This window comes from Dermacentor silvarum, chromosome 1 (genome assembly GCF_013339745.2).
Source record: "Dermacentor silvarum isolate Dsil-2018 chromosome 1, BIME_Dsil_1.4, whole genome shotgun sequence".
NCBI classification, from domain to species: Eukaryota; Metazoa; Arthropoda; class Arachnida; order Ixodida; family Ixodidae; genus Dermacentor; species Dermacentor silvarum.
This window is the reverse complement of record NC_051154.1, coordinates 49,639,563-49,711,651: the sequence shown is the minus strand read 5'-3', so window position 1 is coordinate 49,711,651 and position 72,089 is coordinate 49,639,563. Positions and strand designations below refer to the sequence as shown.

At 44.3% G+C, this 72,089-nt stretch overlaps 1 protein-coding gene across 1 annotated transcript; it reads right to left on the bottom strand.

The window, feature by feature from the left end:
• Positions 1-20,728: 20,728 nt before the first annotated feature.
• LOC119462531 (23 kDa integral membrane protein) lies at positions 20,729-45,413 on the bottom strand. Its single transcript, XM_037723877.2, has 7 exons — positions 45,233-45,413; positions 38,175-38,363; positions 35,766-35,840; positions 29,760-29,870; positions 24,858-24,977; positions 22,612-22,695; positions 20,729-21,455 (listed from the first exon to the last, which is right to left on the bottom strand). Exons 1-7 carry the CDS (start codon positions 45,296-45,298, stop codon positions 21,408-21,410), a joined length of 693 nt encoding a protein of 230 aa, XP_037579805.1. The 5' UTR covers positions 45,299-45,413; the 3' UTR covers positions 20,729-21,407.
• Between the last annotated feature and the right edge of the window lie 26,676 nt (positions 45,414-72,089).

The following is a 72,089-nucleotide window of genomic DNA, read 5'->3' as shown; positions in this document are numbered from 1 at the left end:
TTTATGGCTTGCATTGCCATTCTATATATCACCGACGTTACTGTAACTGGCCTGTACGAGCTCGTCTTATCCTTATCTCCTTTGCCTTTGTAGATAAGATTCATCTTGCTTTCACGCCATCCAACGGGAATATTCTTTGTTCTAATCACTTGCTCTATGGCATTAGTCAGCAGTGCCTTGCTTTTGGACCGAGGTTTTTGATTAGCTGTATTGGGATTTCATCGGGTCCTGCTGCCGTGTTGTTAGGGACATTTTCTGCTGCCTTTTTCCAATAAAAGCTTTCTATGCTGAATTTTGATCTCTCAGGCCTCTCTGTTGTTGCTGGATCTGTTGTCTGAACTACGCTTTTTCTCGTACCGAAGTTATGCCTGATAACGTCTGTGATGTACCGCAGCGCATCATCGCCTTCATAGATGTTACCGTCTTCATCCCTTATAGCCGTTTGCGAGTTTCTAGTTGGAGCTCCGAGTGCTTTTATATGGTTCCAGAATCTTTTTGGGGCGCCTTTGTCTCTTTTGTGAATGTTATGCACCCAACGTTCACTTGCGCATTTAATTTTCTCTTGCACGAGCTCACTCGCAACCCTTTTCTTTTCTCGGTATGTATTCCATCTAAGGAGCACCTCTTCTTCTTGTAATCCCAACTTTTTGGCTTCTCGATGAACCCTAGATGCCTCTTTACGCTCTTCTATAGCTTGTTTAATTTCCTTGTTCCACCACTTACGTGGTTTCCTCTTTCCAATCCAACAATTGTATTGCCGTGTCCGCCTTATTTCATGCTGCATAACCTCCACCAGTTCCTTATATTCCCAGACTGCTGTAGGAAAAGCCTCAATTTTCTTCTCTATGTTGTTTGCGATCTCTGTTATTTGCTCGTCATTCATTTTTAAAAACTCTGAGGCTATTGGTTCATGTTCTGCGCTGGTATCTCTCCCAAACTTTAATGCTAAACGTCTATGATCGCTTCCCAGGCTATTTTTTCCATTTTCGTCTATTATCATTTGGTCCAGTTGTTCGTAGACCATTTCTGAGACTAAGGCGTAGTCGATACATGACTGCCTGTTTCCGCATTGCCACGTTACCTGTCCATGACACTTATTCTCCCTGTTAACTACTATAAGGTTCTGTTCATCACACAAATCCAGCACTAGAGAGCCGTTGTAATCAGTATATCCGTCTAAATCGTCCATGTGCGCGTTCATATCTCCCACTAATATCACCTGGCCCGAGTTACTGAACTCATTAATATCGCTTCTAATGCAATCGACCAATTCCTTATTTTTTTCCCTGCTATCACTACCTGTCCACAGGTAAGCTACTCCCAGCCACGTCTTTTTACCTTGCCATGTACCACTAATCCATAAATGCTCTTTACATGTCTCGTTTACCCTTCGCCACTTCAGACCTCGCCTAATTAGTACGCCTACGCCTCCGCCTTTCCTTGACCCGGTCATTCTGTTGCACCCTTCCCATACAAAGTTGTCAATAACAGGCGGCTGCTCCAAATCTCGTAGATGCGTTTCGGTCAAGGCGTACACACTAATCGCTTCATCATTCAGTTGCGTTTGAATTTCCAGCCATTTTTCCTGCTTACGACCACCCTGCATGTTAATGTAGCAAATTTTACCTTCTCTATTCTTATCCTTTCTGCGTCTTTTCCTGACTCCTGGTCGCCTAATTCTGCCCTTTACTGGTGTTTCGCTATGTTCAATACTTAATCCTGCTTCCTGATTGCCTGGGGCCCGCCTAAAAAAGCTACAGCTCGTGCCGCGAATCGATTTCCGACCGGTGTTGCTACACTTTCACTAAAATGTATCCCGTCACGCACAAAAGCGCCTTCGCGGCCTGCTCGGTGCACTTCACGGTTGATGTCAATGACCGTAAAATTCATTGCTTTAGCTAGAGTCCAAATTTCCCTGTTTACTGCAAGAACTGCCCTTTCAATTTTATAACCCTGCCTTTCAACCTCTGGCACCGTGCACACCGCGATTTGTACTTCTTTTGAAACATTCCGCAGGTCGGTGACCCCTTTGGCTATTTGCTTTGTGATTCCTGCTCCTCGTCCGTTCAGTACGTCAATCACTCCGCCCATTATCACCACTAGGTGTCTCTCCTCCATTGTGTCCCACATGCGTTCCTTGGCCTTCGCTATCACCTCTCTAATCGGCTTTCCGGAAGCGCGCTAACCTGGACTCGTTCGTCTGCCCCTACCCTCTCTGCTATCGCCGGTTCTACTTTACGCATGTTGGAATCCCCAACAAAGACAACTCGACGCTTTCCTTCCCCCTCACCGCCGAAAGCTGCCCCCGAAGTCACAATGCCCTCCCCTCCTTTCTTATTCTTGCCCTTGGCTTTGTTTTCTTCCCCGGCCGCGTCAGTGGTATCCCCTTCGTGACTATCACTGACGTTTGCGCCACTGCTGACCGGCGTGGCGGGTTCGGCTGTCTCTGCACTCGCATCGGAGCCAGCTCCGTTCGCGGTGCTCGCCTCGATGCGTTCATCATTGCTTTGCAGAATGGTGGCGCTCAGCTGGATTTCTGCGTTAGCTAGCTTTTCTTCTGCCTCCTTCCTCTGCTTCTGCTCGATTTGAAGTTCCTTTTCTAGCTTTCCAACCCGCTTAGCTAACTTATCCTTGTCTTGCTCTAGGCGGTCTAGCCGCGACCCTAGCACACACATCCTACAGATAAAATCTGCACCATTCGCTTCGCGTGCTGATTTAAACCGCGTTTCTTCCAGCGCGTAGGAACGCTCGCACTCAGAACAACGCACGCGTGGGTTCCCCCTAGTACCAACCATCATCTCGTACTAACAAGGCGTAGATGTGGAAAAGAAAAAAAAAGTTTCTTTACCTACTTTTATCTAAGCGAGAAGACCAAGAAAGTGAGAAAGCACTAAAATAATTTATAAAGATTGTTTGGCTAAGCTAACCCTCCTAAAAAAACCAAAAAGTGAAATATAAAATAACAAAACTTATCTCTTTGGCACGCTGCTCCTGCTGCGCTGAAATGGCACCTCGACTCGACACGTCCGCTCCCGTCGGCTTCACTCGTGAGAGTGAAGCCGACGGAAGCCTGTATTCTACTCCCACAGCGCCGCCACGCGGCAGCGGCGAAGCAGGCGCCCGACGGCCTGAGGATCGAGCGCGTTCGCACAGGCACTGTAAAAATAGAGGGACAGCCTCACCGCCACCGCCGCCGATCGCTCGACGGCGCCGATATCGTCGCTAGGCCATAGAATAAAGAACCAACTTCGGCTAGGCCTTCTCCGGTTCACTTCAAAGCTAAAGCGAACGGCGCTTCAGAATGAATCGCCGACGCTCACAAGCCGCAATATTTTCTTACCGATGTTGTCGCTCTTCGCAATAATTGTACACAAAGAAGAAAATACGCTGATATTAGCGGTGCCGTCGGCTGCGATGCGAGCACAGGTGAGCCGGTCGTCTGCCATCGGTAGCCGTGCACTGCAGCTGAGCTCAAATATCGGAGTTGGTTCGTGTTTCACGTTTGACAGTGGATATCGTTTTTCATAAAATGTACAATTTACACATCACTTTATCTAGGGGAAATTATTTTGCTTGTAACAGAATCTGCAGCCGATGTTTGCGTCGCCGGTGGCGGAGGCGCGCAGCTTCGCGGTCGTCGACTGGCCCGTCAGTCGTGCGGTGGGCGGTGCGCCGGATGAACTGCCGTCTACTTTGCACACCTCTCGCGCGGCAGACGTTCTACGGCACTGGGGGCCGGTTCGCCGTCGGTGTATTTGCCGCTAGCCTGGACGCGTGTGCCTTAACCGCAAGTGGGCAGTGTTTTGAGAAGCGCATTGGCGATGACGTATGTCACGTGACATTTGGAGGAGAACTTGGCGAGCAGAAGAGACCAGCCGACGAGGAGAGCACTTAATGGCCCTGTCATATCTGTTTTGCCGACATCAGCTTATGTCACCGCGGCTAGGTACAGAAATTTCTCTATATCGCAAAATTCCGCAAAATCTATTTTAACATCGTCTTCTGATTTCCACCATCTTTGCTTCTCATAAATAATCATTCGTGTACCTCAAGGCAATTGGAAGTTTCCAGTACAAAATTGAGATGCCGTATACCGCCTCTAAATTTTTACTTACACAGGTCTGGTCTCGCTGTGTCCCCTTTATGTTCTTTTTGCAATGAATGCGAATCCATTGAGAATATTTTCCTTTCGTGCCGCCGATTTTATTGCGATAGCAATTATATGGACACTCAAAAGCAGATTTCTGCCGTCGCCGTCGCCGTGAGGTTCCGTATGACGTCAATGGAGATGAAATCGTCGCCGCGCGCCGAACGCTGTATGTGCGAGTGAAAGGGCGCGAGGGGCTCGCGCTTTCACGGGGAGTGAACGCACGGCGGAGAACAAACGCGCGTTCTGCGCCGTGCTCCCTTAAGGGCTGCAGAAGTAGGCGTCTCTTTCCTCCTTTACAATCACCATATATGTAGAGCAAACGCGCCTTCTTCCGACGCGCGAGAGACCGTGGGGGTGGGGGGGGGGGAGGGAAGGGAGGCGACGTTTAGCTGCGGCACCAAGTGCCCATTTATATCAGAGGCTCCGGCAACAGTCACCAACGCCGCACGCATTTTGAGCGAACGCGGGCAAAACGCCGACGGCGTCGACAACCGTTCTGCGTGTTGCCGGTGCTGCTGCATGTCCAAATTTATACAGCTGATAAAGCTAATATCATTACTTCGTATAGCTCTCTACAAATTTGCTATCGCAGTTGATGCTTCGCCTTTCAGGTGAAACTGCGACAACTTTTTAAGAGAAAGAAAAATCTTAGAAATTGCATTTAGAAAATTTGGCCTATTATTAACCTCACCAACCATTCTCTCCTTTGGGGCGACTTCACTGGGACACAGTTTGCTGAATTTCTAGAATTATGAATTATTCCTATTATTTCACTTCCTTATGACAAAATTGCCTTATCTCAAAATTCTTAATAGTATTTGTCTCATAAACATTTCTCATAAACATAGTTGAAACCGCCTGCTTCTTGATGTTCTTGGCCAATCCCCCGTAGTGGGTATGCGCCAAAGTTTAGGAAACGAGACAAGAGTAGCGAAGGAAAGAGCGAAACAAGCGAGGGCCGTGTTTCCACAACTAAATTTTGACCTTTGGGTGGTTTAGGGGCCCTTTAAGTGGGTATGAGCCATTCATTGTCTTACGTAACGGACAGATTTAATTTTGAAGCAATTTTATGGAAATCCATCCAGTATGAACGCGCTCGGGAAAGGCAATTCCAGCGTGAGGGTTTCCGAAGCCCAGGCGAAACGTCAGCTAAGAGCCGCGGACCCCGAGTTGAGGGAGCGCGATGCTAAGGCCAAACGTCGGCGTCGTCTTGCCCTCCAGGAACCCGACAATGGTGGTGCACGCCTCGGCAACGTAGCGCCAACTTGCCCCGTGCGACGGCCAGGTGTCAGCGCGAGTTTTTTCAACCTTTGGAGCCAGCTGGAGTGCGTGTGACCGGTTGTGGTTCAAGCACAACACGATACTCGTCAGTGCAATTCGTTCGGAGAAACACCGAACCAACACACGACAAGCTGCGCTTACCCCCATTTCCTCGACAGGGGATTATTTGCACTGTCCTCCATATGAGGGACAGAGGCTGCGAGGATGATGTCTTCCATCGTTGGGGCGCCAGCCTGTCTATACGACGTTGAATATTTTACATCGGAGCTGTTAAGCTTTTCGCAAGTCCGTTTCGTGCCGACAGAAAATGTGGGCCGATCCTGGCGGTATCGCAGAAAGGGTCCAAGCGCAATGGCACATACCCCTGTGAACTAGCGAAGGTGTTTAAGCTCGAGGATGGTCCGTCGAGTGTACGCCGCAAAACTTCCGCCTGGCGATGACGTCACCATGCGTCGCCTAGCAACGCTTCACCCCAGCTGCGCCGAGCCTCGCCACAGCTGCGTGAGCCGTGACGCGCAGCATCGCACGCGCCGCATCGCTTCGCCTTAGCTTTGCCGAGCCATGACGTAACCGCGCCGTGCGGAGTGGCTGCCGCGGCTGCGGTGACACGGAGCTAAGCCGTGACGTCACTGCGCCGACCCACGGGATACATAGCTCCGCGTCGCCGCCGCGGCGACACAAAAGCACCGCCGTCTCCGCGCCGAGCACATCGCCACGACGATGGCGCGGCCGAAGAAGAGCGTCACTCCCGTGGAAGAGGAAGCGCGACGCGAAAGCCGCCGCGCCGTTACTCGAGAGCGAGTGAGACGACTTCGGTCCGATCCCGAGTATCGCACCGCCGAAACGTCCGCGATTCGCAGAAGATCCGGAGTTACGAGCCCGCGAAACCGAGCAAAAGCGTTTGAGCGTCCAGAAGCGTCAATATACTTTAATGACCGAGTGTTCGTTGCTCCTTGGGCTGTCGATGATTCCGGGGTGATCTTGCGCAAAACGTGGCCGAGTCTCGAAGCATAATTTCACAATAACTTGGCCGAACCGAGATAAAGCTAGGGATAGACCACCAGCTTCGCTGTTTGCTCAGACTTTGCACCACTAGAGTGAATTCAGCTGCCCCAATTTTTTATTTATTTATTTATTTTGTATACGTTGAGTGTCTCAAAAGTAGTGAATTGACTTGGTGCGCCTGTATCTCCTTTCGGCCGGCCTACGAAAGGTTCGATCGAATTCGCTCAGTTCCACGTTTAAATTAATACGTTTTGTTGTGTACGTAAGATGTACTTAGCCCTTCCATCCCACTTGTAATGAGGTCCTCAATGCTGCAGGCGAGACCTTCCTTGCATTCCTCTTCCACCTTTTTCTTGCATTTTGACCACTTGTCGGGAAGTAGAAAAGGAGGAGCTGCCAAACCCTATGATTATCAAGTAGGTGGGAATATGGTCACTGCCGTGAGTCTCAATATTAGAAAACCATCGAATATGTGGCTCAAGACGCCGTGACAGCAAAGTCAAATCCAAGCAACTGCTGTAAGTACGTTGGACTGCCATTGTTCATGATGCTGAGCTCGTGGTCGTAAGCAAATTGCACGTTTCAGGCCCCTGGAATCAATTCTGAAGCTTCTCCAAAGCAAATTACGATCATTGAAGTCACCAGTTCTGCCTACAGGGTCCAGAAGTCGCCGTCAAGATGTCTCGCAGTCGGTCGCAGTCGAACTGACTAGATCGGGAGATGTAGGCGCCGATAAGAGTGAAGGCCCCTTTCTTCATTGCAGGGGTTTATCCTGAATGTCGATTTGAGGGGGGGGGGGGGGGGTTACCAGAACAGGAGGGGGGTGGGGGGGTGGATACGAAGTTATTATGTCGTTTTTGAGCAAAAGACGGGGGGAGGGGAGGGGGAGGAGGTTCATAATCAACCTTTTAAGCAATCATAAAATCACATGTTACAAGGGAGTTCGTCCTTGTTGGTGCATGTCGAGCTATGTTGTTGCGCAAACAATACTAAGGTGGAGACAGGCAGGCATGAAAGAAGGCCGAAATGTGTTCCTCGTTTTTCGGACTAATAAATTCAATACTATATTTAAACACCCATGGTATTCTGTCACCACGTCTGACAATTGTAATAACATAAGGGACAACGTTTAGAGTTTTCGTTTGATTGCACAAAGTTTATTCTTTTTTTCTATGCAGAACAAAGTGAACCAAGTTCTTAATCTACAAGTCTTGAAAGAACAAAGTGCAGACGTTTTCAAGATTAAGTACAGTATCACTTTGCACGAGAAAAAATGATACTAAGCTCAATAGACACGGAGCAGCCATATATACCTTAAACAATACAATTAAAATATAACAACTAAGAACAAAAAGTATGTATGCGCATGATGCCCGCTACAATCCGGTACATGCAATATCCAAAGAAACTACTAGGCCAACCGTGGCTGCCATATTCACGAAATAATAATTAAAAAACAAAAAACAAAAAAAAAACGGACTACACAAACTATGCAGTTGCACCGTGTCATCTCGCACGTATAACAATACCCGACGTGGTTTCTTGGCCCGCATCATGTAGGCGCGGTCCACAAACTGCAAGTATTCCTCCTCTTCTTCGTCTGTTGCGTTCCTAATATTAAGGATACTTGGAGCTTCGATAAAAATTTTCATCAGTGCGTCGACATGGGCCGGCGTCATGCGACATCCATCTGATGTTAAGATCCTGTTAATGAAGGAAAAACTTCTTTCAACGGCTGCACTTCCTACGGGAAGAATCAGTATCTTCATTGCGGCTGGTGACAAAGCAGGGAACGTTCTTTTTCTCTCGACCTCGCACGCAAGCATTACCAGTGCTTGCTGTGAAGCCAGCTCTCCAGGATACCGTCTGTAAATTCTACCCCAGTCTAGTCATTCGGAGCTTAATAATAACGAGAGCAATGTGCCACATTGTAAATTTTATGACTAAGCACAGGGGTAGTGCTCGTACTGTACGTATTGTGCGTACGTTGACTTAAAAATGGAAAAAACAGAAAGACCAAACATGCATCTCGCATCTCATTCACGCGCAAGCGTTTACAGTGACGTCAAGTTTTCACCGCTTCCTGCAGGTCGCAGTGTAGCACTGTCGTCTGCGCGCTGAACATCAAAATTGGGCCTCAAAATTAGGGCCACGTAGCGTACACCTCCACAAGTAGTAAGTATTTCTTAAAGTGATTACCACAGTGCATGGGTTCAGCGTCATTTTTCTCCAGGATGAGTGCCTCTCTGTAAGAGGGGAGGGGGGGGGGGGCGTGTCCAGATCTTCCGGGGGGGGGGGGGGGGGGGGTGGTAGGGGGGTGTGTATAAATCCCTGCTTCATTGTAGTGTGGAGACACGCGTACTGGTTTTCATCATGAGTTCTGTGCAGATATAAACAATTACTTTGCTAGGTTCTTCGTACGTCGACGGTCGACGAAGTGAAGGCTTCCCGGAGGGCATTATCGCTTCTGACACGTTGGGTTACCAATATAGGAAATCAGTAGGCGAAAACGTATTGACGAAAACACGAGATCCGTGATTTAAGTCATCTCGCATACTACTGTAAAATCGTGGCACTACGTACTTCATCGCGAAGTGAGGGCAGCGGACGATCTATTACGCCTTTACGCGAGGTTTGCAAGCACCATGGGCTCAGGGCATTCAAGTCTTGCACTCCGCTTCGAGCTGTGGGCGCATTCGATTTGCCCACAAGCATGGGAATCACACTTATCAGAGACTTAATTGAGCATCGTCCCAGTTTGGTTGGGTGAGGTGCGGAGCGTTGTGATACCCCTCCTTGCTAAGGCTTATCCTTCGCAATGGAAGCCGTTCTTCTTCCACGGCATTCTTGTCAGCTGCTGTATTCTCAGTGCGCGGATTGGATATTTTCTGTGGCGCACGTAGAAGATTCGTTCCGCAAGAGGCTTTGCGGAACTTCTGCGTGCGCCGAGTGAATTCCTTGATGAGCCTCTGCGACGAGAACGACGTCGCCTAACGTTAGCAGCTGCTCTTCGACGAGTCCCTCACCATTTTCTTCATAACGAAAATTTTCAGCTTAACCTTCGGACAGTCCTTTGATGAGGCGTCGTGGGGCCCCTGACAGTTTGAGAAATCTATAAGCGTTAACCTGGCAATTTTTGCCATGCATAATGTTGTGCAGCACAACGGAAACATGTCGTAGAATTCCCACAGACGGCGCTCACATGACCTGGCATTCCTGGCATTCTCGGCACTGAAGTAGCTTGGGAACAATTAAGGGCCGGAGAGCATGTCGGAAATGACCTACCTTGACATGCGACGGAAGGCAGTCACCCTTAAAGACGATCTTTGCGGATCAAGAATTTCCGAGAAGGGGCACCAGGAATATACGTACGTACGTTCCGAAAGCGCACACTGGGTTAGGAGTGACGCTGTAGTGGAGGGCTCCATGTTAATTTTGACGACATGGGATACTGTAATGTGCACCTATGTGTGTATATATATATATATATATATATATATATTGTGTGTGTGTGTGTGTGTGTCGGTCGGTGGACCGACCTTTTTTCCTCCCTTGAAAAAGGTCGGCCCACCGAACGAAACTGTTGGGGGAATAAACCTAAGAGAACCGCGAAGTTGTGCTTCTCATTTTTCAAAATATGCTTGGGCCATTGAAAAATCCAGTTTACACACACACACACACACACACACACACACACACACACCACACACACACACACACCACACACACCACACACACACACACACACACACACACACACAAGTGCGCGAGCGTTCTTTTAGAATTTGGCCTCCATCCTAAGAATGCGGTCGCCGTGGCCGGTAGCCGAACCCGCAAACTCGTGCTCAGCACAGAACAACATAACCGCTGAGCCACCGCGGCGACGTACACGACGTACAGTAGAAAAGGGGTTCAGTATGGAAGCAAGAACATACACGTCATAGAGGGAAGCAAGTGCAACTAACGAATAGCACGCTTTCTTTGTTATTATCAGCAGTGGCGTAGCCAGAAATTTTGTTCGGAGGGGGGGGGGGGGGGGGGGGGGTGGGGGGGGCTTGTTACTTGCATTAAGTTTTTACTTGCATTGATTTTTGCTGCTGCGCTATCTAAAGGACAAACTTCACTCGGCGGGTAAGTTGAGCGAAGCAGTCAATGACTTCGGACACGTTGATGCCGACGTCTCTGTGGGCGTATAGAAGCGCCAGCATAACCATGCGTTCCTCAGACATTGTAGAACGCAAGTAGTTTTTTAGTAATCTCGCATTAAAAAATATTCTATCTGCGCTGGCAGTGGTCACTGGAAGAGTGACTAGAATCTGCAGCAGTTTGTACACGTTTACATAGAACCTACAGTCGCAATGAAAGAGGGCATCTATTCCGGTGCTAAAACCTAAAAACACTCCTTGGATGTCGTTGGCATCCTTTTTTAAGTACCTTGCACAAACAGTAAGCTGTTCGATTCCACCAATATCCGTCGTTTCGGCAGCAAGTATGGAGAAGCAGCCTGCAGCGTTTACTTTTGCATCTAGGATTTCTTTCATAATTTCACGAGAAATTTCTATGATTTGGTTTTGTACATCTGGACTTAAATACGAGCATTACTGGGGCAACTTTCCAAATGGTTCTTCAGATATGTATCTCCACAATAGCTCGCATGCGAAGAAGCGCTCTGAAAATACGAGTATTTTCAGCGGGGGCTTTGCTTAAATCCATAGGACCAGTGTCCCTATGGCCACGGAGAGCCAGACCTTATCGGCCGCAAAAAAAGAAAAAAAGAAATAAAAAAAGAAGAAAAAGAAAAGAACTGCCTCAATAATAGGCCGCTAACTTTCTTCTGTTTTCTCTTATTTTACTTTGCCTGCCCTGGTCCAGCTGAGCGATCACATTGGGCGCGCTTCCTGAAAATGTTTGGAGATAAATATCAGTTGTCAGCTTACAGTCACGGTAATAATTAGTATTTTCGTGTGTGTGGAAGATTGCGAGCGTGTGCTTCGATTTCTGGAACGGCTTGGACACGAGGGCTCCAGTGCGCGCATGTTTACAAGAACATTAAACCCATAAAGTTGCAGAATTGAAAATCTAAAGCACGTCTTTGGAAATGTCAGTGCACCTTTCGCGTCAAAAGTTTATGAGAACTTTATACCCAGAAAGTTTCGGATTTGAAATCCATGCGCTCCGTAGATTCCGCGGCCGCTGCGAGATGCCGCAACGCGCCCGCTCGTTGTCGAAAAGCCCTTGAAAGTTTGTGCTCGGATGGGGCTCCTTGCGTTATGCGACTCCGTGTGCAAGGGCGTTGCCACGAAATTCAGCCCGAGCTCGCAATGTTCGTGCCGAAATGTCTTGTCGAGCGTGAAAAAGACGTTGAGAAAATCCAGAATGATTCCCGGCGCCGGTATTTGTTTTGGTCGGCGGTGCATGTCAGCACGAAAAATTTCGGGGGGGGGGGGGGGGGGGGCTGAAGCATCATCACCCCCCCCCCCCCCCCCGGCTACGCCCCTGATTATCAGGGCCTAGGAACATACGCTTCATGCCAACTTCTACTGCACTGGCTTAGGTCCGTTGTGTTTGGTTTTAATCATTCGACATAGCATATAAAGTGCGCGCGATTCTCTTGTCGTGTTGTTGTTTTTGTTGTTCATCTATTGATACGCGCTCTTACTAATTTTCGACGCGACAGACTTCATCCTCAATTCGTGTTCTTTAATTGATGAAGAAGAAGGCCAGTTAAAAGTGCCAAGGTGCCGCCATTCAATACATTTAAAATACAACAACAACGACGACGACGACGACTTCACTGTAAGCATATTGCAGGATGCATACAGCGCTTAAACGTAAATACGTTCACTTGATACGAAAATCTCTTTCCTCCAATAAGACGTCCATGTTGTGGTCCTTGACTGCAACACAAGATCACTGATATTGGGACAGCCTCGGTTTTGATGCTGGTGGGGGCCCCGCGAGAACGACGATGTCGCATGCAGAGCGCGAGCATCATGGCGAGCGAGCGCCGACCTCAGTGCGGGGCCGCTTATCGCAGCTTTTGACACATTTCTGCCGGTCACCTGCAGATCATCTGCTGGTCACAGCGCTTCTTCAGTTGCCTCGCAAGTGCCCTCACAAGTCCGCAAGCATACAAGAGAGTCCTCTGCACTCAAGCTCACCACAGCGAGGAATGACTACTGGGATATCAAAGCCAGCACTCTTCTGGGTTCCAGTGGGCGTGCCGAATGAGATACAGCGAAAACGAAGATGTCTGGCTCTGCCAGCTGCTCTGCCAAGTGTTCAAATGATGGGAAGTCGCTACAATATACCGCAGAAGCGACGGCTTGAGTCTCTGTCGGCTACTCTTCCAACTGCTCCATGGAAGATATATTTTGAAGAGGTGCCGCCAAAACGAAGATGTCTGGCTCTTCCAGCTGCTCTACCAAGTGTTCAAATGATGGGAATTTCCGACAAGATGCTGCTGAAGCGACGGCGTGAAACTCTTCCTGCTACTCCTCCAACTGCTCCGAGAAAGAGATATGCCGACGAAATACCACCCAAACGACGACGTGAGGCTCCGCTAGGTATTCCCAGCACTCCAAGAACAAGCATCCCTGGCGAAATACCACCGAAGCTACGATGTGATTTTCTGTTGTGTGCTCCAACAAATGCTGCAATAACGGGCCTTCCCGTCAAGGTACCGCCGAAACGGCGCTGCATGGATCCGCTGGCTACTCCAATAACTAACAATCCTGAAGAGACACCGTCGAAACGACGACGTGTAGCTTTCCTGGATACTCCACCCGCTCCTGAAGCACAGCCGTACGAGAGCAATTCTCTGCAGAATGGCGCAACAGTCAAAGCCCCTGAAGAAACGTGGCGGCTGCGTCAATGCGAACAGACCAGCTTTCAGGAGCGACAGCCAGAAGGTTGCTTCCCTGCCGACAAGTCAGCCGAAGATGCTTCAGAGGACGACGCACAGTATCTGGTGCACCCATACCAGCGCCCCGAATGCGCCTGCCGTCACATGGCGCTCAAATGCGAGAGCCTCCGGGGAGAACGTGACAGCTGGATGCGCGAGACGTACGGCCACGTGCTCTCGGCCATGCAGGTCCGCCGAGCCGCCCGACGATTTCGTTAGATTCCCCAGGCAGCAACTCAACGGAACGCACCCAGACACTTGTAAGAAACCCCAAAGAAAGCTAGGGCACAAAAGGTAAAAGTGAGCACAATGGTCAATATGTCGGAACTGAATGAGTCAACAACACATACGTGTACTTCCAGCGAAAATCTCTCTTGGGAGCTTTTTTTTTTCTTTCTGTGTGCATTTTGTTTCCTCAAACCTATCCCTTTTTTTGTGTGTGTGTGATTGTTCTTGAGGCGGGAGGGAGGTATAATTTGCAAGAAGCAAGACATGGACTTTTTTTTTTTTTCGAAGAAAGATGACCGCCTTAACCGCTTTAGTGCTGAAGGTGTGGAAAATATGAGAACAGTGCGCCCTTTTCTTTCTTTATTTCTTCCTTTCCTTTCTCTCTTTTATTTGTCCATATCTGAAGATCGAGTGGACACTCTTGAAGATGGAAGCGCTTTCTACTGCGACTGTCAACGAGTGTTTTGCCCTAGCTCATACTAATTTTGTGTGCAAATAAAGCAAAATGTAAAAGCAAAATCGATTAGTACATTGACTCTTTTAGTGCAATGGTTAATTGCGGCATAAGGGGGCCTGTTGTCGTCGGGGGCTTTCGGGAACGAACACACGGGTAGTAGAGCGACGGGTTCCTACCCGTCGCTCTACTACCCGCATTCCAACCAAGTATGTCAATGCAATTACGAAATTAAGAAAACATGTAGTTGTACTGTTCCCTTCGCAAATTTTTTAATTGTTCAACCGCAGTGCGTGTGAGCGCGATCTTCTGAAAATCGTCGTCATGTATTCGTTGTCATACCGTGGTCGCGATGCCACCATGGGCGCTCTATCGCCGTCACCAGAGTCTCGTCAAGCAATCATCCTCACGCCATTGTCGCCATACAGTCGTCGTCTTACTGTTGTAATCCTGTTGTCGTCATTCAATGCGATTATGCCGCCATTGTCATGCCATCGTTCTCTTGCTGTCGTGGTCATTTCGTCATCCGGTAGTCATCACGTTGTCATCGTTATACCATCGTCATCACTTGAGAATTTTCATCTCTTTCGTCATGCCATCATCCGTACGTCATACAGCATGCCTTCGTCATTTCATCGTCGTCACGTACCGCGTCATCGCCAACAGTCGTCATCATGCCGCCACCATGTAGTACGTCATGGCCGCCGACCTTGGCAAGTGAGTGTTGTAGAAAAATTGGCCGATACCGAAGACAACATGTGTCGCATATGCGGAAGAAATCAGAATGACCACTACAGATTCTAAATAAACTTCCCGTCCGCGCTGTTGCGGGAGACCGAGGATGTTCAGTCACACATGAGGAGGAAGAGAGGTGCGGTTTCCCGCATACTGACAGCTTTGACGAGATGGCGGTCGACGCATGTGGTGCAGCGCGACCGAATCGCGGGCGCGGAACACGCCGGCGCAACGCCGTCTGGTCAGTTGCCGTCCGTGGTCGTTTTACAGCGTAACCTGCATTCCGTGGGCACAACCTCCGCGCGCCGTCCGAACGATGTCTGCTCACCCAGTTATTTGCTGTGTAGCTGCACTGCCCCGTACAATAGAGGGACTTTTACGCTGCCGAAAGGCTGAAGGCCGAACGCAGTCTGCCCGCGGCAGATCGTACATGTCTTACCACCGTTGAGCGTCCCATGGCGCCGACTACGGGGGGGGGGGCTCCGGGGCTCGAGCCCCCTCCGAAGTTTTCCAGGGGGGCTCTGCCCACCCTGCTCCTAAAATGTAATTACCAGAGTCCTGTTACCCAAACCGTTTGTGGTTTCTTTTGAGCTGCCTCTACATTTCCTCTTAAAATGTCATTGTGGCTAAAAGCTAACTGCATCATTGTTGACGCGGACGTGCACGGCTTTTATTCATAATTTCGCTTTATTTCTGAAAATACTGGCAATAGGAGAACAAGCACATTAGAAGCACCAACGGCGGCTTCTTCAGTATTTTTTCACCCCCCCCCCCCCTTCAACATGTTATTTTAATTTCCAATGTGAACACCATGCACAGACGTTATATTTCAATGTGTATGCACTGCGTCCGAATAACGAATTGAATGTTGTACTATTTGATTCGGTCTTCCGATAGAATAGTCAATATATTCGCAAATACGATTATTTTTTGAAAAGTTCTCGCATATTCATACCCAGGAATATTGGACATTGCCCCTTCGGTCATCTGTCGAACTTCACCGCAATGTACCACATCTTCAAAAAATTATATTTCTAAACATCGGTCGAATTTCAGCAGCCGAAGCCCTCATCAAAAAGGCGGAACAAGGCGAGGAATACGCAGGTAGGGAAAGTTGCAAAGAGAAGATCAAGGGAGCAGCTACATGCAACATACCTTCTTATCGCCTGAATAAAGTGGCTGGAAAGCGTGGCTCCGCGGTTGTGTTCAGTATACCAGCCTAGCTCCCTAGAATGTGCCGAACAGTTGAAACCCGCAGGAATTCAACAAGCCCGTGAGAAAGGACATTGCCCATGGTTGGTGCGGGTGCACAACAGGTGAAGTACCGGGTGTTTCCGCGAAGACGGCCAATAATTCCTGTACACATCTCATTAGAACCATATATGAAGGCGATTTAGGGTCAGCGGGAGGCAGATAGGTACGTGAGACGCGTTGATTTGTAACTTATTTCATGAAACGCTAATTATACATTAGTCACTTTTAGGTACATGACCATTTACAATATTTTGTAGCTTCCTACGAGGCAATTTTAAAACGGATGAAATGTCCTTGCAGTGGAGTCCAGCAGCAATATCATCTCTTCATCTTACAACTCGAAAGTTAAATCCGTAATATAGAGAACACGGATAAAACTAATCTTGCAAATATTCAGCGTGGCAGCACGCAGCTCAACGTCGAGAGATAAGCCACCTTTATCTTCTCTTTTTCTGTACTTCCTATGGTTAAAAAAATATACGGTGATCAAGAGAGTGTCTCATAATTAAATTACAACACTCGCACGCACAGGGTGCCCTGTCAGTGTACGAATTCGTTGTGCAACTTAGCTGCATCCGCTCTGAGCGCTTGTTAAAGCTGGCTTCTCCACAAAAGGAGTTCTTATGAGGCGATGCCCGCTTCAACAGAGGAAGTAACCATGACAATGATAAACGTTTATTAAGTAAATATTAGTCTTTCAGTGCTGTTGAGTGGTGCGCAACAAGAGAAATGGAAGTTATTCTGGAGTTCTACGAGCCAAAATCTCAATATGGTTATGAAGGAAGGACACTTTATTGCACGAGCGTTTTCGCCCCATTAAAAATGCGACCGCCATGCCCGGATTCAAACCCGCGACCTTGTGCTTAGCAGCGCAACGTATGCTATAGCCGCTAAGCCATCTGGCGGGCCCGATTTTTTTTTTCCTGCACGACAGTTTAGAATAAAAACCACTGCCATTGGAGTAAATACTTCTATAAGACAGGCAATACACTCAACTAAAATGTCTGCGTTACAAATAACATTTAAAGTTGAATACACAATGCAAGCTAGGCAATTTAAGGCAGGAATTAAGAGGCATCATACTTGATGTAAAGCTTATGACATATAACGCAAAGTTCGACCAGCTCTGGAGTATGCTAGTGTAATCTGGGATTGACATACAAACATTAGTTAACGAGCTAGAGCGAATCTGGAAGCTAGCTGATAGCAGAGTTCATTTAACTCTGCAACTAGTTCATGCAACTGCTCTATTACGCAAAGTAGGTCATTAAAATTTGTTCATATGCATGTAGATTGCACGATTGAAATTCTTTTATGGATTGAAGTTCTATAAATAGCAACTTAAAATTGGGCACTACCTTGTACGTGTGGCCCCCGACCTACTGTCAGTCCGTACTAATCATTCTCAGCTAGCTATCTTGCCCTACGATACAGAGTCGATGCAAAATTATCGCTTTCACCCAGAACAATTACTGAGTGAAGAAAAGAAAAAAAAATTATGGGGTTTTACGTGCCAAAACCAGTTCTGATTATGAGGCACGCCGTAGTGGGGGACTCCGGAAATTTGGACCACCTGGGGTTCTTTAACGTGCACCTAAATCTAAGTACACGGGTGTTTTCGCATTTCGCCCCCATCGAGATGCGGCCGCCGTGGCCGGGATTCGATCCCGCGACCTCGTGCTCAGCAGCCCAACACCATAGCCACTGAGCAACCACGGCGGGTACGAGTGAAGAAAAGCTTGATTCACAAATGTTTGTAGATTGCCAATAACCTGGGTCGTCTTATACCATGTGTTGTATCGCTGCACACTATAAATTTTTAGACTATACAGAATTTTTAAGCATTGTCTACGACAGATAGCATAATCCTAACTGGATTGCTCAAAGAGGCGGACATTACTTCCACAATAGCTAACAAATTGCCGTGAATTATGTTTGTAAATAATTACTTTAAGCACACATTGCGTTTTGCATATCGTAGCCAGTGATTCTGAAAGGTATATCCACTTCAGAGCGAATTCAGAGCATGGCACGGTTTCAAGATAACGTTGTCACACTTGTGGTAACTATGACTATGCATTGCTGTTCCACCTTATTTTTTATAAAGCGCCGTTTCATGCATTATACCAAAAATATAACTGGTACATCAATGCACTTCGCCACACATTTTAGAAGTGAATTTCTCGCAACTGGTGTCAAATTGAGAATTCGTTCCAAGTGGATACTCCTTGCAAACTCACCTTCTACACTTCGTTAATTGCAATATGTGCCTAAAACAATTTGTTGTACAATTAATGTGAGCATTTGTTAATTATGCATTTATATTTTTCGTGCACGTATGTCTGCTTTTTAGAGTAATACAGCTCAAGGACTAGAATTGTACTATTTGCCATGTGCGACAGCTACAACCTAAAGGCTGAGGCTAAAATTTTAGTTGCAGGCTATAGCCATGAACACACACATTTGACTTCAAATTCAAGAACAATTCATGGATTTTAAGGATGTTGAATGCAAAAATTCAAGGAGTGGGAAACCTTATTCGTACAAATACACTGAAATACAGTGAATCTCCGTAGCTGCACTGTTGAGTTGGACACATGCTTCAAGCACTTCAGGTTGCTCTTTTAATTTGAATTTCCCATGGTAATGATGTCAATCGCCTTCTGGCACAATGGTTTGCAGCGTCAGACTACAGCCAAAGGTTTCTTCTTTCTGGGGTTTTACGTGCCAAAACCAGTTCTGATTATGAGGCACGCCGTAGTGGAGGGCTCCGGATTAATTTTGACCAACTAGGGTTCTTTGACGTGCACTACAACACAAGTACACAGGCGTTTTTGCATTTCGCCTCCATCGAAATGCAGCCGCCGCGGCCGGGATTCGATCCCGCGATCTCGTGCTCAGCAGCGCAACGCCTTAGCTGACTAAGCCATCGCGGTGGGTTCCAGCCAAAGGTCCTCGTTGTGTTAGTGCCTATGGTGTTAGGCTGCTAAGTACGAGGTCGCAGGATCGAATCCCGGCCACGGCGGCCGCATTTGCAATGCGAAAAAGCCCGTGTACTTAGATTTAGGTGCACGTTAAAGAACCCCAGGTGGCTGAAATTATTCCGGAGTCCCCCACTACAGCATGCCTCATAATCAGGTCGTGGTTTTGGCACGTAAAACCCTATAATTAATCTCTTTTACCAAATTCAAGGGTTTTCAAAGTGTAGGAACCCTGTTCATATATTTTTATTCTGAACTCGCAACATATATGTGTACAATGACAAATTTAATCTAAGTTGTTCTAATGTATTTGGCAAACAACTAACCGACTTCTGCAGCTGCTGCAAAATTTGAAAATAGAGGAACGGCCATAGGAAATTTCAAGCTGATCCACGAGCAGTTCATGATTAAGAAGTGCCCTGAACCGATCGCCACTTGCTTTCTTGCTGTTGATGAACAACTGCACTTGTTTGGTGTGCATTATGTGCAGCTTGTAGACTCATTTTACTTTGTGTTGAAACACCAATTAGCCAGAGGGGGCTCAAATATTTCCTACTGTACTCTTCATTGTTGTCACAAAAAATATGAACGAAATCTTTGTATGCTGCATTGTCAGCAGTGTTGCGCACTCCTGACCATAAAAATCTGAGGTGTCAGGCTCTGCCATGACAGGATAAGCTAGATTGGCAGTTATTAGTACTTACAGAAGAACAAGCAAACCTTACCAAACATTGGATGTGCCAGAAAACAACAAAGGCCAGGAAAAACAACTAGAAGCTCCCCCTCATTGTCATGGGATATTCACCTCGTTTTGTACTCCACTTATGATTAGCACATAAAATTTGCCAACCCTCCCTCAGCTGCTTCATAACTGTGCAATGTTTCCACAGCCCTTCATTGTAATGAACTTTTACATCGTACTGCAGTTTACTATGTTGTTTCAGCATATCTAATCTGAATGGCACTTCACAAAGAGGCCTTGAAGCCATATGTCAACTGTTAGCTGTTCCAGCTCCAACAGTTCCTTCAGAACGAATGCAAAACACCTGGTCCAAAAGCCTCCAGTTTGCAGAATTTCGTGGCTTAAGAGAAAACCTTTGAGCTATTGAAACGTACCTTCCACACATGTTGAAAACGAAGGAGCATCTGCCAGTGAGGACAATGTGTGGTTGATAACATCTTGCATGCCCACACCTCATTCATGTTTTCATCCTTCACAAGCTCTATACCGTCTTCCTCCCTCACGCATGCACCATTACTTTATGTGGGTGAGAAAGCCACCATAAGGACACGTACCCACAAGGTTTCTTGCATCCACTCACATATAATAGAGACAATCTACAAACGTCGCACTGCTGGCTACAACATTAATTACTATCAGAAAATGCTACAGCACGTGTGCACTGCAAAGTGCATAAATGGGTTTTATGGTTCAAAGGCATCAACATTTTTTAAAAGCTGTTAGTCCTCTGTAATGTAAAATGCAGCACAACCAAGAATCAAACCTGTAGCCCTACACCTTGTATTGCAACTTCTAGCAATGGTGTCCCATTGCTGAGAAGGAACATAACCATAAAGGACAAGGTAGTTATATCTTCAATTTCAGTTCATCATGGCAGAGTGCTCATTTTTATTACAATTATGTGATTGCTACATTTCACAGCTAGTTGCATTTGCAACTGCAGAATGAGCTATAACAGCAAAGACAACTGACACACTGTTTCACTCCACAAGCACAGATTAATTTTATTCAATTACAGTGAACAACATGCATTTGTAAATACTGTAGCACTTGCTCTAAACAAGATAACTTGTGTAAATTAACAAGCTACAGAAGTGATAAATCTTGCTGCCAAAATACAAGCCCCCATGAAGGCTTTTCATATTGATTTTAAAAAAATAGCCCTTTGGAGAATGCACTTATTGCTGCCCGAAAGTTGCTGCAGCAGCCAGTATTGAAATATATATATATATATGTATATATAGTTCCCCACCATAATAATCAGACACATGACAGCTATTTACAGACAACACAACTCTTGAGGTACACTGCAACATGAGACATGGCTGTTTGTCCCAACTTGTGCAAATGCGAATGAAAACAGGGTTGATCTTATTGTGCGCACTTGTCCCTTCCCAAGATGACTCACCAGAAGAGGCGCAACTGTGAGGGTCGAAGCTTAGCAACATTAAAAACAATTCTTGTTCAACAATATTAAGGCACAACAACATGGTATACAAGGTAGGGATGAGCTTTGGTTGACAAAGGGACAGAAGGTTTTCCTGCCAAAAATAGCGCATGAACTTGTCTGGTATGGGATCAAGACCATGACACACAGGGTGTGACTTATAGCAGCTGCCATGAATTGAATGAGCAGACCAACAGCCAAAATATACTTCGCATGATGCCCATCATTACTTCACTTGGTTAGCAAGGCAGCAGGCAAAGATAATTCCAATAATCTGAAAAACAATAAAAAAGTATCAGTACATGATTTTAATTCTATATGGCACTGGCAAGACTGCAATTCAGTACAGTTAACCCTCAATATAACGAACTATCAAACTAACGATTGAAATTCAATATAACTTTTTGTACATAGAACACCATGTACAGTGTAGACCGCTTATAACGTAAGTCGCCGAAGTTGCGAAATACGCACTATAACCAAAGCAACAATTTTCAAGGCCCGCACACATGCAAAACATGTGCACCGAGCCGCCACGCATATGCGACAGTCGAGGAATGCGGCTGGAACGTTTGCATTCAATTTACAGTCGAATCTCGTTAATTCGAACCAAATCACGCGGTGGCGCCTCCGACCGGCATTGCTCCGGCACCGCCATAGGGTAAATGTCGCACGGGAAAAAAAAAAAAAAAAAAAAGAACGAAAAAACGCGGCGGAAATTTCACCCTCTTTTAAATGGTAAGGTCGCCGATTCTGCGTCGCGCCGGAACATGCGTGACTGTGCCGACGTCTCAGCCACGCTACCGTAGCCACGTGTAGAAAATGGCAATGAACCCTTCTTTCTCCTTTATGCGCTTCCTCTACTTTCTAGTCACGTGTTGACCTTGCACGCTGCGGCTACGGCGCAGAGGGAAGCAGATCTGCCATGCTGGTACAGAATTAGTGCTTCGTGTGCCACACCCCATTCACACTTGCAGTCTCACAGATATGCTCGCAAATGCTTCAGTGGCCAGTTGAAACAGAGAAAAACGCACCCCCCCCTAGCCCCCTCTCTCTCTCCCACATACACAAATAAATGAAAGGTGCAGAATAAAATGATCGATTGTTTTTTTTTTTTTACAAGCCAAAGTTGTGTTTGGCTATAAGGAACACTAATGGATGGCTGTGATAACGTTGGGTTTTTTAATCTGCACAGGCGTTTTTGCATTCCACCCCTACCAGAATGCAGTCACCACAATTGAATCGAATCCTAAGGCCTTGTAAGCTGTAGAAAATCTGCTGAGTGACCATGATGAGTGTGGAATAAGATGAAAAGGAACTGGTGCTACAGCTGCCTATTAGACAGTACCTTGAGCGACGTTATCCATACTAAGGCATCTTACATGTCGATTCAGAGCAGCAAACAATATACATAGAACACCACATCTCACCTCAATCAAACCGATACCAATTCCTGCAACTCCAACATAAACTGCATATTGTGAGAGGTCCTCCTTCACTTTGTCATAGCAGCCCTGAACAAAAAAAGATAAAGGAATAGTAAATGAAACATAATAACGCCAGCTTACTTTCCTACAGAACTGTGCAGACTTGCTGTTCACCTCTTTATCACAATGTAAATGGCAGTGTATACAGACAGACAAAAAAATTAATTAACTAAAAAAAACATGCTTCTGACAAAAATCTTCAAGTGATTCTAGCACAAATCTCAGCAATGCTCTACTATTATTCAAGCATCAAAAGCTACTTGTGACAAGCACTATAAAATTATCAAAGACAGCACAGATCTGTGGACCGAATGTGCACCGCCACAGCAAAGAACCATTGCAAAGTTTGTTTGTTTTTTTAATGTATGACATTCCACATGTACAATGTATACATCAACTTTATTGCCCTAGGGTAATTATAATATTTGTTAACTATGCAAATGATTTGAAACTTTTTCATTCAGAGTTTTTAAGGGCCAGAACTACAATCTGGTTATGAGAAACACCGTAGTGGAAAACTCTGGATTAATTGTGACCACTTGAGGTTCTAAACCTGCACCCAAAGCACGGCACACGACCATTTTTGAATTCCACCCCCATCGCCAGAATCGAACCCACAACCTCGTGCTCAGCAGTGCAATGCCACAGCCACTGAGCTACCTCAACAGGTAGTACAGGAGAACTGAGCAGGACCATGCCAGACGAGCATTTTGGGTGCTTCCACCTGCACATGCGCTGGAGGCTTTTCCAAAGTGCAACAAATGTAATTTCTAAGTAACACATTAGCAGTCTTTAAAGGAGGATGTGGCAACTGAAGTGGTCAAATTGGTCAAAATTTTAGATTCTCCAATTTATTGATTTTTTCGCAATTCCTCGGACCTTTATTTACCTCATGGTGAAATATTATAACAAAATACGCAATAGAAATTGAGAAACTTTCCTGGAGTGCTGTCATGAAAAATTGCAAAAAAAATTGGGCTTTGAGCTCCGTTTTCTCAGCTTTCATTTTTTGTGCAGTTGCTTTCAGTCAGCCCAGTGCCATTTTCACAACGAATGAAGACAAAATCATTCTGTCTTTTGCACTTATATCCTGAAACATTGATGACTGCAACAAAGCTGTCCATTTCTAACTGCACCTCATAAAAAATGTATAATGTTTTTTTTTTATTTGCAAAGGTCGTTAGTAAGACAATATACATAGGAAAGTTCAAAAAACAATTTGGTGCTCATTTTGGCATTTAAAAAATAAACCAATAGCTTTATTGCACAGAATGGGCATTTGTGAACATGCTGATGTGAAAATCTTGGCAAACTTATGTGTAATTAATTAATTTGGGGATGACCATTACAGGCTGTCAAGTGTTGTAACTCGAAAACTGTAATAGATAGCACAAAACTGATTTCAGTTATGATATCAGCATAACAAATCACACCTGCATGCCAAATTTCATCAATTTATTTCCATAAATAAAAAAGTTTTCATTGTCACGTCCCCCCTTAAGTTCCAGTGCTATTTATTGGCGATAGGTTGTTGAGCACTTTACAATGTTTTTTTTAATATGAAAAATCAACCAAAAAATTAAACAGTTATATTACTTAGCATAACTAGCGTTCCTGACAACATGGCATCTTCACTGTCATTTGAAGACACCTCGTAATCAACATTGAAGTTCTCTAAATCAGAGTTCATGACACATTTCTTACTTTCTGCATTGTTAAAAAAAAAAAAAAAAAACGCGTGTTTGTTGCAGCAGTCCATGTTGGAAAATGACAGCCGCGAAATACACCAACAGTCGTTAAGCTTTGCCATGCCACCTGTCATAGAAAACTAAATCTATCAAAATTTTAGCTTAGCCAACTTTTGAGTAGACAGCACAACCGATCTACAAATGTTTCACATTCGCAAATTATCTCGAGAAAAGCAGGGAGCATGCGAAAAATGTGTTAAAAAGAAAAATTAGGTTGGCTGTAGATGGCTGACAGCAAGCACAAATTCAAAGTTAAGAGAGGGTCAGAAAAAAACCCTTTACAACTCAGTGCAATGAAAACTGATGCTTGCCTCCCTCGAAAATGCAATGGCCATTAAATTTAAAGGAAAATATTTGAAATTCGTATCACATTACCAGTTCACTAGCCACAATGCACTCTTATAAGCAAGCAATATGCAATGAGCAAGTAACATGGCATACCTTTTGGTACACAGTCTTTTGTTTGGTGCAGTCTTCACCATCAGTACAACAGCTGCCCGGTGGTGTGCGGGTTTTAGTTCTGGACCAGTCTTCAGGCCCATTCACACCGCAGCACTTCAGCTACACAGACAGCAAGCAAATTCCCTTTTAATTCAAACTTATGAACAAACAGATGAAAGACAAGCCTCGAGCTAAAGCAGTGAAAAAGCCAAAGTCCTTCCCTGGTTGCTAGAAGGACAGGCACAATACGCCTCTCACTGGCATCTAACTGGCACTTATGACGAGAACCTAGCACTAACAATAGGAACTACTTCAGCTAGACCAACAGCATTGCATCACAATTTGCAAGATGACTAGGGGAAACAAAGAAAAGTCCTCTTCAAAGCATCAGCCTGCATGCTTTTTTTCTCAATGGTTGATCATGTTTCTTTCACCGGCCATGTCAACATTTCTGCTGCCATATTTTGCATGGCAATGAAGTGGAACTCCAAGTTTAGCTCATTTCACAAAGACAGCCACAGTTGCTAACACTTATGTAGACATCTGTTAAACATGCACATCAGTTGTATTCACAACAAACTCTTGACTCTGCGTTTCATGCTTTGTGATGAAATTAGCACTTTACCTCAAATGCAATTTTGGATTGTTCTTGTCTTAGAGCCAAACTAGAGAAAACTCTCTAGATTAAAGAGAAGCATGTCCACCTCTTTTAAATGCAAATTAGCATAGGCAACTCGTGTATACATCCTCCCTTTGGTTAACTTAATGAAGTGACACTATACTGATACTGAATCATGATGCTCAGAACTCGACAATATACAGCAAGAAGTGCCACTCATTTGGCACATATCTGGTGAACTAAGATCCGTCTTGCAACATACTAAATTCAAAGCCATTATAATGAAACAGGATATAACAAAATACCGTATTTATTCGAATCTAGGTGGAGTTTTTTTTTTCTTCAAATAATCATATGCCAAACTCAAGGGTCGGCTTAGATTTGAGAATTTTTTTAAATGCGGCAGTTTTTAATTTCAATTGATAAATATGGTGCATAGTTAGTGCCATCTAGAAAAGTCAGCAGCTGCTACTCGCCGCGCCAGTAGCCAACTGAAATACACGAGCGACGTTGCCATTTTGACCTGTGTTGTATCGGCGTGCGGCGTGGCGTTATAATGGCACCAAATTGCCGATGCCACTATACTGTCGCTTACAAACGAAAAGTTGTCCTAGCCACGGAGGCATCATCAAACGTTCCAAGCCAGGTGGGACTTCGCCATTGATAAGAAAAACGTCCGTCGTAGGAGGGGGCAGCAGGAAATGCTTTTTGCGTGCGCCGCAACGAGAATGGTGTTTACTGAACTACAGAAAGGCCATCACCACGAAATTGAGACAGTTTAGGCAGACATCGGCATGTTCATATTCAATAAATGCCGTTTTCATTTTGTGAAAACATCAATTTTGTGAAATGCGGTTTAGCTTTTTTCGGCCTACATTTGAGGTAAGCTTTTTTTTTTCCTGGCTTCGGACTTTCGGGAGTCTGCTTAGAATCGGGGCAGGCTTAGATTCGAATAAATATGGTAATAGATAAGTGAAAGTCTCTTTGAAATCCCCATAGAGGTTCATAGTGCCGTACATGCAATAATAGATGCAACGAAGTAATTCTGACTCCCCCTTCAACTTCATTTAATGAGGTGTTACTGGATATTACATGCGTGCCGCTGTAATATCTTCAGACATGCAACAAAAAGTATGCTATATATATATATATATATATATTATGTTTTGAGATACAAATTAACTAATGAAAAGAGGAAAGGGGCAGCTGGCAATCGACTCCAGATGACAGCTGCCAGCTCTTCAGGAAGGAAAGGATAGAAAAATAGAAATGGAAGATGGAAAGAAGGGAACAAAAAGGTAAGAACGAAAGGTGACACTATGAAGACTAAAATAAAGCTGCTACAAAGAAGGAAGTGGGAACAAAAGGAAAAAAAATGTCATTGCAGGCGGTTAACATGCAATCATTGCTGCCCGGGGAATTTTTGTTAGTTGTTTACACTACAAAATCACAACACTTAGCATTGAAAACCTTGTAGATTGTATGTGAACCATGCTAAATTCAAGCTGACAAAATAGAAAATATGATTAACTGTTGAGACAAGCATGCAAGCTCATTTTTCCTGAAGGCTTGTGGCAACTGAAGAAAATGCATGAGCCAGAACTGCAAGCAGTTTGATGTTGATCTGTGTTTAAACTGCGTGGCCACACCCCCAAAACAAAATATTGTGTGCAATGCATTATGTATCAGCTTAAGGAAAAAAAAATTTTCATACACAACAAGAATGAAGGCACAGTACAGCACTGATCATCCTAAACCATTAATACAAGTGGCCGTGCACCAGTAGCATACAGCAAAATATGCAATTACTGCTGTTTTCAGAAGAAATCTGTGCACCCTCCCATCTATATAGTCATATTGTTCCTTCCATCAATTAAATAAAATTCAGTGCAAAATTTTACAATTGTAGCAATGACCTGGCGATAGAAATCAGGCAGCCACCAGATAAGTTTTAGTAAAACATTTTCTTTGGAGAGTTGGTTCATAAATGAGAAGGAAAACGAACGTGCAAAAGAAACAAGGACGATCAAGAGGAGTAGACAGGACTGGTGCTTCCTGTGTAGTAGTCTTGATCGTCCTTGTTTCTTTTGCACGTTCGTTTTCCTTCTCAGATAAGCTGGAAAAGAAAATTTCCGAAGTTCTGAACACCTGATCGATACAAAAATATTCCTGGCTGACAATCTCCTAGTGTAATATCAATTGTAACAAAAACTATGAACAATTCTTGCGCAGCATTTGATGCTGATGATGATGATTGAATTGCATCTCTGAAACGGGGCGGTGGCAAATAGTCCCCTAACCTGCTTGATTTAATCAGGTATGCTATATATGTTTTTATCTAGCATTTTTGTATACATCTTAATCTTTTTACAGCACCATTTTTGTGTATACATAAACCTTAATCTCCTTTTTCCCTTCAAAATCTACCTTGTACCACTATCGATGACTGTAACAGATCCGGTCATATCTCTTCCTTGCTTTTTTTTTTCCAGCAATACTCTGCTTATCTCAACTGCTGGCCAGTTGATGCTTCCGTCCACTTAAATCCAAGCGCTTCTGGAAGGTGTACATTACATATGGTTCTCACCGAGTAAATCCCTTTGCATTCCATTAGGATGTGCCGAGTGGTCTCCGGATTTTTGCTGCAGCATACACATGCCCCATCTAGTTCCGAATATTTGCTTCGGTATGTTTGTGTCCTTAGGCAATTGACTCGCGCTTCAAATAGCAAGGCACTGCCCTTTGTGTTATCGTACAGATTTTCGTTTCTAATTTCTTTCTTCTCATTCTTGTTTTGTTAGCATTCTTTGCATCCAATTGACTGTCTCTGTTTCTCTCACTTTCTGATCACTCCCTGGTTGTCTATTTACACTTCCTGTACTTGGTTGTTAACTTTCATGACCTCTTCCTCCATTCTGTGTCTACACTTTTCAGGTACAGATACCTGTGCACTTTAGCCACCTGTTTATTTTTATCCATGTTCCCGAGTCTAGAAAATTAGTTTTGCTCTGCGCATCTCTGACTTCAAATGAGGCCCAATCCATGTCACCCTGCACTGCCTCATTTGTGGTTTTACCGTGGGCTCCCAAAGCCAACCGGCCTACTAATCTTTGGTTAACTTCCAACCCTGACAAGATATGCGATTTTAAGCATAGAATGGCATTTGCAAACCACCTCATACTTATGGTAGCCCCACAGTGCTCTATGTTTCATTATTGCTGCATTCCGCTTCCCCTTTATTTTCACATTATTTTGGCGGATGCTTGAGTAAGTCTTTCCTTCATTTAAGTATACGCCAAGGTATTTATATTGCTTGACTATGGGTATAACTGGCTGTTGAATTGACACCACGTAATTGCTCATCTCCTTCATTAAAGATCATAATTCCCGATTTATCTGTGCTAAACTTGAGGCCTAGATTTGTCACTGCGTTGCCACAGATATTTGCAAGTGTCTGTAAATCTCCTGTACTGCCCACTAGTAGCACTATGCCGTCCACATAGATCAGTCCAGGGACCTTCTGTTGCACCATTTGTCCATTTCGCATGTAGGATAAATCAAACCCTAATTAGCTGTTTTCCAGTCGTCTTTCTATGCGCTTTCTATACTTTCTGATGCATGGCCTGCCCTCACTGGTAATATTTGTAACTAGTATCCAGGTTTTAAAAAATTTTCACTCTGCCACAGCACCAGGGCCACTGCTTAAACTTTCAATGTTCCAGGCATGCTTTGACCAATTTTAAAGAATTCTTTACAATATCGTAAATTGTGCTCTTTTGAAATGGCAATCTCAATTATCACAATGTTTAAATCACAACTGCCGCAGTAACTGTTTGCCTTGCTAAACTTGTGTTTCAGCCTTCAAGTTTTGTTTCTTACACAAGACGGGCTACAGGTTATCGGTTTTGAATACAGTAACAAGTAAGGCATGCACTGCCTCTTTGTACTAGAAAAAAGTATTTCCACTTAGTATTGCAGTTATGGACACAAACCTAAGACTTAATACCATTCAGAATGCTGACTGTCATTAAGTGACAGTCAGTAATAAAATTATATTCGCCAAACTATAAAATTGTACAAGGTGTTTAGTGTTGAGAAATCTTTGGAAAAGGGTGGGTTAAAAGTAATGAAGCATAGCACTGCACACTACCTAGCAAAACTCCCTTTCACAGACACATACATTGCAACACATCTACCTTTTAACAACCCCACTACGTGAGCCACAAAACAGGAGCTGCTGAAAAGCAGGGGCTGAGTTACTATTCAGATTCTTGTGTACTAACCTCGTGTTGGATGAAATCCCAAGCTTCCCGAATTGGCTTCAGCCTGCCTTCACCTTCTCTGTCATAGTCTTGCAAGGTTTGCTCGAACCTGTTTCGGCCAATGCTTTCAACCTGCATTGAAATAGATCCCAGTCACAATGACAATCAGAATGTATAGAATAATATCAATTCGAGATTTTAAACCATAAATGCCAAGGTTGACAAAATAAACCATCTTAAAATTAAAACTACTTTTTTTTTTGTTGCTAGTTTCCTAGCAAAAACACACCAACAAAGCTCTAATCTTACAGGTGCACACGTTTTATAAGGGATGGCACAGAGAGCTTTATATTCTTTTTCAGTAATCTGAAGCTTAATGTGCATTAAATATTGGTACACGGGTATTCTTGCATGTTGTGACAGGAATTGAACCCAGAACCTTATGCTCAGCAGCAGAACATCACAGTTCCTTCCTGAGCCACCATGGCAGGTGCTCTTGCCGGACACAGTAGCAACATGCCGGTGCTTTCCTTTATGAAGCAACCCTGCTTGGCTTTACAGTAGCTCCAACAAGCAAGCACTTCAGAAACAAAGCAATATTACTTTGAAAACTATAAATACATGCACTAACAAAGAACCAAGCAATCAGTTTTGACTGCAATACATTTATATCACACCTTCATATACCAATAAGGGGTTCAAAAACCATAATACACTAAATTAAAAATTAAATTCTTGGGCTCTACATGCCAAAACCATGATCTGATTAGGAGGCACGCTATAGTCGAGGACTCCAAATTGATTTTGATCAGTTGGGTGTTCTTTAAAGTGCACTTAAATCTAAGTACACTAGCATAAATCACAATACGCTGATACAGCGGCGGCACATGTGTGTGTGTGTGTGTGTGTGTGTGTGTGTGTGTGTGTGTCGTACCGCACAAGGACGGTGCGGTGCAATAGTGCTGAAAGGAGAGGAAGATGAAAAATAAAAGCAGTGTTCGGGCGACCATGTTTGTCTCCGTCCGCAACCTCCTGCTCGCGTCACACACACACACACACACACACACACACATATATATACAGGACTAGATGTACTAAAATACTCCATTTAGTGGACGCAGATTGATAGCCGTCCCCATAGCACAATTGGTAGTGCCATGCACAGGTAATTTGGAGTCTCCTTTTCTTTATTATTTTCTACATGTCAATTTCAACCACAGCTAATTGCCCCGATGCTTTCCTTGGCATCATTGTCTGTTGGCTTTATAAGGTCATGATTACACACACACACACACACACACTAGGCTGAACACAGTTCAGATTACATTATTCCGACCATGGATGCCATAGACGACACCATGACAAGGGGGCACTCCAGTGCCGTCCACGGATGTCACCAACAACAAAAATTTCAAAACTGGCGAGCGTGCAGCACACAATCCTCCTCCGTTTCGCTGCGCTGTGCAAATACGCTTTTCTGTGCACCACACAGCTACCACGTAAACTTTACGACGACGGTTTGCCACACGTGCTTCGTTTAGAAAATCATGCACAATCTCCAATCTGGGTCAAATTTGGAAAATTATTTTTACAGTTCAATGTTGCCAAAGCACACCTCCTGCACCATCATGCTGATGGCGCAGTGCAAGTCACTGAAAAAAGGACGAGAGCTGGTGCGAAGGAAATGAGTGTCGGTGTTTAGCTTTTTTTAACTCCCATTATCTTGGCACATTCTGGATGTATCCAAGGCAAAAGGTATCCCGATACAGCAATTTTCCACCTACACTATCCTTATAGCATGAAGTTAGATTTTTCTTTCAGCTAATGAAAGAATGAAGGCGACCATGAACAAATGTGGTTATTGCTTCAAAAATGGAACCTACTGAGTCAGCAAAAGACACGTTCACTGTCAGGAGTCTGCAGAGACTGAAGGTATTTATTGATTTTATGTGCAGCGTGTTGAATTTACATGCCAAACTTTCAATGTCAGAAGGCTGCGATTTAATTATTCTCACTTTGTATACTGCATTTCCAGTGATGCTACTGCGGACTTATGATCTGGAGCAATTTTTGGAGCATCAGAAATTTAATTTTGGAGCACTTTGGAGCAGGCAATTCGGCATTTTGGAGCAGCTTGGAGCAGCTGATTTTTCACATCCTGAAGTATTTCGAAAAAGCGAGTTGAAATTTACATTCAATTACCTGAATAATTCTTATGTTCTCACGAGAAGCTTCGTAAACATTTCCATCTATTGCAGATCTCGTGGAGAAAAATATGCACTTGTGTGCATGCGACACACAGACACAAATTGATATCATTTCGTATATTGCTAGTTTTCCCAGATGTCATCGGTAATATCCAGAAACAGAAATGATGGACACATTGGCGGCACGCAGTTATTATAACCACGTACGTCATGCTGCGCTTCAAACAAGCTACTAGCTGCGTTTCCGGAGTAGATAACGTCCGCCGATGAATCGCCAATTAACCTTGAAGCCGCGAGCCTCGGCAGAAACCGCACTTTGCCGTCAAACCGCCTTGCAAGGCAGACGCCGCGTTGGCGCCGTGCGTGGCACTGCTAAAGTCACTGGAACCTGGAACTTTGAAAGTACCGCAACCGCCAGAGCGAGCGCAGGCAACACTGCGCGGAAAAGACGAGCAGCTCTTCCTCCGGTTACAGTACTCGGGTTTTCTAGGCTTGCTACAGTGAAGAACAGCATGATGGCTGCCGCAGTAGGCCCTGTGAAATCCACAAACAAAACCGCATTTCGTTTAGCTAGATACGATGTAAATTACAAGTACAGTAGCCGACGGATTTTTCGGACTGCAAAAATTCGGACTTGTTGGATATTCCGGACTTCATAGATGTACCGGCAGGATTCCCATAGAGCTAATGCATTTTCGCGAGCGATTTTTCGGACGAATCTAGGAGCCAATGTTCGATTTTCCGGACTAAATCGCTTACTCCGAGCCACGCTACCCGATCTTGGAGGCCGCCATGTTGGATTTTCCGCTGGCTTGGCTTCCAGTGCCCCCCTGTATAGCCTTCAAGATCAGTACACGCACGCTATCTCCTCGTCTCCGAGGCCATGCCCGCTCTTCCTTGGCCGACAAAACGTTCTAAAAAGCTGCACTTGCTTTTCTTTTTTCTTTTTTTTTTGTTTGGTCCGTACGCTGTGTGCGGGTGAAAGCTTGCGAGGGTCAGCCAGCAACCGCAATTTATTCTCACGCACGCGAGAGAGGAAGGCGGCCGGAGGCGCGCGCGGACTTCGTTCGCTCGCGGGGCACGGGGAGAAGGCGGCGGAGACTGTGGGGAGTTGCATCTATGGTTGGCATTCTGCTCTTGCGGCTGCCGACGGAGCTGCCGCGCAGGCACCGTATCTTGAAAGCGATCTGCTATGTGGCCGAAGTGTGCGCCCGCGATCTGCGATGGGTACAAAGGGCGTGCGTCGAGTGCCACTAGCTTCGTATGCGCCTTTTTTTTTTTTTTTTTCGACATTCGCGTTGAAGCGACAGAATAGACAGCGCGAAGGTCAATATGCCCGCGGTCATCGGGCGAGATGTGTTCATGTAACCTGTGCGCGCGTGACACCGTGCTTATTTAGTTAGTAAGCGCATATTTACAACTTTATACGGCCGATAAAACTAACATCCTTACTTCGTATCACTGTCTATTAATTGGCTATCGCAATCGATGCTCCGCCTTTTTAGCGAAAGTGCGACATTTTTCTTAAGCCGCTCTAAGCCTCATAATTTCTTTCTCTTGGGGGGGGGGGGGGGGGGGGGGGGCGAGTTCTTCGGACTGTTCGGTTTTGCGGACTGCTCGATTTTTCAGTCCCCGCGAAGTTCGGAAAATCGGTCGGCTACTGCACTCGGAAAGTGAAGCATTCAACTGTGCGCCACCCGTTCTAAATGCAAAGCGATCCCGATGCTCGTGTGTCACACAAGATTTTTTTTTTCGGATGACTAGGTATCAAGCGCTGCCACAAAATCGTTTATACACGTGGATATTATCGCTTTCTAACGTGGCTACTGATTTAACCACGCACGAAATGTTTCATACAGATCTATTTCTACGAAAATAAACGGTCCCTGACTGCACTACAAGAAAAGGGATGCTAAAACAGAATTAAGCAGGTCATGTTCGTGTTGTTTTAAACAACACACGAGAAAATCTATATTTTAATTTTCAACATTGACAGGTCGATCGATCTTTATTGCAGTGGTTTTCTCACTACACTTTGTTATTTTTGACACAGCCGCCCGTATTCCGTCACTCTTCGAGCCACATTTTGCTCGGTTCTGCATATTTCTGAGCATCTCCTCGCTTTGTTTACTCAAGGCAAACCGCAGTCTTCAAAGCAAATGCGCGAAGAAGCTTTTCCATCACATTATGGCATTTAGAGAGTTCGATGAAATACCGCAAGGAGCTTCTCAGCTTTGCGATATCAACATGTTCACCAAGTGGGAGTGAACTTGTCGCTCTTTATCCGGTGCAGCCAGAGATAGCACGGCGCTTGCTGTCGCTCTTTCCGCTTAACTGGTATCGCGAAAAGCGCTTTCCGGGACTCCCGGCGGTTGCTGCACCCGAACGTGCAGTACCCGGGCATTTCCTTTCGTTTTGTTTTAAGTCTACAAAAGTTACATATACACTAAATTATACAAAATGCAAAATCTGACCTCGTTGATGACTCGTACGCGCGGCGTGTGCGAGTGATGTCTGTCTGCTTATCTCCTCCGGCGCGGCTTAGATCCGCCATCTATAGTGGAAAGTGATCACCTGACGGCAACTGACCAATCGGCGGCGTGGCGGCTAAGAAAAGGGCTGCGGTACTTACCAGGTTCCAGTGACCTTAATTGGGACGTACGCGCTAGAGCTTTCTCGTCTCCTGTTTGCAGCTAAGGTTGCAACTAAGGCTCGCCCTATCGTCACGTTGAACGTTTTAATTCCCCGGTGGGCGATAGACGTCGTCAAATCCGAGACTGTTTGGCGCAGTTAGGCGCAATTTTCGTCGATTGTATCAGGATGGCACAGTAAATCCCAATTGGCGCACTTTGGCGCAGTTGGCGCCCCCAGGAGTGGAATCACTGCATTTCTTTTTACGATATTTTTACGATATTGCATCCCTTGTTCAATCACTGTTGATCAATTAACATGTATTGAAGAAAGGAGCTGCCCCGTGCAACACGAGTCCGGTGCAGCAAAACAAGTGGGGAGCGAAACGGGCATGTACTTGCACACGCCCGTGTAAGCTTGTCTTGCTCTGCTAGGGGAAAGACAAGCACAGGTGTCGGCGGAGAAACTTGTGTGGTTGCCTATGTTCTATAGCATCGGCTTCAAAGTCGCATGAACTGAAAGGAACTGTTCGATCCGCAACAACTATTTATCCTGTTCCACTATATTTGAGAAAACAAGGCAGTCAATCGTTAACAAGAACTATGAAGTTCTTACTCACAACATACTGCCCCTCCCCCCCATGTCAAAGGAGACAAGAATAATTTGGCGTTTCAGTACGAAATAAGCATGGTATTGATTTAGTACAGAAGTCGCAAAAGAAATATTCTGGGGTTTTACATGCCATAACCACGATCTGATTATAAGACACTGTAGTGAGGGACTCTGGATTAAATTTGACTACTTCGTAATCTTTAAAGTGCACCTAAATCTAAGCACGAGCTTTTTTTGCATTTCGCCCCCATCGAAATGCGGCCAGCATCAAACCCACAACCTCAAGCAATGCCATAGCCACGAAGCTACCGCGATGGGTGACAAAAGTCTTAAACTGCAAAAACTGCTTATGTATGTGGGTGGTGCAGAATTGACAGTAGCACCTGCAAGTTCTGTGTGAATATTGAAATGAATGCAAATGATCTAGAGAAGCATATTTTTCCATACTACTACTACTGTCAAATAGCAGATCCAGGTTTGATTCAGGGAAGTCCAACTGCAACAGAAGTTTACACTATATGCATGGCACTAACAAAGATAAAGACCAGGAATTCAAGGCCATAGTTGTATTTCTTACCTTGTCCTTGTACACAAAGCCCAGTGCGCCAGCTGCTATTTCAGCCACCAGGATCAGGAACAAAAATACTGAAAACTGGAGCAAGATCAAGCCATCAGACATGTAGATAAGTACTTCCTGAGTAACGTTTCAAAGAATAGGCACTTTCTGAAAAAGGACCACTAGCAAAATAGCTAACTTGCCTTCAACACCACAAAGTTTAAACCATTCTGTTAGGGGTGTGCGAATATTTGAAACCTTCGAATAACGTATTGAATAGTGTCCTATTCGATTCAGTCTTCAAATTGAATAGTCACTATTCATAAATGCAAATATTTTTCTAATACTTTTCGAATATTTGACGTCAACTGCACCCAAATAAACAAAAATTTAGCAAAAGTGTGGTAAATTCCCCTGCCCCCCCACGCGGGCATTGTATGTACATAAAACATGAGAACTTGCGTAGTGGAGCAGGCTACATCAGTTAGGTAGCCATACTTTACAGGCTCTACAGTAATCATGCGCACTCTCTGAACAAAAGAAATTTCTTGCAGCTTAATTTTTTTAAAGATGCAATTCGAATAATGCATGCAGTTAGATAAAATGTAGATAGTTGTAAATGTGGGTCATTTTAAAAGATGAGCTATTTCATGCTGTACTCTGTTATAACATGTAAATGTGTGCCCTTACATGAGTAAATATTCTAGGGACATTCAGGCAGTCCAGGCGAGTCTTGCATTAATGGCACTTTTCATTTCTGCTAATCTTGTCACAAGTGATGAAATTTTGATGTAAATGAACAACTTGACATCATCCAATAACAAAACCCCTACATAAGCATAAAAAATTATGCACATCCAAAACACATCTTGGAAACTACGTTAAGTGCAGCTTTCGTGAAGCGGTTAATCAAATGCTATAAATTAACCCATTTCATTTCTGCATCTTTGGCATAAAGAAAACTGGCCTGCACACATGTGCTCTAGTGCACCCATGCTACGCAATGTGACACACGCGGCGATCATCTTAAAGAGCTAGTTGGCGTTGGCACGATAGAAGTATATGTGCAATTGTGGCCTAATGGTTAGTGCACTGGGCGGCTTTGCTGGAGGACCGAGGTTCAATTGCACCATTGGGCACTTAATTCAAGTTTTTTTTTTAAGTGCGATCTATTCGGAAAGACAGCAGCACCTGGAAGCAGCCAGTTAGGAAAGTCCGGGGAAAGTTCACAAAGAACACTTCAATTTTAAAAAGTTCACCGAAACTACTGTGCTCATTTGCTGCTTATAGAAAAAAAAAAAAAAAAAACAATGAAATGCATGCGCACACGCACACGATTTTGCAGGAGTATTACAGTCACTTTTCTAGGTTTTGTCTAATAACTGGCAAAAGAAATGCATCTCTCACAACTAGCAAGCACTTATAAGGATCACGGGAGACTCTTACTTTAGGACTCCAAGCAAAAAGCCATGATGCTGGCCTCCTGGCTATGGAAAGATTTAGACACAAATGCCAGGTTTCCTGCAGCTCTGAAATTTCTGAAGCTGCTTGATTTCTTCACCAGGCTGCTTGTTTTTGATATCTAAACAATTGCAGTCAACAATCACCCTACTGTGTATAATTTCAGATGGGCACACAAATGGCTGCAAGAACTTCATAAGCTGCAGGAATGGACATGCTATCTTTAAAAGTGCAGGTTCCTCGTTAAGTTCAGGGCAAAAGGAACATGACTCCAGAGTTCATCGAAGTGTCAGCAATACTGCTCTTCTCTAAATCTGCAGTGCAGCAAAACGCATGGTTTGTGTGAGTGAATTAAGAACAAGAATCAGCTGCACGTCACAAAGAGCGGAGGAGGGGTTGCCTATTATGTGACACTGATCTTTCAATGATACAAGAGACCCTTTTCCCAATTCGCAAATGTGGTTCTCTGCACTGCACGTTTGCCGAACTAATGGCGGCACCATTCATCGTTCAAATGAAGACGAAGTGTTAGATGCATACGTGGTCGCATGTCTCTTGTGCATGGTCCCATCAAGAGAGGTCAACATTTTCCATGTATAACACAAGTAATGCTTGTACACACTGTTTGAAAAAAAGACTATGCAGCTATTAGTTAGGCAGGAAGCCTTGCAGGAAATCTAACTTCACAATCATGAAAAGGGTCTATTTAGCCGGTGTCTTGCACATGAGGATTAGAAGCAGAAAATGAAGGAGCACATCTGGTTTTGTACCTGGCTGGCTGATGTTACCTAATGCTTATGCAGCATTACACGGTGTGAGTGGGCAGGTTCAAACAATTAAAGAAAAAGGAGACTCATGCTAATGACATCGCTATTGAGTGTGATGTATAAAATTTTCCTGAACACTGCATGAACCTTCGGATATATGGCCCAGGAGGCCGAAAAAGAATCTCAAGAAGCACATACATACCAGCATGAGCATGCAGTAGCTCTCCTGCATGGCACCACAGCATCCCAAGAATGCGACAAGGAAGACAATGGAGCCAACAACAATGAGGATGATAGGCGCAGAGACATAGTCTTCACCAATGACTGGTCCTGTTTTCTTGAAAAGGTGCAAGCTGTAGCCGCCACAGACTATGATTACGATACCTGATATCTGAAAAGAAAAAGAAATAGTAACAATTATCACTTGTGAAGCCAGGGACACGTCTCAGTGGGAAGGAAGTGTACATATATTTTACACCACCTGATCAACCAATTCTAGTGGATTATGAATTTTAATTTAAGCACATAAAAGATTGAGACACTGATTTCCACTTCAATGTCATAAATGGCATCCATCATAGAAAACATGGCAGCCAATCAATAGAAAGGCTATCGGCTTTCTGGTTAAGTTCAGTATCAGTAGTCATTACAACACATTATGGCATATTTTTTAATTTCTTGGTATCAATAAAAAATTTTTTGACTAATCAAACTAACAAATAGAAGAGTTACAGGTCCACCCCGTCTCAAGAGGGATCACAAGCATGAATCAGTGAACATATCAGTTCGCATTGGTGCTAAGTACTCCTTGCCTTATGAATCAACTTCTGGTGTACCGCAAGGGTCTATCTTAGGCCCATTGTTTTTCAATATATGTTAATAATCTTGAAGAATGTTTGCGCCATTCACATCTCCTTTTGTATGCTAATGATATTAAACTGCACCGTGAAACAGAATCAGTGCAGGATTGTGAATTGTTACAGAAAGATGTGAATTCTGTTGCGGAGTGGTGTGCTTCCAAGTTTTTGCGTATTAATCCAACTAAGACAATTGTTTCCTTTAATCACAAAATGTCCACTTTACTATACCGAATACTGACTTGACAACATTCCTTTGAAAAGAGCGAGTTGTACGCACGATTTAGAAATATTGGTTGACTCCAGACTAACTTTCGAAGAACATGCTTCAAGCATTGTTAATGCACCCTACAGAAAGTTAGGTCTCATATCAAGAATGACAAAAAAGTTTACGAATGTCAACTATGTTGTTCTCTTGTAATCTTTTGTCTGCTTGAAGGTAGAGTTTTGTTCTGTTGTATGAAACTGTCTTAATTTGACCAATGTGGCAAAAATTTAATGTGTTCAGCGACAATTAATTCGTAACCTGTACGATCGATTTCTGAGAAGCAGTGTATTTTATGCCTATGATCGTGTACTACACATGTTTAATATATGACCCCTAGAAATAAGGCAAAAATATTGTGACTGCTTGTAGACACTAATGTACAACCACTTCTGTCAGCAGTTACTGTCAGCTGTAGCGTTCTGCGTGCCCCCCCCCCCCCCCCCCTCACCCAAACTTGCATAATCCCAGCATTTTCTATGTGAATTCAGCTTGCACGTCTTAATGCTATAACACATCTTGTAACAACAAAATACCTTGCATTATGCTTTTGATATTTTCAGCTTTTGTATTTGCTCTTCATCTGACTTCTGTCCTTGATTTAATTCAATCTTGTGTTGCATCTTGTACTACTGTTCTTTCAGGTTTTCTGTTTTGTTTTCTGTTTGGGTAACACAAGTGCACCAATACTAAGGCCCAGCTGTCCTTAGGCACTTTCAGAAATAAATGAAATGAAATATATAAAAATGTGGTGAGAAGTAATGCATGAGTGGTCCATTACAGCTGGACAACGTCCAACTGTCATGTAAAATTCACGAAAACTGAGAAAAGGCTCCACTTGACTATAAAAACATTTAGCTTTAATTTTTAAGAGGGCAATCACCACTTATTCAGAACTTGGTGGTTTTGCTCAAATACATACAGATTATATGCTTCACAAATACTACTTGCATGCAATATAATTATTAAACAAATTGGCTACACATTTTACGAAGTGGGACACTATCTTTGCAACTGGTATTTTTCCATTAAATCTTCAAAAAATTAGCTTAGAGCTCTTTAACTCAAGCTTTCCAGTTTAATCTCTAAATAATAAATCCTACTCACAACACATGCAACAAAAAAATGAGGCACTGATCATGCAGCAAAAGTTACTTGGTCCTTTTGCACAAGGTACAATATCCTGCACCTGCTATACACCTTGTGCAAGACCTGCACCTCCAGTGAACCAGTTGACTAATTGTAAAATATACGAGTTTCCTCATTTCTCAGGTCACTGAACCAAAAATTATGTAATTGGAAATTCCTATACACATGCACCAAACAGTAATGCATAAAATTGCACACTATACCTATTGCACGCTTTATCTATAAACAAGCTTTTGTGGGGTCACAAACATATGGCTTTAAAAAAAGGCAAGATGGCAAAGTGACACAGCACTAACCATTCTTTCATTTAGAGAAACCACAACTTCTACTGTGCTGCAGGGAAGTATAAATGTCCATGTAGCACAGTTTATGCTACAGAGGAATTTACACAAGTGTACACAGAAGTTCCTTGAGAACAGGTAAGTGCTTACAAACAGCACACACCCGTGGAGTCAAATCACGCACAACTTGACGCCCACTCTTAAACTAGCTACCAAACCATTCACAGGAAATGCCCACCCATATGAACAGCATAATTAATTTTTTTTTTGCTTTTCAACCTTATGGCTTGCACTGTGCCAAACCCATGCAAATCAAAAATAGTCAAAGCACTTTTGCTAGCAGGACAAAATGGTGTTGGGAACAGCAGTGCTTTTGCAGCATTTCTTCAGATAAATATGTACATGCATCTTTACGTCTCTTTATAATAATCAGACATGTCCTTGCCCTTACCCAAGTTAATGCACACAATGATCACAATGCGTTCCATTACCTCCATCAGGAGGAAGTATTTGGGGGCCAAAAACCAGCACTTATCAGCTTTAACCGATTTGGTGACAGACTTAACAATGAATCCCTCAATCAATAATTTATTTATCGTACCCAGTAACAACCATGAGATATAATTGCTGGTGCATGCATTAATAATAATAATAATAATTTGCACATAGCAGAACAAGATAACCGTTGACAGTGCGCGAGGCTGTGCAGAAAGGTGAAAACCCATACGCAAGTGCACCTGCCAGCCCACCGTCAGCACTACAATTAAATTCTGGGGTTTTAAGTGCCAAAACCATGACCTGATTATGTGGCACACCGTAGTGAGGGGCTTCAGATTAATTTTGACCACCTGGGGATCTTTAATGTGCCCCCAATGCATGGGACACAGGTGTTTTTGCATTTTACCCCTATCGAAATACAGCTGTGGCGGCCGGGATTTGATCCCGCAACCTCGTGCTTAGCAGCTCAACACCATAGCCACTAAGCCACCACGGCAGGTCTGCCACCCACAGTAAAAGATAATAGATTTAAAAAAAAAAAGGGGGGGGGGGGATTATCCGCGTACACACACAACACAGGTAGATCACAGGGAACACAAGTGACCACTTTGGAGAGAGAGAGTCCACATATTAGGATGGGATGAGAGATGTCCAAGTTACAGAAGCCATAGGTGCCGAGCAAAGGTGCAGCACAGTGCGACTCCAGACAATTTGCTAGTTGGTGCATTTTCCAAGGCTGAGACAAAATTGAACACAAGAAAGATAACAGTGTCCTGTCTGTTTCTTCTCCATCCATTGTCTTGCACTTAATTTTGTTTCAGCCTTGACAGATATTTTCTGCATAGTTTATTTCTTAAAACCAGGAAGTCAAGAGCCTACTCATGAAACAAAACTCTGATGAATGCATAGCAAGCATTATCTGAAGATGCAGATGGAAGGACCTGAGCAAGATGCACAAATCTGCAAATTGGTGTATATTGGCGAGCGGAAATTTCTGCAGGCGTCTCAAGCAGCAGAAGAATGATGCCACCACAGATCCCGTACTGACAAATGCACTAGTAGAGCATGCTCAGAAGAAGGGTCATGAGAAACTGGGACAATGCGTGTATTGTAGCTGCAGAGAACCTAACAAAGCTCAATCTTGAATTTTTAATCATTTAAATCACAAGTAACACAACAAAACAGATTTGATCTGGCACCCTCAATCATGTATACTCCCCAAGTCTGCATCGCACGCTTAAGTCTATTTAAGAGCCTTCTGCATAACCAGCTTCCCATTGTGGACAAAGGATCCATACAGATCTCTAAACACTTTGTTTTGACTGTGGTCTCTAACCTGCTTCTTTCTTAACAATGCACATGTTTGTAAGCAAATGTTTAAGGAGATGCTAAAAAGAAATATTAAGTTAAGCTGCATTAGTAAAGCAGTCACTATTATCTTGGGTGAAGGACTGGTAAGCCAGACAAGACGCAAACAAGAAAGAAAGGTGACGACACCACCATGAAGTTCCCACACCAGCCAGCCACGACGTCAATAATTTTGACAGAGTCTATACAGGTCTAATTTATTGTTTATAGGTAAATATGGACCACTTCATTCCACAAGAAAGGAAAACACAACATTACGTGTTTTGGGGACTTTCCTGTACCAAAACAGTCAGGATATGAGATAATTTTATATCAGTTATGTCAAACTGATGTACCAGTACAAAATTAAAAAAAAAAAAGGTTGGCCTTCATTTCCTCAAGTAATAATCAATCCTTCCCCCCCTTCCCATTTACAAAAATAGAGCTTTGAAAGAATGCTCTACCAGTCTACATTGACTTAGCATTTATCTGTAATGGCATTTTGAGAGTCTACAAGCCTTTACTTTTAAAATGACTGCAACAAAAGATTTTTGGGCTTCCCCAAGCAAGGCTGCAATCAGTTCTCCCTGTACATGAACTACCAGGCAACTACAATGAAATGAAAAAGTGAGAAAATGCTAAGGCTTTTTGCAAAATGGAAAGCTTCCACTTTACATACACAGGACGAGACAACAGACAAAGGAAGACAAGTGCTAAATTTGACTGAATCTATGTCACACCTTTTCCAATCGTGTTATGGCTTTGATCTAAATGAAGTTTAACTCAGCCCATCAAACAATGAAACGACTGCTATTTCAAGTTCCTTAATTGCACAATTTTCACGCAATATTTCTGTAACTATAGCTGATACTGCACAATTCAAAGTGAATGTCTTTGCCTTGAAAGAAAAACTATTCTGCAAATAATGTAAGAAGCACCAGCAGTGACTATTTCCTAAAATGGATTATTCCGAACAGCAGTTATGAGCCCCCATATAGAGATCCCACTAGCACGCTGCTAAAGCTATGTGGATCAGATCAACAACAAACTTTTTAGTATGCTAGCAGTTCACCAGCCAACCAGCACATATCACCAGTGCAAGCTGCCCGAGTAGAGAAACTGGCAGCAAGCATAAGCCTGCCAGTAATTCCGCTTACTTCTGCAGCCTGTTACAGATGCCAAAAATAGCCAAAGTGGTATGCACTACTGTGATGGGCGCCCTCGCTAAAGGCACATTAACTACATAACGCAACGTGCAACAAATGCAGCAAAAGCTGTTGTTATTAAAAAAGCTTTGAGCTGCAACTGTTCAATATTTTTTTTTTTTTCCCCTGGAAAATGAACGTGCGCACATGAAGCCTGATTACTTTAACCCCCAATATATATGTACTATGTTGTGTATTACAAACCCCCATTTTTTTGCCTCATTTTTAAATTTAGTAACACTTAACCTCATGCAGCATTACTTGGCAGACAACCACATTTTACAATCCTTGTTCATATGTGTACGCCAAGGTAAAGAACCGTGCCCGTTGCCACCTACCATACTAACATACAGCTGCACTGGTTGAAGCGACAAGCAGAACCTACAACACTTTATTCAGAAACAAGCGACTCAGCAGAGTCAAGGAAAGCACAGCTGATGTCTCACACCTGAATATGCACAGCTTGAAGCTCAGCGCAAGATCATGTGACAATACAATGCTTAAAGAACGAAGCGAAGCTCTCTGTACGTGAACTTTTCTTACATTCAACCTCGTGCGTCGCAGAAAGACTTACTTTTGCCAGGGACCATACTTGCACTACAGTGCCTAGAATATACTTATATTCTATATTCTAGGCACTGTACTCGCGCGAAGTGTTTCTGCAAGCACGTGCAAGATGTCCATATCGCTGCCTTTCGAGTGAAAACCACTCGAGATGAGGTATTTACATCTAAGCTGACTTAATTAGAGTAATAATGTTTGCTAGCAGTTTCAATTTCATTAAAAGAAATAAATCAGTCAATTTCATGAATGACAGTTACGGCATTAAGTTAACGCTCAAACAAGACAAACGGAAAAGTGAGAAGCAGCAGGGACACCGTCAGCAGGGATAAAACGTCGCAACGACATGAAATACATGCTCATTTAGTACAGCAAACTCAGTAAACTTGGACACGATTAGAAACGACCGCGAAAGCGTTAACGTTTATTTAAACTACGCACCATCTTGCGGTGATATGGATGGCAGAAGACTTTCGACGTCAATGTTACAGCGCGTGAATCACGCGCCTAAGCGCGGCCAGATGAAAAACTTTCATTGCGAGGCAGCTAATTCTGCGTTTTACAGCCGCAAAGTGCAGCATGCGGATGCGGAGTATTTAAAACGGTGCTGATGAACAGATTCATATTGAAGCAACAGGACAAGCAAAACTAAAAAAAGCCAGCTGCAGCCTTTTTAGGCTCCAAGTAACGGACAAGTTGCATAGTCCGGAGATAACGTGAAAAAGCGCACTTGGCGCGATCAGTGTAACGCTACCGAGAAACACCTCGTTATTTGGCCAATTTCCACAACACAGTATCGCAAAGACGCCTCCAGGCCTGACAACGACGTAACGCTCCAGGAACGACCCCCATACGAAGAGACACTCCCCGCAAGCTGGTCCAGAAAAAGAGCCGCTCGCTCACCACCGCTAAACTAGCGACACGTATTAGGAAATGACAACAGATGGAAACAACGCTAGCGCGCGGTTCACAACTGTTGTCATCAACTTTTGGCATGACACACGTTCATCACAACGCACACAAAATGTCGTCTGCTACGAACAAAGCGCAACAGGAAAACGCAGAGACAGTAACACGAAAGTAAAATTCGCACTTACCGCAAAAAAGAAGTTAAATATGAATAGCAGGTTTTTGATACACGACATCCCACATCCCTGCACCATGTTTGCGCACTACTGGGGACGAGTACAAACTTCTGCACAGCGAGGAACGCACAACAACGCAAAAGCACAACCTTCCGTTCCGCCTCTCGAGCTAAAATGGCAAAACGCGTTTTCCTCCGCCGCGCCTGCTTGACGCGCGCGTCAGGAAGGGCGCGCTGCTGCTAGTGGTGACGTTTTACGTCACGCATATGATTGGTCACTATAACAGTTTAGCAGTTATATGGTTATTATTGCATTGATAGTTAAAACCAAGGCTTTTCTACTCCTGTTTAACAATTATTCGCAAATCTTAAGCAGGATTATATTTTTGCGCGTACTGATCGCGCACGTCGTGTGGCAAATAGTTCGCCGCGGCGGTTGTTGCGCGCGCTGGTATGCGCGCAGCGCGTGGACGCTCGAGCACGCCCCTTTCGGCCATTCCGCCCGCTTCGCGCCCTCATTTTCAGTTCCTATCTGAATGCCGCGCCTTACCGACGCGGGAAGCAAGAAGAGTTGCCGTTAATATTTACTGATCGTGCATGCATGCTGGCTATGAAACCTCAACTTGAATTGGCAAGTTGTTTTCCAGCGAGCATGGCGTCATGACGTTTTGTGATTAACATGGTGATCATGGTTCATAACAACCTTCCAATTAACCTAATGAGGGTGCGCCGCAGGTTCCTCAGCGATATATGCTGAAGTATTACGTTTGGAGCGATTGTTAAGCATCTTTTGAGTTAGCTAATTAGTCATTAAACTTGGAGGGACAATTACACAGTATTTAATTAAATAGTAATGTATTGACAAAGTAATTAAAGTAAAGGGAGAAATTACTGCTATATTGAATTTGTTTTGTGACTAGTGGTCACTTGTACCAGCATCTCGTGCACCTCTGAATACGAGGAGGATACGAGGCGTATTTTGGCTAATTTGTACACAGTTTTCTTCTTCTTTTTCATTCAGTAATCAGAAAAAGTTTATGGTAAATTAAATAATAATCCATACATAGACGCACAATAGACGTAACCGCAACAAAAAAAGTTGTATTATTACTATACTTTTCTATTCTTTCTTCTTTCTTTATTAACTGTGTTTGCGTGTGGTGTAACATATTTACATTCACTAAGACGAAGTTTAGATCAAGTTTAGTGGTTGCTGTACGTACTAAATTGACTGGACGCCGACATTTAAACATCCTTCATTTTTATTATACTTCACCACTGCAAACTGCGAACTGCGAACGGACACAACAAACAACGAACATGCGACTTGTATGATATTTGTTGAAGCAGATGACTGACCATTTGCTTTTCCTTTCCTATTTACCCAAACTCTTGAAGCACTAATTGAGATGTTCTCTCGGTCTCTGTCTTTTTTTTTTTTTTTTTTTTTTTTTTTTTTTTGCAGTCTTCACAAAAGGACGACGCAGTCGCAGCGAGGAACATAAATCCGCATGAGGGGAAGAGGCGCGATTGCTTCACTGTTGCGCTGTCCGGATACACTCGAAAACTTGGAAGATCTCGGGTCCGTGGTCCCCCACTTGTTATCAGTGAAATTCGATGCAGTGATATACGTGATGCAGCTTTTTCAACTGCGAAGTGACAACGGTCATTAACAGAACGCACGGCCAAGTGGTGGGTTCTTGAGGGAAAAAAAAAAAAAATCCACAGAATTTTTTTTCCCCCGATGAAATGGGTAATGCGTTCAATCACATTTGCCGCACAAGTTAAATAAACATAGTTCCACAGGAAAAGCAATATTAACTTTTTTATTTTTATTTTTTGTTTTAATAAAGCACCGCAAACGAAACGAGACTTCACAATCTTCGGAAATTGCTGAAGCACGAAAATTACGAGCATAAACACAGCTGCAATTTGCCACTGCTTTTTCGGAATCTCTGTAGCCGATAAAAGCTACGTGAAGATGCTTAGCAATGATGAATCTATACGATGAAACTTAGCGATGATAAATCTGTATGACAACGCTTAGCGATGATAAAGCTTAGCGATCATGAATCAATATGATGAAGCTATACGATGAAGCCATATATGGTGAAGCTGGAGAGCTTAAAATTCGTCTTATTGTGCTTTATTCTATAAATACATTTTTGCAGTTTGCTGCGTTCGTAATTTCCCGAATTCTGGCTTTCCAAAGTAATTGATGTGAGCTAGTGCACACACCGAGCGCCGACCCTGCTCCTCGTGGCGTCCTTTGTCTAGAAAGTCTGTCGTGGATGGAAATACCGTGACGTAGAACGGTGACTCAGAGCCGTTATCGTAGCTGCAGCGGCGCGTTAAAGAACATCGTGGAGCAGCTCGTGCGTGCGATGGACGTCCGGAGAGGAGTGAATGCGTACGCGAAAGGGGAGTGTGGGCGACAGTTGCCGACTCCGTGAGCCAGCGGAAAGCATACGTTGGCTGCTTGCGTCGTCGACAGAGGCGCGCGTAAATAGATAATCCAGCATCGGCACCGAGCTATACGGCTGCCTGTTGTCGCTCGATCGGCGGTAATTGCACCGGAACGCGGGCCGGATGACCTGTTGCAGTACAAAAATGGAGCATTTCCGTTGCTTTGACAGCCCCGCCTAGCATGAGGCGTATTACTTCCGCATGCGTTGAAACACCGGGCAACGTTGGTGAACGTAAGCCACCACGCGCATCGTTGTGTCAGTTGTCGCCGAGTGGGGTCCTCGAGCTTCAGCATGCCGGCACGTGGTTATGACGTGGTGCGCTTACCTTCCTGTTGGCACAATCTGGCGATTTCTCATGCTCTGACATGCTTACTTACAGTCCACGACGCCATCTGCGCCACGCAGTGGTGCAAAGCGATAGCGCAATCCTGTGAAGTGATAAGCGAAGGATCTGAACCCAATGTATGTATGTATGTATGTATGTATGTATGTATGTATGTATGTATGTATGTATGTATGTATGTATGTATGTATGTATGTATGTATGTATGTATGTATGTATGTATGTATGTATGTATGTATGTATGTATGTATGTATGTATGTATGTATGTATGTATGTATGTATGTATGTATGTATGTATGTATGTATGTATGTATGTATGTATGTATGTATGTATGTATGTATGTATGTATGTATGTATGTATGTATGTATGTATGTATGTATGTATGTATGTATGTATGTATGTGTGCATGTATGTGATACAAGCGGCCGAGGGTTCTAATCGTGGTAAATAAAACTCTTCAGAACCATACTTTCCTATTTGCGTGTCTGTTTCAGTAATCTGAAAGAGAATAAGTGTGTTCGAGATAAAATTGTATCTTAACATACATTATAACTCAATATGCACGTAGAGCATGTTCTTACGTCTCCTTGTGCAGAACCGCGATTGCAACAAACGCAAGCACAAAGCCAGTTAGACATCTAGCTAGCTCTCTTCATATATGTTGCAATAGTTGTCAGTAATGACTGCGCTGTCACTACCAATATACAGGTTTTCAGTACGAGCCATATATTTTAATTATCATGTGCAGTATGGACGTTTTCACACTATTCAAGTTTTCTTTTTTCTACTCAGGCTGCATTATCTTGGAATTGCTTCATGAGAAAGTCGAAAAGTTCGAATTATCCGAAAGCCTTGCTTCAAATAATTTATTCTAAAATGCTTTTAGATTATGATGGACCAACCGAAATTTGCAGATTGTTTTGACACAATCGGAATTTCTGATTATTGTATAGTTTGAATTTCGGAAGTCAATACGCATATGTGCATAAACGCATACGCCTGTTTCAACTGTGAACGAATTGAGCAAGAGAGTGCTAGAAAAAGAAAAAAAAAAAAAAAAAACCGTGAGCGTGATTTTCTTCAACTCGTGGTGGGGTTTTTCATGTACGCGATAGAAGCAAATTACCCACCGTGGTATAGCACTGTGGCTATAGCGTCGCCCTGCTGTGCACGAGGTCGCGGATTCGATCCCGGCTGCATTCCGATGGGAGCGGAATGCAAAATCGCTCGTTGTGCCATGCATTGGGTGCACGTTAAAAAGAACCAAAGGAGGTCAAAATTAATGCGGAGTCCCCCGCTACGGCATGCCTCATAATCTGATCATGGTTTTCGCACGTAAAGCTTCAGAAAATCATTTACACGATTAACAAGTGTTACCAATTACCCTTAATTAATTACTTTACTAAGTCAATCATGTGGGATGGTATCCAACCCAGTCAGTGCTCAAGGCATGAGCATTTACCAGATATCCTGAGACTAGCACCAGTTTTGAAATGTCAGTATACCTAAAATGGTGCTGGTAGATACATTGGCGTCCCATGCGGCATTGCCCCATACTGCGCGAGGATTTTGTTTTTTTTTACATAAAAATGGGCGTAACGCCATCGCACTTCGCCGCAGAATTCTAGGGCGGAATCTTAAAATGATGCTAATCTCAGGATCCGGAGAAAATAGACGTACGTACCATGAGCGCTATAGCTGGCTTCGATTCCGCGCTGGCAGCGTACGCCTTAAATGATGAATTTAATACTAATATGTAAATCTCAGTTACTTGACATCTCGGACGTATTACTCTGCTGGATAGATACGGCCGCGCACAGCATGTTGCCGAAAGAAATTGATTTTTTAAGCATTGCATGCATACATATACCGACTTATTCAAATGGTAAGAGCCAGAACTTTTAAAGGCAGCATAATGGAGATAACGCTTCTTTTTCCTTTTTTTTTTTCGGCAACACATGAATTGAGGTGGCAGGCCACAGTAAATCTGTGATGACAACTAATTAACTAAATTATCTAAGATTACCTAATCTAACTTCTTATTTAATTAGTTTAGGAATTATTTGTTTCAAATGGCGAATTGAAGCCGACCAGTACTCGAGGCATGTCCGCTTAGTAGGGATCCTGAGACTAGCACCAGTTTCGAGCTATTAACCTGTTTAAAAAATTCATAGTGTTCCACTTCCCACTTTAAATGAGGGAGACATTTTGGGAAGACTTTAATTGGAACGCCAAGTTTGGCGAGAGATATCGCGGAAGTAGTGCAATGACGTGGCGTGTTCTACTTATAGTGCACATGCCCTTGAGTTTGACGAGCTTTAATATCTGCGCTTGTTTTGCAACATGTGCCATTGGGTAAATTACTAAAAGACCCCCAACTACACCAGTATGTTGCGTTAGTGTTTGGGTCTGTGTATGCATTCGTGTGTACAAAGACAGCCTTTTGTATCAACCGGTATAACTATGCTGCAACACGGGCAGTGCAGCTAATTTTCAAGAAGAAAAAGATAATGACCGAGAGGATGCAAATAAATAAAAATAACTAAATAAGTAAAGTCTCGTATGTTTGCTCTTGAGCAGTTCACATGCTATTGCCCTTGCTTAACGGCCTTCGCAACAAGATCAAACTGATCAAGTTATGGCGTAATTACTGAGTCGAATTGATTAGTGAATAATTGTTTTCAAGAACGACAAACTATTGCCTTTTTGTCACCTTTGCAACCCGTAGTTTTTCGCAGCATCACATATACGAAAGCTTGTTGAGAGCGCTCTCGCGGCAACGGCGCAGCGAATGCATATACGTGAACTTTCTCAACGCACGATCGACCATTGCACAGCGTTTCTCGCCGACGGAAGATAACTTAATGAGAAGAAAGCGCTGACAGGCAGCCACGCACGAATTTTGTTCTCGGTTATTACGGCACTATTGTTTAGTGACTGCGCGGTCCGTGGCCTTGGCTTTCCACAGGATATCTCCTTTTGGGCGAGGCGGCGACGTTGAATATACATATATGCACCCAGCACAATGCGTGCCAATGCGCGCGCCTGTGCGGGTTCACGACGCGGCTACTGAGTCACGATTTTACGGATGCGACGACTCATGCAATTGCAAAAGGCCTCCTTGACGTCTTTCCGTTCACATCTTTTGCGCGGTGTCTCTTCGGAGGGCCCGTTAATCGACGCATACGCGGAGTGAGCTACGCGCCTTCAATACGGTTGTGCCAACTGCCGTTCTCTTTTCACCCTAACACGCCGCAACATTGCCCTCTCCCTCAACTCCTATTTCTTATTTCGGGAAAATCGACGGGGTCCGCATGCAAATGAAAACAACCGCCCACGACTTTCGCTTCGCAACGAGTCAAGTGGGCGTCCGCAGGGCTGTCGTATAGTAAACAGGCCGATCGTGTTCGCTCCAGTGGACAAGTTTCGTTCTCGACACGCGACCTCAAGTTAACCGCGGCAAAGACATCTCACAACCCAAGGAGCCGCTGCGCTTGACACCCGATTGCTTTGTAAAACATGCCGCTGCGGACAAGTTGCTACTGCATGCTGCAACTGAGGTTTCAGGTTACATTTCCCCGTAATCGCATGCATTGAGGACCATCTGCAGAAGTTAGCGTATTGTGGAAACAGACGCGAGTTCAATGCGTTCGTGACCGTCGTGGAGGCCGCAATGAAACCCTCTTTGAAATTTGGTCAGCCTACGCAGCACAAACATACTTTGCCTTCATCTGGTTCTCGTTGTTGTCAATAGCGTGTGAAGCACCAACTCGCCCACCCTCCGCGGTAGCCCAGTGGCTGTGGCGTCACGCGCTGCTGAGCTCGAGGTCGCGGGTACGATCCCGGCCGCGGCGTCCGTATTCCGATGGCGGCGGAATGCAAAAACGCCCCTGTATCGTGTATTCGGTGCACGTTAAGAAACCCCAGGTGGGTCAGCAATAATCCTGAGCCCCCCCCCACTACGGCATGCCTCACATAATAAGATCGTGGCATTCGGTGCACGTTAAAAAAAAAAAAAAAAAGACTTTAGTTTTCAACCAACTCTCCCAAGCTTTATACACCTTTGTGAATTCTCTAGAAACCACTTTAGAGTCGCTCCACTGCCGCCGCTATCTTGAAAACTGTGGGCTGTCAACACGAACTTTCGTTTACATCTGATAGCACTAAGTATACGCACTTGTACAGCTTCAAACCCGTCCGTGGAAATGTTTTGCCGTTCACAGGATAGATAAGCTGACCCAGGACTTCAGCACTGCAGGGTTTTGTAGTCATTATAGTCGCTAAATAAAAACGAAAATTTTAAGAAAAAAATAAAATTCTGCATGTAGGTTTGTTTGCGTGAACCACATGCGAGCTGGTCACACTTGTGCATACAAAAAGGCAGGGGGAGGGGCGGCTGACACATGGCTGCTGATTTCACGAAGCCGTATATATCTTACCAAGTGTGCGGCTCTGAATCACACTATCCCGTTCACGCGGTTGACGTTACCTGTCAGACGTTCGCCCCGATAATAGCGAATATTTCGTATTTAGAATCGAGTATTCCATATCGTCATTTCGAATAGAATAGTTCGATTTGGATTTTCGAATATTGGGCGAAGTACACCCTGTACAGTTACTACAGCATGCGTGTGTGTTTGTCTCGTGCAGGCAGCACATGAAAGGTTACCGCAATGCATACTGCGGGCACCTTGCATGTGTCGCGAGATCCGCCTTTGAGTGTACACTCCTTATCCGCCTACAAATTCAGCTGTTCCATGTTTGTGTGAGACGCAAAATATTCAGTTTCAATGTATATGATATAACGTCGTATATATATGATATAACCGTGTAACATCATGGGTTCGCCGGTTGAACATGTGCCACGAAACGCGCTGCTCCGCACGCGAACCACGGGTTGGCCGACCCCGATCAGTGATGCCACTGCGTGGTCCGCGCCGCGGGCAGCGCGTGCGCTCTTGGCTCGGCCAGCCCCTCGTCTGGGCGCGCGCGGGCGGCGGCTCTGACGTCAGCGCTATAGGTGAGGGTCCGCCGTGCGCCTCACGCGGTTCCTTGGCCCACTTGTCAGCTGCGCGGCAACGCGTATTTATGGCCTGCAATGCAGGGCCGCGCCCCGCTCAGAGAAAACACGCAGCTTGCGGCGCTATGCGCCGAAGCTCCACGCACCGCCAGCCACGTTCTGGACGTGGCTTTTCTTTCTTTCTCGCTTTTCCAAGAAACGCTGCCATTTCAGATGTTCCGCACGAATAGCGCTGCAACTTCACAATCCTGGTGACGGAAGGCTTGCACGTGCACCCACCCGCGACGTCACCGTTACGAGGGCAGCTTTTGACAGGTCGTCATGCGCATGCATACATACGAATTCGCGCTACGTGATGACTATCAGAATTGATTATAGCGCAGCATTCTGTGGCGAAACGATTGGTTAACGCCCTTTATGTAACGCTTCAGGGCGTAAAGTCCTAGATAATCCCACATTATCTAGGATTTCTTGCAAACCTCCACTGGTCAGCCCAGCGCAAGAATCAACCTTTGCGCTATAATGGCGAACAGTGGTTGGCAAATCTCTGAACAGTGATGGCGGAATTTCTCGGAGTAATGAGCCATTTCATCATCAAAACAACCAGAACAGAAAGCTCTCCTCGAAGTTCAGAGCACTTTTCAAAACTTTTAGATATTCCAGGAGGCTGAGTGATTTACCGGTCCACACGTTAGGCCCTCTATATAGCGTCGTCGTGATCGGTGGTTTTGAGGTATCGGTTATTTTTGCGAGAGTGGCGTGTGAGGCCGCTGCATAATTGCGGCGCCTGGCAAGCGTGCAGAACGCGGACTCCAAAACGTAGAACACGTGCGATCGCGGGATGGGAAAGACGTGACTGTCCAACGCTAGATTGCGCAGGTGTCGCGCTAATGTGAGTTCCACGAATTCTTCGTGGCAGTGTTGCAACCTGTTTCACAGAGGTATTTGCCGCCCGTAAACACACATGGCGGAATGATGCGCTTACTTGGAAGGGCTCTCGAATGCGGCAGCCTGCTCTACACAACCGCCAAACAGCCAGCAACATCAATATTAACCTGTCCTAAAACAGAAAATAATTAAAAACACATATAGCGCTACTCTACAGGCGTGAAGATTGCGAGAGTCTTCTATAATGCATGCGAATGAAAATAGAAGAGCACGTATTGTGAAACTAAAGAACTTTGCCCGGAGCATTGCACGCGACGACAACTACAAAAGTAGATTCTGTTCGTTGATGAGAATAACACATCAATGTATGAAAAAAACAATTTTTCTACAACGTTTCGCCACAGCCAAGTAAATGTTCAACAAAACAGAACCGAAAAAAAAAAAAAGCGAAAACAAGTTTTATTTTATTGTTGTAATAAAGTTTTTCTCATTGTAACATTAGTCTTCACTTGTCACGTGTAATCCTATATAAGTGGCTTGAGTAGCGAGGAAAGAAGGTGCTGCTTGTTTCACCAAAGGCGCTGCACTACCCGTCGTGAACGTGCTGACTGTATCGATTAAGGTGGCGCTGCGCAACTTTGCCTCGGTGGTGTTAGCTATAAAACATGGGTGTTAGCATCGTTGAGCAACGGCTATTTGTGAAAACGCTCGATGAATTTATCGGACACCTGTTTGCCCCTAGGCAAAGCTCCACACACGTGATGTGCAAAAGATGAGAAAGCACATCGGGTGGAAAACAAAGCAGCAAAGAAAGATAAGAAACTAGGCACATACATCATTTGTGACGTGTAGGAATGCTTTAGCTACATACGCATCGCATTCGCATGTGCTACACTTCAGAAACCTTACGGGGCTCTTGAAATACAACTAAAAAAAAAAAAAATACTCAGTGGGACGTAATTAAAGAGGAATCTGGGTTGTCACGAATAGCCAAGTCCATTCAGTGCGCAAAACCTTGAAAAGAGCATTTGACGTGGCATGCGTTTAATAAATGTTCGGCTGAGGACGGGGTAATAGAAGAATTATCTGTCTTCGATTCCATTGCTTGAGCTGTGATGATCTGTCAGTCCCATTGCCCGATCTTCGCATACGATGACTCCGCGGCGTGCGGTTGACTGAAAATATAGAAGAAGAAAATTAGAGAAGTGGCATAACACAGCTACGGTATCATTTAAGTCTGTATATATATATATATATATATATATATATATCCCGGCCCACAACAAGTACTTAAAATTTAAGGCTATAGCCAAAAGATTCATGCATACGAGGATGTGGATTCCCATACCGCGGAAGAATGTGTCCATCATTCGCAACAGTTCAAGTTTAAGTTCATTTATTTACCACATACATGGAGTTTCACATAAGTGGTTGGGACGAGGGGGAAAAAAAAGCTGCATTAAAAACAGCTTGACTAGCCCCACGTCCCCGGTTCACTATGGCAGCATGACAGTAAAAGAAAAGTACATTTAAACGTCGGTGTCAGATGAGAAAACACATGATATCCACAGAAAACATATTTACAAAAAGTGAAATTTAACTATGAACATATTTAACACAGCATGCCTTAAAACAGAAGTGTTAGAGAGTGTGCGAACATTTTCATAAGAAATCTTGAAATTATTTAATGTCTTCGGCAAGCAATAACCTAATGTTTGAAAGCCATAGTTTGTGCGCGGCCGTGGCACATACCATTGTTCCGAGTGTCTGTTTAGGCGTGAAGAAGGATTTAGGTGCAAGTTAGCTACACTGTGTATATAATCGCCATTTTTCACAATATCAGATCTAAAGGAAAGTAGTAAAGTGTATTCATATAGTACGCTTAATTTAATTACATTATAATTAACGAATACTTCTGAAGTGGGTGCATTATATGGTAGGTTTGCAACGGAACGTAGGGACCTTTTTTTGTAGGATAACAAGATTATTTATTGATTGCTGTGTTCCGTTACCCCAAATTAAGTTACAATAACGCAGATGTGATGAGAAGAGTGCCTTAAATATCGAAAGCTTTTGATGAACTGGCAATATACGCTGACATTTTCTCAGTACGCCCAAGACCTTGCAAAGTTTGTGTTGTGAAAAGTTCCGTATGGTGATCCCATTTCATATATTCGTGAAAAATTACACCTAGAGATTTTGCTGTAGAAGAAAATTCAATTTTAGTATTATTCAACATGAGATTATGAGAACGAAAAAGAACAGCTTTAGTTTTTGAGCAGTTAATTTGTAAAGAAGTGTTAGGTGTCCAGCCACATATTTTTTCTAATGTCAAGTTAGCTAGATTCACGAGATCATGTATATTTGTTCCTGAAAAGAGAAGACTTGTATCACCAACATAGATTATGTATTGGGCTGAAGGGTCAACATTTACAATATCATTAATAATATAACAAACAAAAGCGGCCCCAATAAGCTGCCTTGGGGAACTCCGTATTTAACAGGTTGCATAGAAGACAGAATTCTGCTTATCGATACACATTGATGTCTGTTAGCTAAGTAGTTTTGAATTAGATTGAGGGAAACACCACGAACTCCATAACACTGCAGCTTTCCTATTAATGTTTCATGAATAATTTTATCAAACGCCTTGGACATATCTAAAAATATGCCGAGTGTGAATTTTTTTGCTTCAATATTTTTAAGAATCAATTCTTTTTAAAACAGCAGAGCACTTTCTGTTGAAAAACCTGATCTAAATCCATATTGCGATTTTGTTATGACGGAATGTTTGTCAAAAAAGTTTGACAGTCTAAGATGAATAATTTTTTCAAGTCCCTTGGAGAATAGGGGAAGGATTGAAATAGGTCTATAATTACCGAGAATATTTTTATCTCCACTTTTGCATATTACCGTCACGTTCAGCATTCTTCATATTATGTGGGAAAATGCCAGTTTGCAAGGAAAGATTGTAAATATGTGTCACACACGGGCTAATAAGATCAATAACATATTTAATTGGCTCCATTTTTAGACCATTTATATCCTCGCTCTTACTCATCTTAATGTTTCTAAATTCTCTTAATACTTTATGTTCATCAGTTGGGCAAAGTAATATTGATTCCTTGAGCGGCACGGGTAAGTAATCAAAGGCGCTATCTTGATGTGAGCTCTCAGTTACAGATGTAAAGTATTCATTGAATTTGTCGGCAAACTCCTTGCCTTTGATAACTTCATTGTCAACTACAAGTTTTTAACTATTTCTTACTCTACCTGGAGATATGATAGAGTGTAATTTATTGCACACTTGTTTGATATCTGTGACGCCCTCAAACATGGTATAATAATAATTTCGTTTTGCTTGCCGTTGTAACTTAATGATCAAATTTCTACATTTTTTAAACATCCTCAAAGCATCTGGATTTCAGTTAACTAAGAATGCATGATATAGCCTATCCTTCTCCTTCATCATCTTTAGAATCTCTGTAGTCATCCAAGGTTTGCGGGCACGCTTTGGTTTTTTAAAAACCTGAAGTGGGAAATGTTTATTATAAACTGATCTGATCGTTCGGATAAAATAGTCGCAAGCTAAGTCAGCACAGGAGATAGAAAATGTCATGCCATTGCGTTTGCTCAATTTCATCACGAAAGCGCGAAAGAGAGGTTACATTTACAGCTCTATAATATATATCAGAAGCAGCCTGTCAGTTTGTGCAGCGGGATTGGTGTACAATAAAATAAATAGGTAGGTGATCACTGATAGCGGTACAAATAGTACCAGAAAGTATGGAATCGGAAGGAAAGTTTGTTATGAACAGGTCTATTAATGTTGCACTCGAGTCAGTAATACGAGTATATAGGAGTGACAATAACATTCGATACAAAGTGAGAATCAAGAAGTGCCCAAAGATCCTTTTGCTTATTTGTGCTACTTAACATATCAATATTCAGGTCACCTCCCACAACGAGTCTATATCCATTGTCATTAACAAAGGAAAATATGTTATCTAACAACTGTATAAAATTGTTTATGCTGCCATCGGGTGGTCTGTATACTGCAACAAACACACAGTTTCCTACTTTAAGACATAATTTCAATATCATCCGTCCATTGATCCGTGCATGAGTGGTGAGTGTATCTGTGAAACTATCCGCAGAGTGACCGCAGAGGCGCCGGCAAACGGTTGTTTTTCTAAGCCACACTCAGGTCAGGGCACCTGAGACGTTCCCTGATGACCGGAAAAGCGATCGCGTCGCCTTGAGCGCAGCAAGATCGCTTTAACGCCACGGCCAGTTCCCGGAAAATGAGGCTGCAGACCTTGGGCGAACACGCGCGGTCCACAACTGTACGTGGCGCTCGAAAAAGGGTTGGCTTTGCGAAGCGTTTCACATGCTCTGCGAACGTTGCATACGTGTACGTGGAGATCGCCATGCCCCTATCTCAGCTAAGGCTTTCTTGCCGCCCTTCCCATATTTTTCTCTAAGGCTAGCTGACAGCAGCACTCGGATGCGTGTCTCGTTGGCAATGAAACGGAACGCGTCGTACACGCCTCGCAACCGTTCAGGCGCCCTCTTCCTTTTTGCACGTGTGCCAGTCGCCGAACCGTGCATGCACACCGCTGGAACTAAGGCCCGCATTCCCGCAGGCAGTATTCATTTCATTGCTAAACGACGAAGACCCGGAAGAGAGAAATCTTGCGTGCTGCCTTTTGAGCCAGTCATGTTGTGATTTGACTACGAACAAACGCTCTCTGGTAAGTAAAGGTTTGTGCAACGCGAAGTGACGCAACGGGAGGTTGCACGAAAGCTCATCTACGATGAGGAAAATTGAAGCAACCGCAAGAGAGGTATGAAAGGGAGGGCGAAAACTAGCAAAAAGAAGAAAAGCAATGGAGTTTCGTGTTCCACTTGCGCAATCTTTTTACGCTACAGCCTCGACCTGATGCCCCCCCCCCCCCCCCCCCCCCCTTCACCATACTTTCCTCACAACACAGCAATTGTTGGCGTGCTGTTTTCACTTTTTTCCTCGTTTCAAGCACCCCCCCCCCCCCCCCTCCCTTCTTCGATACTTGTAACAATCCCGGAAAAGCTAGCATCACATCCTCGCGATCGAAATCTAGATATGGCTTTTATTTCGACTATTTCGATTTTGGCTATCAGCCCAACACTGACGCGTACAACTGGTCACGAAGTCAAGGTCATCGCCCGTTCAGCACCTGGCGTATACATTATACATTTCCAATTATATTTTTGGTCTCAATATTATTGTTATTGTTGCTTCTAAAACACTAATCATTTCGAGATTTCTTAGCCGGTCGTATCTGGAGACATATCTACTCAAGCTTCAGAGGGTCGTGAAAAGCCTGAGGACATTATGAATCTCAGATACACAATTGAACGTAACGTGGAATGTACCAGAAAAATCAGGACCGGTATACAGGGTGTCCCAGCTATCACGTAGCACGATTAAAAAAAAAAAAAAAATCAGGAACGGCGTTACGCGAAGCAAACCTAGTGCGTATTGTTTCCAGTACAGTGGAGTAGCTGCCAGTAATCTTTTCGTTACTGAGATTTAATTAGGTAATTCTAATTAATTATCTAACCCGAGAAGTACTGTCCCAATTGTCAAAGTGTCAATGAGAAAGTTGTAGAGCAACATGAAACACTCCCGATACAGCTTTCTGTTGCTCAATACGTGCTACATAAAAGTGTTTTTCCGAGCGTGAAAGAAGCCCCCCGAAAGTGCCTCGAGCGGCCAGTCGCGCGGCAATTCTGCGTGCATTCGCGGGATTCTTTCACACTCGGAAAAACACATTTATGTAGCACGTATTGAGCAACAGAAAGCTGTATCGGGAGTTTTTCACGTTGCTCTACAACTTTCTCATTGACACTTTGATAATTAGGACAGTACTTCTCGAGTTAGATAATTAATTACAATTAGCTAACCAAATCTCAGTAACGAAAACATTACTGGCGGCTACACCACTGTACTGGAAACAATACGCACTAGGTTTGCTTCGCGTAACGCCGTTCCTCTTTTTTTAGTCGTGCTGCATGATAGCTGGGGCACCCTGTATATAGTAAGTACAATGACAGAACGACAGGATCCTAAAGTAAACACGGGATTATCGAATAATGTATGAAAGCTCGTACATTCTTCGGACAACAGGGGGGTGGAAGGCGGGAAGGATGTGAAGCCCGGGGTTTAGATGGGACATTCAGACTGTACAGTCGTGCAGTGCCTATTACAGGCCTGGGTAGAAATGACGTCCTGCCGACTGTTTTTATAGATCATATGCCCGATGCACAAGGCCAGGTCACTCGCTCAGTAAGACAGACGAAACGTGAGAGAAAATTCAGCTGAAACAAATTTATCTCTGGTTATGAAAAACGCGGCGAAAGACGAAAAATAAACAAAGATGGGCGGTGATTACGAACCTTTAACAACTAGCCAGGCGTTCAGTTCTACTTCAATTTCTTTCAAGTTTGACACGTACTGCGCATGTCAACCATACACGGTTATACCACCATACCGTAATGCGAGTTCCGCCTTATTGCCCCACCCTTCGTTTCATTCAGACCAAACCCCGGGAAATATGTATATGCAAATAGCAGTTGTTTCCCCATTACTCACGCGCTCACGCGCAGCAGCGGCTCTGCATGCGCTTGAGTCAGCACTCCGCCGCGATGCAGCAAAGGCGGCAGTCGTGAAACGCGGCCATGAGATAACATTGAAACACACGTGCTGTGGTCGTTTGTGGCAACATGCCGCCGTTGTAAGTTGGCGCGCCAGAGCGCTCGTTGCTCAACCGTTTTAGCTCAGTCCCTCGCTCCGTCCGCGCGCTGCATTGAAGCCGAGCGCGTAGCCGTTGTTAGTTGGACTGGCCTCACTCAGGTCGGTGAGCGTCATGGATGCACTGCTTTCAATCGATTCGATTAAAATATGGGTACCCTCTAACGGAGAAGTGCAGTTCACACGCAAACAAGCGTAGTCGCTACTTAATATTCTTGACCTCAGACTGAGAGGCATCGCATGCATAGAAGCGCCTTGCGGCTATATACGATGGGACTGCCAGGGGGGCGATCAGCGCCGACGACAGCTAGGCGTAGTTGGGCGGGAGCTCGCTGAAAGCCACGATGGGTGAAAGCGGATGTGGCGTGCCGCCGCCGCAGTCGCAGGGCCATTAGCCAGCCAGCGTGACTTCCGATGGCTTCTTATAGTGCCTTGCGGAAAACCGGGCGCTCTCGCTTGTGGGGCTCGCTTTGGCGCCGTTGGCGCCATCCGCAGCGTCCCGCTTGCAGAGCGCGGCGAAGCCGGGCTGTATATATACATATACGCATACTCAGCAGAGGAAACAATAGAGGGTTATGGCTAACCGGGAATGCGGCGCATGTGTGGCGAACAGCGCTGGATTTGGCGCACTTATGCGTGCGCGTTAGGTTGCGGTGATAGTATAATATACTTAAACATAGAAGTTCTGAGCCCGAGCCAGGGCGTCGTACCATTACCGGATTGCCGGAGCCCTTTCTACCCATGCGCACCCTAATGTTTCTCTATTCGCACCACTCAATGCATTACCATCAGTTCAGGAGATGCGCTCTCCAGAAACGCTATTAAGAAATGGGGAATGATAACAAAAAGTCGTCTCTCAACCTCAACCATGGGAAGAGTTGCAGACAGCGAATTCATGACGGCGATAAGGAAAGTTGGCACGCGAAGACTAACCTACAAAAATTGTGCAATCCGCACGCTTGTCGACTCGCATGTGAAACCAGGAAGTTTCTCGATCTTCGGGCGCATACTTCAAAGGTGTGGTCGAGAGAAGTGGTCGAGAGACGCTGAGCAAAGTTTGTCAGCCTTGAGAAGTCTATATAGTGCTTCGCTCCTTATCTCAACAGGGCCCACTGTTGCCTGTGTGACAGGAGTATCACTCTTGCGTAAACGGAGACGGATGCGCAGCTGCATATCGGAATCCGATCCATTGGTGCTGCCTTGTCAGGTGGGCTGGACCGGTTGGTCTCGGCGACGATTTCAGAGAGCGCAGCACGTACTCGCTGCCACCCTCTGAAAACTGAGGGCATGGCTCATCATTCTTAACCATTTTAAATTAACGCATACTGTGAACCGCCTCCCGACACGCTTTTCTGTTATTAATACAAAAGTAAACGAGGTGCGGTTGCTAAAATCAAATTTCAACGGATATTTTCTGACCTGGACAATACTGATAACAAAAGAATCGATGCACTCGCGTGCGAAGCACTGCCGAAATTCCCGGGAAACCAGACAGCGAAAGGGTTATCGACTCCTCAATACGATAACTCGCTGCGCCCTTCCAATCGCTCTAGGCACCGCCGCACGAGCTACGTGTATACTTATAGGCAGAGCTTAAAGTCTCCCAGTGCCCGGAGAGTGGTGGGGGTCTCTCAGGCATACATAGCTTCTCGTGTGTGCGTGTGTGTGTGCGTGTGTGCGTGTGTGCGTGTGTGCGTGCGTGTGTGTGTGTGTGTGCGTTTAGCCAATTAACTCCCAAGTACCTCCCTAAGTCACTCAAAGGCTTCGTATCTAACATACGTCACTTCCTAATCCTACCCCGTCATATATCTGCCCACATCAGCCGATACACAGGTACGGTCTTGCACACAATGGAGTGAGGCATTGCTATTTGAGACATGATATGGCTGCGTTTATTCTCCGTACGGCAGGAAGTTTTGCCTTTGGAAAAGGCGTGTACACAAGCAGTTAGATGGAATGTGTATGCGCCAAGTTATCGGCATATCAGCGGTTGCGGTGTTAGCAGCAATCGACGACACACCAAGCGACACTGTTGAGTGGCAGCGAGAAACCTTTGGTCGCCGTTTCTTTGGGTTTGGCAGAACATAAGAATGACATGACATTTACGTTGGATATCAGTTCATAGCGACGATATTTGAGGCGTCCCATCATGACCACAATACGACTGTCAGCGAGCCGTCGTGCGTATCGATGCAGATGGTGCATATAAAAGGGTAATTAAGATTTTCCCCCCAGTATAACGAGCAAGACAACTCTGTCAGTGACCCGACGTCCTTGCTCAGTGGCTATGGTGTTGGGCTGCTGAGCACGAGGTCGCGGGATCGAATCCCGGCCACGGCGGCCGCATTTCGATGGGGGCGAAATGCGAAAACACCCCTGTACTTAGTCGAAAGGCGCAGGTCTCCGAGTTCCTATGGCAAAAGGCTCTCGTGTACTTAGATTTAGGTGCACGTTAAAGAACCCCAGGTGGCCCGAATTATTCCGGCGTCCCCCACTACGGCGTGCCTCATAATCAGATCGTGGTTTTGGCACGTAACCCCCCCCCCCCCCCAAAAAAAAAAAAAAAAAAAAAAAACTCTGGCAGAGTTACCTGTTGTGGAACGTCTGACGGCTGAAAAGGCCGCACGCACACCAAATTACTGTTCACAAGAACATTCCTCACCATGTTCCTGAACATCCCACAATGCAGATGGTTGCACCAAGCAATGACGCAATGGAAGGTCTTTAAAGACCTGACGGATATCGATTTGCAGCAAAAGCATAGACTGCTGACTGGCACTTATTCACGGGCATACGAGATGGACGTAAAATATCCGGGCTTCGTAAGCTGTTACTGGAGAGCTGCAATGAGCGGCTCCAATGCGGCAAGCACCGGTCTGTACAGAGGACTTTGGAAAAGAAAAGATGTTTATTTAAAGCACTGAGGGCGACCGCGAAAGATTTCTCGCCGCTGGTCATGTTGTGGGCAGTGACTGAGACAGTGCTCCACAGAAGCTTCCGAGGTGCCACAGTGCATGCATTCAGATGACGTCCCTTTCTATGCAAGAAGCAGGGCACGGGTATGCCACCTCGTGTCTTGTGTGCGATCCATTTTGAGGCTTACAGAGAAATAGAGGATTGCGGATCATCACAAATGTTATATTTCAGCTAGACGGCACTTGTTTATACCAGTGCAGCGCGAAGAATGATCTCGACAAGAAAAAAAAAATCTAGAAAATCTCCTCTATCCTGCAAAGTAAAATGACTTGCTAAGGTCCTATAGGTGGTGTATACATGACATAGCAAGACACGCACGCACGCACACAAAAAAAGAAAAGAAAAAAAAAAGAAGGGACAGTACCCTGTCTGTTACTTTTCTTCTGTGGTGCGTATGTTTGTTTGTAAATTTACTATGTCAAGTTTCCTGCAATGTTTCACGCCGCTAAGCGCTATAGTTTTCCCGTAGTGATCGTGCGGAGAAAGCTTTCCGACCCGAACGACTCCGCAAGGCACTTTTGTAAAATTTAACGACTCTACGACATTTCAAATTCCACCAGGAAACGTTTGTGATCTCCATGAAGTTCTGCGCATACTTTTTTTTCCAACTCCAGAAATCGTCACCTCGACATCTTGAAATGGCTCCTTTAAACACTTAGAAGCTGTTCGAGACTTTGGCTACGTCAAACGCACGCACGCGGGTCTCTTGATACCTGAAAAAAGGCTACAAAAAATGATATAAAAAGATGCTATAAAAGAAACCATAAAGAGAACGAGAAGTAGAGACTGGACAAGCACTGGAGAATGCTGTTAGTGTTGCCTGAGAAATAATTTGATGGCTGTTGTTGTTGTTGTTGTTGTTGTTGTTGTTGTTGTTGTTGTTGTTGTTGTTGTTGTTGTTGTTGTTGTTGTTGTTGTTGTTGTTGTTGTTGTTGTTGTTGTTGTTGTTGTTGTTGTTGTTTTAATTAGGCACTTACACAGGAAGCAGATTGGCGAAGGTTCAGTGAGGGAAATTTTTCTTCTTGCAAGCACATCAAAGCAAACTCGTGTGGCTTTTACTATAGCAGCTTCATGCTTCATTCATTTCAACGGCAACTTTCCGTTTTGTGAGTCTGCAGTCACCTTGCGGATTTCCGCAAAACCTGATTGTCCATATCCTTCGGGATGGTGACAAAAGCGCATCAGGCGGAGCCTGTAATGTCACTTTTGACGATAACTAGTCGACCTTAGCGCCCATTTTAGAGGAATATTTAAATTTTGCTTGTAAATAAAACTTACTATGGTCACTAACAAGTCAAGGATGCGGGAAATGTTCGTCACAAAAAACATGGCGCGTCTGGACTTCTCCGTCTGCGTTTCAAAATGTAGTTTGCTTACAGATGTCACCGGTCCGAAGAAAAGGTGCCCCAGCTGTTCAGAAACAATGAGCGCTGAGTACGCTTTACTGAAGAGTTCGTGTGAACTCTCAACCACGGTGATACATGACTCGCATGAACAGCCAACAATAACATAGCCAGTTGGGGGACAAAGACAGTTCACAACACAGACGGGAAAAGCGATTAGGAGAGTATCTATACTCATTAACACCGCAAATATTTGGCTTTTATTTATTTATTTATTTATTTATTTATTTATTTATTTATTTATTTATTTATTTATTTATTTATTTATTTCCGTACCTTCAACGTCTAAATGGAGTTACAGAAGAGAGCAGACATAACAGTATAAGAACACATGTGTTAACACGTACGGCAGACAGCTAGATGCCGGAGGAGTAGTAACGTAACAACATCTAGCACATAGAAAAAACAAGAATCGCAACAAAATTATGAGTAAAGTAAAAACGCCTAGCACACAGAAAAAGCAATACAACCACAAGCAAGTGCTAAAAAATATAAATCATTCAAAGTAATTTTAAAATGTACCTTTAAACAACGATAAATCTGAAATCGTAACAATAAATCTAAACAATCAAAATTTCTATTAGTTGGTCGAAGTGGTTTATGCGGTTTTCTCCCAGTCCAATATTTATGCAAGCTGTGAATTTGCACTTCTCTATGTATTGCTATTTTAGTTTTGTTCAACGCTTTTCACTATGACTTACCTGCGAGTGAAGTTTCTATCCGACCAATAAAAGCGAGCCTTTTGGCCATCGACCCAGTTATTGTGTACGCATTTCAGAGCACCTCGAAAAATTTGATTTTAATTGATTTGATTTGAAAACTCATTTTGAGCTCCTGTTTAAATGAGTTGGCATAGCGATCGCCGCTCCATTTAAACTTTTGAATGAATGGAAGAACAGCGCGAGATGAAATGAAACTTCAGAGCAATGGAACAGTTCATCGTAGAATCACCATTGACGCATTTGTTGCTAGCATTTCCAGTATCCCCATCACGATCCATCGATAATTCAGTCACTGATCAAGAGTGACTGCCCGTGCACGTCATCGATGGTCCCGGGTTCGTTGCGCCGGTCAGGAAAAATTTATCAGCTGCGATGTCTAGTCCTCGAGTAGTAATCTGTACTGATTTTCCCTGTCGCTTTGTATGCCGCATTACGGTTGATGAAAAATTTTCTTTTCACTAATCGGAGCATAAGCCGGGGATTTCACTGACAACATCGTCTTCCAGCGTGAAACGTGTTTTGCGAGCATGCGGGCGGCCTCGCTACGGGGCAGTGAGACTGCGGTGGCGTGTGCGTGTGGACTGCACTAGCGGACATTGTATTACACAATATTACGCATTGTGTAATATTGTGCAATACTAGCGTACATTGTTTCGTCATCGGTAGACGCACGCATGACGGTCAGCGACGGTGAACTGTCATTTCAAATCCTTACATGTATGGACCACACGACGTTGCACTGCGGTGATTCGACTGTCATTGTAGCTTTCTTTTTCATTCTGTCAGAGAAGCGATGAGACAATGACGCCAGAAGACATAGGAAATTATAAAATGTTTCGAAAGATATGGTTTTGCTCCACGAGCCTTTCTAACATCCTTTATTTATGTTCTCTTCATGTATATATTTTTCAAGTATATATTGCGACCGTCGACAAGAAAATCGGACTGCAAGAACTTAGGCCATGTACAAAGAAACGTGGACCCCGCATACCGCATAGAGTGCTTCAACGACCGTTTTTGCCTTCGGTCCCCCATCGAAATGCATCCGCCGGAGCCTGGAATCGAAGCTTCGACCTCGTGCTCAGCAGCACAATGCCGTAACGACTGCGCCACCGCGGATGATGAAGTTCGGCCCTTTTTATAGCATCGATCGCAAAAAAAAAAAAACAAAAAAAAAATCGATTTTACCCAAACTTCAGTGCGGCGCAAGGTGTTTCGACAACGTCACCGGAAGGAAGGAAAGAGTGGAGAATGAAAGGCAGGGAGGTTACCGGCTGACCTTATGCGACAATGCATGCGCACTAACTTTACGATAAATGACGGCTATTAAAATGAGCTAAAAATGCTTCCCGAAACTTTTCACATCCTACAAAACCTCTGGCTATACTCATTGTCCGGTTTTGCGCGACTATACCTCGGAAGCGCCGCTTACGAAAGAGGCTCACGCTCAGGAAAACTGCGAGTCATAGGACTGCGGCAAACCCGAACGACACTCTTGTAGTGTGACAGGACACTACACTATACACCTTGGGGCGATATTCTGTAAGAGTGCACCTAGTGGACTGTCCATTTCGGCTGCTGCTGAAGTGCTGGTTGGCTGGGATGGGGCACCAGCGACAAGGAGACAGGCGCCCCCAGCCAGTCTCCTTGTCGCTCGTACCAAAATGGACAGTCCACTAGGTGGACACTTACAGAACACTCCCAGGAGTCTCAAAATCAGTAGAGACTCCGCGACATGTGCGGCGCGTATATAGATCCTCGTGGGTCGACCTGTGTCCTGTTGAAAGCCGAAGGGGAGAGCTGCCAAAGGCTTTGAAAAACAGGGAAGGAAAATGTTATAACTTGCGAAGGGGAGCGCAGAAGTGTTGCGGAAAGAGAGACCAAGACAGGAAAGACGCTGCCCGGTCTTGGTATCTTTTTCCGCAACTCTTCTGCGTTCCCCTTCGCAAGTTATTGAAACTAACTAGCCCAACAGCTTACTATTCGAAAAGGAAGGAGGAGGCAAGGGTGCCGAGGAAGTCTCCGCGGGCCGCGGTTTTTAGACACCTGTACTACACGGAAGTTGCGACGGCGAACTCGAGGGCTCAGCGGCCGAGAGCGTCTGCTTAAGATCGGGCGGAAGGGCCGCCAGTGCAAAGCTGCTGCGTCGACGGAAAAAGCGGCTCGGCCACCTGTGCAACGGTGACCCAGCGGCTGCGCGTCCGCGACAGGTGTCAGTCGCGATGTTGTGCGCAGCAGCCCCCTCGGCTTCACGTAGTCCGCGGGCCCTGCTGTATAACGACAGCAGCACGAGCGCCGTGTGCAAAGACGAAAACGCGGGCGCAGAAGAAACCCTCGACAGATATCCAGTCATTTTCTTCTCTTGCTTTCGTTCACATGAAAACGGTTCCGCTAAGGGCCCTCTGCAAGAATGATTGAATAACTTCAGAAAAAAAAATGAATAAAAAAAAAATGTAGCTACAGAAAAAATCAAAGCTGATTGTAAAATTAAGCGAATGACTTATGCAGACCGCATAAATCAAATGGACACACCAGCAATACTTCCGAAATATTGAGTGAGTGAGTTATTTATTTGGATGAAATTGGAAATGTTGGCTACTACATATTGTGTCGTCGGCATCTTCACAAATAAATTGTGCAATCATCAAAGAATGATAACACGAGCTGATAGAAAAAAAAAACAAAAAAAAAAAAAACCGGTCCGGCAATAAAACATATTTCGCTAACAAGGTTAAACAGTCAATATATAATAATAATTAAAAAAAAACAGCAGCAAAACGGCACATTCTGCACCGTTTCTGAACGCAAGTCAATCAAACAAATCGATCGAATGATACAAAATGAATAAACGCACCAGGCACACTAAGTGTTACTACAGATATACAAATAATGCCACTTTCTGTGAAGAAGGTTATAAAAGCTTTCAGAGCTGATCGATGACGCGTTTTTACATGGCCCAAGTAACTTTTATACGCTGAACGGCAGTGATTAAAGTCAGGGGAGGCCCGGGGGGCCCTCCCCCCCCCCCCCCCCCTTCATTTTTTACGGAGGGGCTCGGACCCCCCTCGGCATGTCAACTGTAGCACTGCGGCGCCCATTCGCCAAGCGCTGGCAGTGATTCTGTTACCAGTAGTGCCTTGTGCGAGGAAATTATAACTCTCCATTTTTTTCCAATTAATGATTCAATCTCGATTAATCGGTTGCTGTGGCATGAGAAAAAACAGGAAAGCAGGCATTGTTGTACGGCTGTATGCATTTTCTCGAGGCAATGTACATGAATGTCACCAGACACTCACCACCCATGTTCGAGTAACATTCTTGGCACAGCTACCATACTGTTTCAAGCGCCACCTCAGCATGAAGCTACCTGCTGGTGAATTAGTGAAGGTTCACCTTGGTTTGTTTAATTTACCAATTCATATCCATTCATTTAGTGTGCATTATGAGTGCTGTGTTATACCAAAGACGCATGCATTTTGGTCTCTTTTGCAGGTAAGTATAGGTCTGAAGCCACAAAATATATTGCTGTAGTACCCCGAGATTGTTCTATATCCTTTCCAGATTTCAACCACACCACCTGATTTCATGTATCCTTTCTTTGTCTTCATTGTCTGTCGACTTTTTTATGGTCGTGCATATCTATCTATCTATCTATCTATCTATCTATCTATCTATCTATCTATCTATCTATCTATCTATCTATCTATCTATCTATCTATCTATCTATCTATCTATCTATCTATCTATCTATCTATCTATCTATCTATCTATCTATCTATCATCTATCTATCTATCTATCTATCTATCTATCTATAAGGTCACTGTGTCATGATAGAGTGTTTTGTTTAATTGTGCGCAGTTAGTTTTTCATTGCGTGAACGAAGATTAACAAAAGGTAATCGGAGGTGAAGTGCAGGGTTCGGGATGCTATACGGTAAGTTCAGTCTTCAAGTCACACGGTGTATGTGGGTGCAAACGTAGCCGGTTGTCAAGGACTCCTGTATATTAGCTCATCTATTGCCAGCTATTACAGGATGGTCGCGCAGACATACTTCCCTGATAAACTTATTATGACCGACTGCATTGCACTGTTTGCGTAACCTTATCGTCTGTAGGGTAAACGGGGAGATGCCTTCCTGCGTGCACTAATTTCCTACCATGCGGCGAGTCCTTATGGCGCTCTCCAGTAAGTGAACGGGAACATTCAAAACTGCCTGAATCATCGTGCCGGACCTAACATTAACCACGTGAGAGGATACATGGAAGTAATCACAAAGTTATGTCAAAACGAAAATGCTTATTATGCGTCTAAGCTAATCCATCGGATATACGGCTGTTTCTCGTGCTTTTAACTCATCTGGTTAATCGGCATTTCTGTCTCGCCTCTTTCAAGCTTTTCACCGACAAACGTAATATTTGGAACATAATGCCCACTGCAAATTGGGATTTCACAGATTAAATAAAAAGTCTTAGTTTTGCCCGAAAGGCGAATCATCGATTGCGATAGAAATTAGTGGACAGCTATACGAAGTAAGGATAGTGGTTTTATCGGCCGTATAAACTTGCACACATTAGCATACTAACTCAATGATCAAGCATAGTGTCATGCGCGCACAAGCAAACATGAACACATCTCACTCGAGGACCACGGAAACTCGCCGTCAAAACGCTGGAGTGAGGAAGCACAGCAATGAGCAAATTGACCTTCGTGCTGCGTCTCGCATCAACGCGAACTAAGCCGCGAAAACACAGCGCACGGCGGACTGTGTCCCCGACGCAGATGGCTTTCAAGATACTGCGGCCCTTCCGGAGTAGAACGCCCCCTCCCTATCCTCACCCCCAACCCCCCTTCCCGGCGGGCGCTCCTGCCCGGGCCGCAAGGCTCCGGGGGGAGGCTTCCCGCTTCCCTCCCTTGCGTGCGCGAGATTGAGCCGGGATCGCCAGCTCCCCCTCGCCCTCTTTCACTCGCACATACAGCATACGGCGCGCGGCGACGATTTTATCGCCGCTGGACTTCACAAGGAACCTCACGGCGAATGCAGAAATGCGCCTGAAGTGTCCATATAATTGCTATCGCAATAAAAAATATAAATAAATAGATAGATATGGGCGGCATTATCCAAAATTACGTTATCTTTCTCTTAAATTGTTCAAGGGAAGAAAAATCAGCATTTCATTGTTAAAGCAGCAATACGAGTACGAAAGCCAGAAGAATGCGTGGTTGTTTCCCCACGTCTGACCGACCTTCCCAGCCGACATGAAATTTATACTTGAAAGGAATGCAATGGGCGGAGGGGGGTCTGTTGAACAGTGACAAAATAAAAAGAAGTAACGCTATTTATATATATAAAGTGAGCAAAGTGGGCTTTGGAATGCGGTTGCGTTCGTAAGCTGATTTCGTGTTCCCTGCAACTGCTCTCTCCCGCATAACTTGCACAAGCGCCCCCGAAATCAAAATTGTGGCAAATTTTGTAATTCGCCACCATTGTAATTCGTCGCACCTGGACGTATGAGCTATAGAGTTTTTTTCTTACTTTCTATTTCTACTTTGTTTCGTTCTTTCATTTTCTTTTGTGACATCAGGAATGAACAACCCGCCATCGGTGCCTGAAGTTGTGCAAGCACTCCTAGCTGTCAAATATAACTTCATTGTAGTTGTAGGTGTAGCTACTTTGGGACCATCTTGCTCAAAGGAATGCAATTTAGCTACGAGTACACAACTCCGTCACTTTATTTTTTTTATTTTTTTTGCGAGATACAGTTAGTACAGGTATACTTTGGTGAAGCCTTGCTATTGTCTAACAATATTTAGCACTTGACAACTTGTAATTTGGCTAAGCTCCGCAGTAGGGCTCTCAGATAGCGCAGTGTGAAGCTGCCCACTGCTCAATAATCTGTACACCGGAGAGAGCATAGAATTCGTCACGAAATAAAGTACAAAAAGAGTTATAATACTAGAAACAGAGCATGTGCTTCGTTCTTGTTTTATTATTATGCTTATATTTATTATTATATTTTTGTTTGAGCGTCGGAATCTGAGATACCTAACTTAATTAACTGTTCGGTAATTCAAACACAAGTAAACGGTAATATAACGCCGAAGTTATATATATGGTCCGGCTATAGTTTAGCACTCCATCCTCAGTACTATTCGCCACCGGATAACCGAAGACTGCTCCCTCCCCCTCCACCCCAAATCCTTCGCAATAATCTGGAGCAGAAGAAAACACTGGGTTCATCACTGGACACTACAA

Coding starts and splice junctions, on each gene's coding strand:
- LOC119462531 (XM_037723877.2), bottom strand. CDS start 45,298: ATGGTGCAGGGATGTGGGATGTCGTGTATCAAAAACCTGCTATTCATA. Junction 35,841..38,174: donor GCTACTGCATGCTCATGCTG/GTATGTATGTGC, acceptor ATCTTGCTCCAG/TTTTCAGTATTTTTGTTCCT. Junction 24,978..29,759: donor GGGATTTCATCCAACACGAG/GTTAGTACACAA, acceptor CTGTCTGTGTAG/CTGAAGTGCTGCGGTGTGAA.